The sequence below is a fragment of the Triturus cristatus genome, chromosome 4_1, assembly GCF_964204655.1.
Source record: "Triturus cristatus chromosome 4_1, aTriCri1.1, whole genome shotgun sequence".
Taxonomy (NCBI): domain Eukaryota; kingdom Metazoa; phylum Chordata; class Amphibia; order Caudata; family Salamandridae; genus Triturus; species Triturus cristatus.
Genome location: NC_140585.1, coordinates 1,115,669,629 through 1,115,741,717, shown reverse-complemented (window position 1 = coordinate 1,115,741,717; position 72,089 = coordinate 1,115,669,629).

Here is a 72,089-nt window from a genome sequence, read left to right as displayed (position 1 = left end):
TCCACCAGCCGTGCTAGAAGTCCGGCAGACTCATCAAAAAAGTCTTCTTTCTTTGAGCAATTCCTACGTAACCTCAGGAACTGTCCAAAGGGTAAGTTGTCTCTGAGGTTACGAGGATGGTGGCTCGAGTAACGAAGTAGAGTGTTCCTTTCACTGCTTTTTCTGTAGAGATTCGTGTGGAGTTTGCCCTGCTCAGATATTATAAGGATGTCGAGGAAATTGATCTTTTCTCTACTGTATTCCATGGTGAATTGTATATCGGTCGAACATGTATTAAGCCACTGATGGAATCTTTGAAGGTCCTCCACATCCCCACGCCAAATGATGAGCACGTCATCAATATAACGTCGCCAGAGTTCAATCTTCGCCCTATAAGGGTTGAGATCGCTAAAGACATAAAGTTGTTCATAGTTACTCATATAAACAATGGCCAGATTCGGCGCAAAGCTAGCCCCCATTGCTACGCCCTTTGTTTGATTGAAAAACTGTCCCTGAAAGTTAAAATAATTCCTGGTCATTGCAATTTCAAGGAGTTTGATAATGAATTCTGTGGGGACAGGGTGTGGTGCCGGTCTCGTGTCAAGGGCCTGTTCCATACATATCAATGCCTGGGCTTGGGGGATGTTGGTATATAAGGCAGATATGTCCATGGTCGCAAGTATTTGGGCGTTGGAGTCAAAAGGGTAATCATCCACTAATTGAATGGTCTGCATGGAGTCCCTTAAATAAGTGGCAGTGTTCTCGGCTAGGGGTTTCAAGAAGACATTGATATATTTGCATAGGGGCTCCAGAATAGATCCGCAACCGGAAACTATTGGTCTTCCCGGAGGGTCTTTCATCCGCTTGTGTATTTTGGGGAGAGTGTAGATGGTGGGTAATCTGGGATGTTTATTATTTAGATACTCGTACTCTAGTTTACTCAAAAAAAACCCATCCAGGCCATCTTTTGTGACTTTACTTATCAACTTCCCTATGTCCTGCGTAGGATCTTTTCTAAGTCTAGAGTAGTTGCCTTCCACAGTTAATTGTGACTGGATCTCCTTCTTATAGTCCTCTGTATTCTGCAGGACAATGGCACCCCCCTTATCAGCGGGTTTGATTACAATATTGCCATTTGTCCTCAAGGATTCTAAAGCATTCCGTTCTTCTTTGGTTATGTTATAACTAACATATTGTCGTTTAGAGAGGGCAGTACCCACATCCCTCATCACCACTTGTTCATAAGCCAGTATTTTATGTGGTACAGTGTGTGTTGGGGGATTAAACTTGGATGGAGGTCGGAGGCCACTGCCAGAGAAGACAGGTTTATAAGGAGTTTTGAGGAAAAACTGTTTCAGCCGGATTTTCCTAAAGAATTGATGTAATTCTAGTTTTAAGTTGAAATCATTGGGCATACATGTGGGGACAAATGAGAGACCTTTGGAGAGAATTTCCTGTTCATTAGGAGTGAGCACATGGTCTGATAGATTGACTATGGGGTTGTCTGACTTGTGAATCACCATCTGTAGTGCTGGCGGCGTGTTTGAATTTCCCCGTGTGACTCCTGAAAGTGTATCTGTTTCTTGGACTGGCCTCTCCCTTGATTCCACATCTGTCCTCTGGAACCCCTGGGTCTCCCCCAGGGGCGGCCCCGTCCTCGCTGACCCCACCATGGTTCCTCTGCTAAAAAAGGTTGTTGTTGGTTAGGGTAGTTAGGTCCAGATGTCGAGGGTGCTGCACTCGGGCCCGGACGTTCTAAGTCACTATCTGAACTGCTCCCTAGTGATGAACCCGAGAATGTGGTATACCTTCTGAAGACACTCCTCCCTCTGCTTGCAAAGGTACCCTGTTGTTCCCTTATGTAGTAGCCTTCCTGAAGGTAGGGATAGGTTACTTTTTTATCATAAAATTTGATGTCCTTTGCTACCTTGTCAAGCTTGGTTGCCTGTGTATAGACGTCAAATTCCTGTATGGTCTTTTCTAACCTGTCCAAAGCTTCTTTTGCATTGAGTAGTGATCTGTCCTCGATTATCTCCTTCTTTAAATCAAGAATCTCTTTAGTCAACCGACCCACTTCCTCTACAGCGGTCTCAACCCCTAGGACCATCCAATGTCTAGAACAGTTGTTTGAAACAAAACTGAAATTCTCCTTGAATTTGGGGTTATCAAGGAAGATGGCAGGTTCATTTCGTACTTGTAACCCTACAGGTATTTCATTGGAGTGAAGATACTTAGCTAAGGTGTGTCCGTGTAAGCGTCTTCTGATGAGTTTTTTCTCAAGACGTTCCAACTTTGATATCTTCTCGTTCAAGGTTAGGTCTACACTAGTTGTTGTGTTCCCCAAAAATGTGTTAACTCCTTGCTGTTGTAGGAGTTTATCAATATAATCTTCACTGTAGGACAAGGTCTCAGACATAGTCTAACCTAATCCTCTACAATTATAAACAATTTTTACAAAATAACATAAATTACATATAAACCCTCGCAGGACTTGCCTGCACAAAGGTAGCCATTGCAAAAAATGGGGTTTTCCCAAAAGGCAGGGACCTGGGAATCGAATTAGTACAACAAACAATGGTCCTGACTGAATACTTCACAATTCAGTAATGTGTCATCTCGTTACATTTGGAGCTGAATTTCATTTATCATAGCTCAAGAAACTAAATTTGAAGCGATACAACATCCTCCATTTGATTAAGCGATATTTATTTATTTACAACAATTCGTATAAAAGTTCGGCGCATGGTTGCTCCAGAGGGAACGTGCATAGAGTAAGGGTGCTGAGAAGTGAATGTGTGAAGAGAAAAATTCTCAGACAGCAATAGAAGAATTAAGATAAGTGACAAATTAAACGGTTTACAATTCACCGTACAAGGTGTCCTGGTCACGTATGAATAAATAAAGTCACAATTTTCAGTATAGAATCCAATTCATATTTTGGCACGTTGGGTAAGGGACGTGTACCAGGCTCATTCGTAAGGGGGTGTCGACGTTTCGACCCGTCTTAGGGTACTGCGGTAATTTGATGCCTTGACCATGCGGGTCTTCTTCAGGACAACAAGGAAGGAGGGGCAACCTGACGGAGTCCTCAACTTGACTTGGGGGTCTAAAAAAGGGGGGGGGGGAGGTGTAAGTTAGATGATCAGGATGTTGTATAGCTAATTTGATTAACACCTGCCAGAGCGGGTGTGTGCTTACCTAGCGTGAATCCAGGAAAGGTTCAACCATGAATCAATAGTGGCAATAATTCAAAAAACATGTGTGTGGTCCACAGACACTGGAACTGAAATTAAACAGGTCTCCTAGCGTTCTTACCTGCATCTAATGCAGAGCGTGTTCCCGTGGCGTCTCAACCGGAGGAACCGGGGGCGCATGCGCTCTAATTATATGAAGCGCACCGGGTAACCGTGCACGCCGTGACGGTGCGTCGTTAAGAGAGTCAGAGTAGAAAGACTCACCGGGGCAATACCTCTGTAGTTCCAACGGGGCTTGTGATATCTATGTGTACCGGGGGTTGGACACAATTGGAATAGTGATTTGAAAATAAAAGCAGTACTCCGAGTTCAATAGATTAATCGGCACACAGTCTTACCGAATACTGTCATGTAACAGTGGATCCGATATAATGAATATACAGATCAGTTGCAGGTATTGTGAATTTTAATCAATCTTATGCCCCCACATGCGCAATCTGAGCGAATAGATCGCCGATTTGGCCCTGACACTGTCCAATTCTGTTTAATTTCAGTTCCAGTGTCTGTGGACCACACACATGGTTTTTGAATTATTGCCACTATTGATTCATGGTTGAACCTTTCCTGGATTCACGCTAGGTAAGCACACACCCGCTCTGGCAGGTGTTAATCAAATTAGCTATACAACATCCTGATCATCTAACTTACACCTCCCCCCCCCCCTTTTTTAGACCCCCAAGTCAAGTTGAGGACTCCGTCAGGTTGCCCCTCCTTCCTTGTTGTCCTGAAGAAGACCCGCATGGTCAAGGCATCAAATTACCGCAGTACCCTAAGACGGGTCGAAACGTCGACACCCCCTTACGAATGAGCCTGGTACACGTCCCTTACCCAACGTGCCAAATTATGAATTGGATTCTATACTGAAAATTGTGACTTTATTTATTCATACGTGACCAGGACACCTTGTACGGTGAATTGTAAACCGTTTAATTTGTCACTTATCTTAATTCTTCTATTGCTCTCTGAGAATTTTTCTCTTCACACATTCACTTCTCAGCACCCTTACTCTATGCACGTTCCCTCTGGAGCAACCATGCGCCGAACTTTTATACGAATTGTTGTAAATAAATAAATATCGCTTAATCAAATGGAGGATGTTGTATCGCTTCAAATTTAGTTTCTTGAGCTATGATAAATGAAATTCAGCTCCAAATGTAACGAGATGACACATTACTGAATTGTGAAGTATTGAGTCAGGACCATTGTTTGTTGTACTAATTCGATTCCCAGGTCCCTGCCTTTTGGGAAAACCCCATTTTTTGCAATGGCTACCTTTGTGCAGGCAAGTCCTGCGAGGGTTTATATGTAATTTATGTTGTTTTGTAAAAATTGTTTATAATTGTAGAGGATTAGGTTAGACTATGTCTGAGACCTTGTCCTACAGTGAAGATTATATTGATAAACTCCTACAACAGCAAGGAGTTAACACATTTTTGGGGAACACAACAACTAGTGTAGACCTAACCCTGAACGAGAAGATATCAAAGTTGGAACGTCTTGAGAAAAAACTCATCAGAACACGCTTACACGGACACACCTTAGCTAAGTATCTTCACTCCAATGTAATACCTGTAGGGTTACAAGTACGAAATGAACCTGCCATCTTCCTTGATAACCCCAAATTCAAGGAGAATTTCAGTTTTGTTTCAAACAACTGTTCTAGACATTGGATGGTCCTAGGGGTTGAGACCGCTGTAGAGGAAGTGGGTCGGTTGACTAAAGAGATTCTTGATTTAAAGAAGGAGATAATCGAGGACAGATCACTACTCAATGCAAAAGAAGCTTTGGACAGGTTAGAAAAGACCATACAGGAATTTGACGTCTATACACAGGCAACCAAGCTTGACAAGGTAGCAAAGGACATCAAATTTTATGATAAAAAAGTAACCTTCAGGAAGGCTACTACATAAGGGAACAACAGGGTACCTTTGCAAGCAGAGGGAGGAGTGTCTTCAGAAGGTATACCACATTCTCGGGTTCATCACTAGGGAGCAGTTCAGATAGTGACTTAGAACGTCCGGGCCCGAGTGCAGCACCCTCGACATCTGGACCTAACTACCCTAACCAACAACAACCTTTTTTAGCAGAGGAACCATGGTGGGGTCAGCGAGGACGGGGCCGCCCCTGGGGGAGACCCAGGGGTTCCAGAGGACAGATGTGGAATCAAGGGAGAGGCCAGTCCAAGAAACAGATACACTTTCAGGAGTCACACGGGGAAATTCAAACACGCCGCCAGCACTACAGATGGTGATTCACAAGTCAGACAACCCCATAGTCAATCTATCAGACCATGTGCTCACTCCTAATGAACAGGAAATTCTCTCCAAAGGTCTCTCATTTGTCCCCACATGTATGCCCAATGATTTCAACTTAAAACTAGAATTACATCAATTCTTTAGGAAAATCCGGCTGAAACAGTTTTTCCTCAAAACTCCTTATAAACCTGTCTTCTCTGGCAGTGGCCTCCGACCTCCATCCAAGTTTAATCCCCCAACACACACTGTACCACATAAAATACTGGCTTATGAACAAGTGGTGATGAGGGATGTGGGTACTGCCCTCTCTAAACGACAATATGTTAGTTATAACATAACCAAAGAAGAACGGAATGCTTTAGAATCCTTGAGGACAAATGGCAATATTGTAATCAAACCCGCTGATAAGGGGGGTGCCATTGTCCTGCAGAATACAGAGGACTATAAGCAGGAGATCCAGTCACAATTAACTGTGGAAGGCAACTACTCTAGACTTAGAAAAGATCCTACGCAGGACATAGGGAAGTTGATAAGTAAAGTCACAAAAGATGGCCTGGATGGGTGTTTTTTGAGTAAACTAGAGTACGAGTATCTAAATAATAAACATCCCAGATTACCCACCATCTACACTCTCCCCAAAATACACAAGCGGATGAAAGACCCTCCGGGAAGACCAATAGTTTCCGGTTGCGGATCTATTCTGGAGCCCCTATGCAAATATATCAATGTCTTCTTGAAACCCCTAGCCGAGAACACTGCCACTTATTTAAGGGACTCCATGCAGACCATTCAATTAGTGGATGATTACCCTTTTGACTCCAACGCCCAAATACTTGCGACCATGGACATATCTGCCTTATATACCAACATCCCCCAAGCCCAGGCATTGATATGTATGGAACAGGCCCTTGACACGAGACCGGCACCACACCCTGTCCCCACAGAATTCATTATCAAACTCCTTGAAATTGCAATGACCAGGAATTATTTTAACTTTCAGGGACAGTTTTTCAATCAAACAAAGGGCGTAGCAATGGGGGCTAGCTTTGCGCCGAATCTGGCCATTGTTTATATGAGTAACTATGAACAACTTTATGTCTTTAGCGATCTCAACCCTTATAGGGCGAAGATTGAACTCTGGCGACGTTATATTGATGACGTGCTCATCATTTGGCGTGGGGATGTGGAGGACCTTCAAAGATTCCATCAGTGGCTTAATACATGTTCGACCGATATACAATTCACCATGGAATACAGTAGAGAAAAGATCAATTTCCTCGACATCCTTATAATATCTGAGCAGGGCAAACTCCACACGAATCTCTACAGAAAAAGCAGTGAAAGGAACACTCTACTTCGTTACTCGAGCCACCATCCTCGTAACCTCAGAGACAACTTACCCTTTGGACAGTTCCTGAGGTTACGTAGGAATTGCTCAAAGAAAGAAGACTTTTTTGATGAGTCTGCCGGACTTCTAGCACGGCTGGTGGAACGTGGCTACCCTATCAGGCTCCTTAAAAAAGCCCGAAAAAGGGCATGGCACAACCATAGGGAATTTCTTTTGATCCCTAAGTCTAAGGAGATCCTTAAGGAAGATCGCTTGGTATGTGTCACGACATTTTGTACAAGGAGCAATGAGATCAAAAAGATAGTCAATAAGCATTGGCACCTAGTATCCGACGAATTGGGTAACACACCAATCCCCTTACATGCATTCAAGAAAGGGAAAAACATACGAGATCAATTGGTCAAATCGTTACTACCGATGCCCCCCAATATCGGTCAGACCACTTTATGGGATGTTCCGTCTGCCACGGGACACCATAAATGTGGTTCCTGCAAAGCTTGCCCTTTGACCAAAGAAATGAATGCGTTTACATACCATGAAAAGGTACACACACTTAAGGGTTTCAGTAATTGCAACTCATCGGGGGTCATATACGCAATTGTTTGCCCTTGTGACTTCATGATTGTGGGACAGACGACTCAAAAAGTTAAGTGTCGCATCCTTCAGCACTGCAGCCGTATACGCTGTAAAACAGTGGGAGCACCCTTGGTTGACCATTTTACGAAGTTTGGCCATGAGGCTGACAGTTTAAAATGGTGGGTTCTTGAAAAGATCAAACCTAATCCCAGGGGAGGGGACTTCAGTATCACACTTAATAGAAGGGAATGCAGATGGATAGACTCCTTGGACACTATCCACAGAGGATTGAACGAGTTGGAGGAGATTAATAGACAGATTTCCATTATGAGTACTGGGTAGTATATCTTTGGCATTAATCTCTCACCACTGGTATATTGTTCATGATGACAACGGATGTACATTGTGACATGTGGCCTGTTCTGCTAATCCACTGCTTCCGGTATACTGTGAAATGTGGCCTGTTTTGCTAATCTACTGCCCTTAATTACAATCGGTCAACACTGTACATTTTGGCCCTTACATTGACTGCCTATGTTATGTTTAACTGTACGTATGTTTATATTATATATATGTTGAATTTATTGTTCTATTGTCTGTCAGGTTATATTCATTCATTGTAAGTTTAGAAATGTTGTTACTTCATGATCTGTATATTCATTATATCGGATCCACTGTTACATGACAGTATTCGGTAAGACTGTGTGCCGATTAATCTATTGAACTCGGAGTACTGCTTTTATTTTCAAATCACTATTCCAATTGTGTCCAACCCCCGGTACACATAGACATCACAAGCCCCGTTGGAACTACAGAGGTATTGCCCCGGTGAGTCTTTCTACTCTGACTCTCTTAACGACGCACCGTCACGACGTGCACGGTTACCCGGTGCACTTCATATAATTAGAGCGCATGCGCCCCCGGTTCCTCCGGTTGAGACGCCACGGGAACACGCTCTGCATTAGATGCAGGTAAGAACGCTAGGAGACCTTTTAGTTCTTAACTCACGACGCTGGCCAACTGGTACCCATCTCATTCACCTTGGTTTCCCCTTAGAACGGCTGCCGTAATTGAATTCCGGTTCCCTGGAACAAGCTGCCGAACGGATTGAGTCCGCGTTACAGAACGGCCCTTGTCCGGGATATGTGATGCCTAATTGGTTCCCTGTGTTACACTCCTGAACGGATTGAGTCCGCGTTGCAGGTATTGTGAATTTTAATCAATCTTATGCCCCCACATGCGCAATCTGAGCGAATAGATCGCCGATTTGGCCCTGACACTGTCCAATTCTGTTTAATTTCAGTTCCAGTGTCTGTGGACCACACACATGGTTTTTGAATTATTGCCACTATTGATTCATGGTTGAACCTTTCCTGGATTCACGCTAGGTAAGCACACACCCGCTCTGGCAGGTGTTAATCAAATTAGCTATACAACATCCTGATCATCTAACTTACACCTCCCCCCCCCCCTTTTTTAGACCCCCAAGTCAAGTTGAGGACTCCGTCAGGTTGCCCCTCCTTCCTTGTTGTCCTGAAGAAGACCCGCATGGTCAAGGCATCAAATTACCGCAGTACCCTAAGACGGGTCGAAACGTCGACACCCCCTTACGAATGAGCCTGGTACACGTCCCTTACCCAACGTGCCAAAATATGAATTGGATTCTATACTGAAAATTGTGACTTTATTTATTCATACGTGACCAGGACACCTTGTACGGTGAATTGTAAACCGTTTAATTTGTCACTTATCTTAATTCTTCTATTGCTCTCTGAGAATTTTTCTCTTCACACATTCACTTCTCAGCACCCTTACTCTATGCATGTTCCCTCTGGAGCAACCATGCGCCGAACTTTTATACGAATTGTTGTAAATAAATAAATATCGCTTAATCAAATGGAGGATGTTGTATCGCTTCAAATTTAGTTTCTTGAGCTATGATAAATGAAATTCAGCTCCAAATGTAACGAGATGACACATTACTGAATTGTGAAGTATTGAGTCAGGACCATTGTTTGTTGTACTAATTCGATTCCCAGGTCCCTGCCTTTTGGGAAAACCCCATTTTTTGCAATGGCTACCTTTGTGCAGGCAAGTCCTGCGAGGGTTTGTATGTAATTTATGTTGTTTTGTAAAAATTGTTTATAATTGTAGAAGATTAGGTTAGACTATGTCTGAGACCTTGTCCTACAGTGAAGATTATATTGATAAACTCCTACAACAGCAAGGAGTTAACACATTTTTGGGGAACACAACAACTAGTGTAGACCTAACCCTGAACGAGAAGATATCAAAGTTGGAACGTCTTGAGAAAAAACTCATCAGAACACGCTTACACGGACACACCTTAGCTAAGTATCTTCACTCCAATGTAATACCTGTTGGGTTACAAGTACGAAATGAACCTGCCATCTTCCTTGATAACCCCAAATTCAAGGAGAATTTCAGTTTTGTTTCAAACAACTGTTCTAGACATTGGATGGTCCTAGGGGTTGAGACCACTGTAGAGGAAGTGGGTCGGTTGACTAAAGAGATTCTTGATTTAAAGAAGGAGATAATCGAGGACAGATCACTACTCAATGCAAAAGAAGCTTTGGACAGGTTAGAAAAGACCATACAGGAATTTGACGTCTATACACAGGCAACCAAGCTTGACAAGGTAGCAAAGGACATCAAATTTTATGATAAAAAAGTAACCTATCCCTACCTTCAGGAAGGCTACTACATAAGGGAACAACAGGGTACCTTTGCAAGCAGAGGGAGGAGTGGCTTCAGAAGGTATACCACATTCTCGGGTTCATCACTAGGGAGCAGTTCAGATAGTGACTTAGAACGTCCGGGCCCGAGTGCAGCACCCTCGACATCTGGACCTAACTACCCTAACCAACAACAACCTTTTTTAGCAGAGGAACCATGGTGGGGTCAGCGAGGACGGGGCCGCCCCTGGGGGAGACCCAGGGGTTCCAGAGGACAGATGTGGAATCAAGAGAGAGGCCAGTCCAAGAAACAGATACACTTTCAGGAGTCACACGGGGAAATTCAAACACGCCGCCAGCACTACAGATGGTGATTCACAAGTCAGACAACCCCATAGTCAATCTATCAGACCATGTGCTCACTCCTAATGAACAGGAAATTCTCTCCAAAGGTCTCTCATTTGTCCCCACATGTATGCCCAATGATTTCAACTTAAAACTAGAATTACATCAATTCTTTAGGAAAATCCGGCTGAAACAGTTTTTCCTCAAAACTCCTTATAAACCTGTCTTCTCTGGCAGTGGCCTCCGACCTCCATCCAAGTTTAATCCCCCAACACACACTGTACCACATAAAATACTGGCTTATGAACAAGTGGTGATGAGGGATGTGGGTACTGCCCTCTCTAAACGACAATATGTTAGTTATAACATAACCAAAGAAGAACGGAATGCTTTAGAATCCTTGAGGACAAATGGCAATATTGTAATCAAACCCGCTGATAAGGGGGGTGCCATTGTCCTGCAGAATACAGAGGACTATAAGAAGGAGATCCAGTCACAATTAACTGTGGAAGGCAACTACTCTAGACTTAGAAAAGATCCTACGCAGGACATAGGGAAGTTGATAAGTAAAGTCACAAAAGATGGCCTGGATGGGGGTTTTTTGAGTAAACTAGAGTACGAGTATCTAAATAATAAACATCCCAGATTACCCACCATCTACACTCTCCCCAAAATACACAAGCGGATGAAAGACCCTCCGGGAAGACCAATAGTTTCCGGTTGCGGATCTATTCTGGAGCCCCTATGCAAATATATCAATGTCTTCTTGAAACCCCTAGCCGAGAACACTGCCACTTATTTAAGGGACTCCATGCAGACCATTCAATTAGTGGATGATTACCCTTTTGACTCCAACGCCCAAATACTTGCGACCATGGACATATCTGCCTTATATACCAACATCCCCCAAGCCCAGGCATTGATATGTATGGAACAGGCCCTTGACACGAGACCGGCACCACACCCTGTCCCCACAGAATTCATTATCAAACTCCTTGAAATTGCAATGACCAGGAATTATTTTAACTTTCAGGGACAGTTTTTCAATCAAACAAAGGGCGTAGCAATGGGGGCTAGCTTTGCGCCGAATCTGGCCATTGTTTATATGAGTAACTATGAACAACTTTATGTCTTTAGCGATCTCAACCCTTATAGGGCGAAGATTGAACTCTGGCGACGTTATATTGATGACGTGCTCATCATTTGGCGTGGGGATGTGGAGGACCTTCAAAGATTCCATCAGTGGCTTAATACATGTTCGACCGATATACAATTCACCATGGAATACAGTAGAGAAAAGATCAATTTCCTCGACATCCTTATAATATCTGAGCAGGGCAAACTCCACACGAATCTCTACAGAAAAAGCAGTGAAAGGAACACTCTACTTCGTTACTCGAGCCACCATCCTCGTAACCTCAGAGACAACTTACCCTTTGGACAGTTCCTGAGGTTACGTAGGAATTGCTCAAAGAAAGAAGACTTTTTTGATGAGTCTGCCGGACTTCTAGCACGGCTGGTGGAACGTGGCTACCCTATCAGGCTCCTTAAAAAAGCCCGAAAAAGGGCATGGCACAACCATAGGGAATTTCTTTTGATCCCTAAGTCTAAGGAGATCCTTAAGGAAGATCGCTTGGTATGTGTCACAACATTTTGTACAAGGAGCAATGAGATCAAAAAGATAGTCAATAAGCATTGGCACCTAGTATCCGACGAATTGGGTAACACACCAATCCCCTTACATGCATTCAAGAAAGGGAAAAACATACGAGATCAATTGGTCAAATCGTTACTACCGATGCCCCCCAATATCGGTCAGACCACTTTATGGGATGTTCCGTCTGCCACGGGACACCATAAATGTGGTTCCTGCAAAGCTTGCCCTTTGACCAAAGAAATGAATGCGTTTACATACCATGAAAAGGTACACACACTTAAGGGTTTCAGTAATTGCAACTCATCGGGGGTCATATACGCAATTGTTTGCCCTTGTGACTTCATGTATGTGGGACAGACGACTCAAAAAGTTAAGTGTCGCATCCTTCAGCACTGCAGCCGTATACGCTGTAAAACAGTGGGAGCACCCTTGGTTGACCATTTTACGAAGTTTGGCCATGCAGCTGACAGTTTAAAATGGTGGGTTCTTGAAAAGATCAAACCTAATCCCAGGGGAGGGGACTTCAGTATCACACTTAATAGAAGGGAATGCAGATGGATAGACTCCTTGGACACTATCCACAGAGGATTGAACGAGTTGGAGGAGATTAATAGACAGATTTCCATTATGAGTACTGGGTAGTATATCTTTGGCATTAATCTCTCACCACTGGTATATTGTTCATGATGACAACGGATGTACATTGTGACATGTGGCCTGTTCTGCTAATCCACTGCTTCCGGTATACTGTGAAATGTGGCCTGTTTTGCTAATCTACTGCCCTTAATTACAATCGGTCAACACTGTACATTTTGGCCCTTACATTGACTGCCTATGTTATGTTTAACTGTACGTATGTTTATATTATATATATGTTGAATTTATTGTTCTATTGTCTGTCAGGTTATATTCATTCATTGTAAGTTTAGAAATGTTGTTACTTCATGATCTGTATATTCATTATATCGGATCCACTGTTACATGACAGTATTCGGTAAGACTGTGTGCCGATTAATCTATTGAACTCGGAGTACTGCTTTTATTTTCAAATCACTATTCCAATTGTGTCCAACCCCCGGTACACATAGACATCACAAGCCCCGTTGGAACTACAGAGGTATTGCCCCGGTGAGTCTTTCTACTCTGACTCTCTTAACGACGCACCGTCACGACGTGCACGGTTACCCGGTGCGCTTCATATAATTAGAGCGCATGCGCCCCCGGTTCCTCCGGTTGAGACGCCACGGGAACACGCTCTGCATTAGATGCAGGTAAGAACGCTAGGAGACCTTTTAGTTCTTAACTCACGACGCTGGCCAACTGGTACCCATCTCATTCACCTTGGTTTCCCCTTAGAACGGCTGCCGTAATTGAATTCCGGTTCCCTGGAACAAGCTGCCGAACGGATTGAGTCCGCGTTACAGAACGGCCCTTGTCCGGGATATGTGATGCCTAATTGGTTCCCTGTGTTACACTCCTGAACGGATTGAGTCCGCTTTGCAGGTATTGTGAATTTTAATCAATCTTATGCCCCCACATGCGCAATCTGAGCGAATAGATCGCCGATTTGGCCCTGACACTGTCCAATTCTGTTTAATTTCAGTTCCAGTGTCTGTGGACCACACACATGGTTTTTGAATTATTGCCACTATTGATTCATGGTTGAACCTTTCCTGGATTCACGCTAGGTAAGCACACACCCGCTCTGGCAGGTGTTAATCAAATTAGCTATACAACATCCTGATCATCTAACTTACACCTCCCCCCCCCCCCCTTTTTTAGACCCCCAAGTCAAGTTGAGGACTCCGTCAGGTTGCCCCTCCTTCCTTGTTGTCCTGAAGAAGACCCGCATGGTCAAGGCATCAAATTACCGCAGTACCCTAAGACGGGTCGTAACGTCGACACCCCCTTACGAATGAGCCTGGTACACGTCCCTTACCCAACGTGCCAAAATATGAATTGGATTCTATACTGAAAATTGTGACTTTATTTATTCATACGTGACCAGGACACCTTGTACGGTGAATTGTAAACCGTTTAATTTGTCACTTATCTTAATTCTTCTATTGCTCTCTGAGAATTTTTCTCTTCACACATTCACTTCTCAGCACCCTTACTCTATGCACGTTCCCTCTGGAGCAACCATGCGCCGAACTTTTATACGAATTGTTGTAAATAAATAAATATCGCTTAATCAAATGGAGGATGTTGTATCGCTTCAAATTTACTCCCTTTTGCAGCACTTACAGTGTGTGTTACTGTAAACAATTAACCAGTGCCCCTCTCTGCCCAAAACTAAATGGCACAATCTATCTTCCTCTGTGCAGAGCTCCTGTGCTCATCCTACAGGTGTGGCCTGGGAAATAAGCAACCCCTACTCTGTGGTCGCTCAAAATCGGCTCTGGGTACAACTCCTCTCCCACTGGGCCTGGGGCCTAACTGGCTAGGGGGGGGGGAGGAAGGGGCATGCCCAGGTGTTAGCTACAGCTGCCTGTGAGAGGGAAAGTCCTTTTAAAGTTAATTAAGTTCCTGGGGGGCTCAGCCTAGATGGTCAGCCTGCCACAGAAACAGAACACCTCCCCACACCCAAGGCCTTTATCTCAGTTAAGGGAGCAAGTTCACACCTCCTCAAGAGAGCTATACAGCTCCTGGGGGGCAGTTGGAAGCTCATGTAAATGAGGTCTTGGAGGCTCGAGGCAGGTAACAGGCAACTTTCAAAATATTTATTACAAATCCAACGTGACCAATGAATTGAGTTTGTGATAAGCATTTTAAAAAGTCCAAGAATTAATTCTGGTTTGGAAACGTAATATTGTATCTTAATACTTTCCTATGAAACAGCATTTTCTGGCTTTTCATTGTAAGAACATGTTAACATTAAACTTTTACACGTCCTTCTCTTAAATACCATGCACTCTGCCTTAATGGGCAGTACGGTCTACTTAGGAGTGACCTATTAATATTTAAAAGGAGTGTCTAGGCTTGTCAAAAAGGGTTATTTTAAGAGGTCGCATTTGCAATTTAAACCTGCACAGTGAGACTGCTGGTGGCAGGCCTGCAGTCGTGTTTACAATGACAATATAGTGGATGGCAAATGACTGCTCCTGTCCACTAGTGGTCTTTAACTTCCAGGCCCTGGGTACACTTATGGTACAATATACTAGGGAATTACACTCAGTGGTATGCCAATTTAAATGTATCCCTCAGTGGTATGCCAATTTAATTGTGTTGAATTGGGAAGCACAGACACTTTATCACTGGTTAGCAGGATTAAAGTACTCAGAGTCCTACAGCCAGAAAAAACTGTCTACCCAAACGTCTGTCAGTAGACTATGCAAACGATGGCTGCTTTTGTTCAGTGTAGCCAAGAAGAATGTTTACATTTTTACTGTGAGCTTCAATGAACCGTTCTTGATGGAAAAGGTCATCCATGTTGAAACGGATGGTCTTCTATATCTGAATTAATCATCAATGCTCTTGTCTCGCTGACGTGTAACATCAATTTTGAGATGTTTCCTTTTTATCTATCAATAGTAAAATAAGAGCATGTTGCATAGATACACAATTCCTCCCACGCTGGACCACCCCTTGCTGGGATATTTGGAATAGGGATAGTAGCTGGGCTTTTTGCTAATACCCGAGTGCCCTGCACATGCAAACCGAATGTGCCATCCCCCAGTTGGGTGATTTCCTCTTGAATTCACAGCTGTTGGGGCGCATCATGCATCTGTATCATTAAATATCTTTCCCTAGGATTTTTAAGTCTTGTATCTGCATTGATTTTTTCTATTTATGGTCTGCACCAAACATCTCTTGTTGAAATTGGATGGTATTTACTGATCTCTACATGGTTTGTCACAAGGACCTATTTCTTTGGGTCTCCCTCACTTTCTGATCTGTCATGTCCTTTTATTATCTTAGCTACCTTACTTCCAAGGCTTAATGAATGGCTAAATGATGTTGTAAAAGTGAAACAAGCTCCTACTCTGCCCCAAAAATGCTCTGCTGTAGCCTTGGGTGGGGATTAAGCCTGAGGAATGAAGAAAAGAAGTGGGGTATGGGAGACCCTACCCATGATTAGGGTCCAAGGGCTGCAGTACTGTCCTCACCTCCCCATCTGAAGAGAAGAAAGTAGTTCAACAATGAGTCCAGGACTCACCTCCTCACTGAAACCATGAAATCTATAGTAAATTTCATACAGTTAATGAAACAACATCAGCTGAGCTTTTCTTTTAAGTGTCTGGAGTTTAATTTGCGAACATAAATACCAGTAATGAAAGACTCTCTGGAGTGCATCCAAGACCCAGCTAATTCTTTTGTTGTGGTCTTTATAAGTCGGGTGTCTCTAGGTTTGAGAGGAGATATGGTCTAGTTTTGGCAGAAGACACAGATATATGCTCTGTACATGACTCTCTGTGTTCATGTAAAGACACTGCACTAGGTTCCCTCTGACCTCTTCTGCCGCCCTCAAACCATTACATAGATAACATCACATGATAGCTCATGCTGACCTGCTGGGGAATGTAGCGTTTAGTCCTACAGTTCTCTGCCATACTGCTACACCCTCACGTCTTTACCTCAAAGAGTGTGACTGTACTAGCCCACCTGCCCATCACACTCCCTCTCCCAACATCACCTCAATCCCATAAACCATCAGGTGCTACAATCTAGTTCTAATTGTTCTCTCTACTGAACCTCCACTGGACTGCCTTCCTTCTAGATATAAGCGCAGCCGTCTCGTTAAATCTCTTTAAAAAAAAAGCAGAAGTGGCACCGGCTTCAATTGGAGGTATCATCACAAATAATATTTCCCCTACACCTCCGTGTTGAATGATTGACTATACCCATATTTTTTGTCTGGTGTTAGCCACTACCATTTGATTTTACTGAAATAAGCGATATAACATACTTACTTAAAGGGGTTTTCAGGCAGCCTTCTTCATCCATTGGTCTGTTGTTCACATTTTAATTACAGCCATTACAGCATACCGCATATGCCAGTTGGTCAGCCCACTTCAGCCATTGGTTAAATTCACGGCGATTGACGGTATTCTGCTGTTTCATAAGAAGCACATTCACACATAAAGTAGTTCCCTCATTCCAGAGGTTACTATCGCAATGTGTACTTTTTCAGACTCAAAAAATATTCTTGCTTTTAGGCAATTTTTATTGGTAGGGTCTGGCGGCTCAATCAACAAAAAAATCGATCAAAAGCAATGACGCCACAAAACAAGCATATGCAAAGGCAAAATTTGGGGGGCAAAAGTCAGTCCCATTGGCTTTGCCAATGCTTGTTGTCTCGTGCACCTTCTGTCTTGTATTGTGAAACTTCTAGTATAGTTTCACCATCTCACTTAACTGGTTGATGTTTGCAATAGTTTAGTAAGTTTCTAGGTACTGCGAGTGGAATGGCTTTCATCAGTCACCTCTTTCACCACCTTTAGGAAAATCTAATTGATCAGGAGCTAAATGCGTTGGCAGTACATATCGTATGCCAAAGAACCGACATAAAACCTGCATACAATGACTATATATTTATTTCCTAACTACGAGCTCCTCAAGGTTATTAATTCCACAGCAATGTGCTTTACTACTCATTCACTTACAAACTCACTCAATCTGTTCTATTTTTAGGAAAGGGAAAATGGCAAAGTCCTGCTGCCTGCCTTACGGTGGGCACAGTTTTCCCATGTTCCTTGCCCGATTACTAGCAATACCATGTAACATGAAAACACACAGGCATCGAAAGCCTTTTGACTACTACTTACACTGGAGACAAGCTAAGAGTTGGCTAAGAACCACTCACCGCCCATTTCATTTGATATTTTTACTTTCAGCCATATCTGAGCTATGTAGGCCTGACACCGAATGCCTTCCAATTACCAGATGGTAAGGTGAACAGATGCCTTTATGTCATCAGATAAACCATGGTCAATGTCTAGGCTTGCCATTTTCAAAACATTGTTTTCAGGTATGTAAGTCCAATTAGTTCAGTGAACATGAATCAGGAATACATCTCCCACAATTCAATAGATTGTTAAGGGAAAACTCAGAAATGGAAAAGAGTGCCCATAATGACAATTAAAGGTGCACATTTAGGTGAGATGTTCTCACTTTAAAGGGTTGTGCAAAGTGGGCTGTGTTGTCATATTTCCACTGTCCATCAAAATAACTGTCTACTAACTTGGCAAACATCTTCATGCAAATCTAAACCTGTATTGGAAGGGGTAACACAGCAGTAACAACACTTGGCTATCTACTGTGTATACACAGCAAACAGTAACATTTCCAGTGAAACGTGTACCTGGTGTAGAAACTGTCAGTGAGAGTTGTAGTTCTAGTGAGACTGTACCACGAGCAAGTGATGGTCACTATCTGGGGAAATTTAATTAGCCATTTCCGTGTTTCCTTCATTTGGCAGGTATGATCCCCGCTCTAGTCTCTCCTCACTCTATTGTGTCTCTTCTTACAGCTCACCCTCTTTGTTAGTAACACGAGCTTGTGTATTGAGGTGCAGACACCAGAAAGTGGAGACTGCTGGCAGACTACCAGGCGTTACCATGGCAGCAGACCTCCGAGCTGAAAATGCAGGTTGGGGATTTTACTGCAAGAGGGGGGGAGGGGCGATGAACAGACACAATGACCTGGGAAACGAATACAGCATATGCTGGAGTCTCGTTCCTAAGACAAAGTAAGGCTTCTCCATATTACAAAGCAGAAGTGTAAATTCTGGTTATAAAATATGTTGTGATTGTCAAGCATCACACAAAAAGAAGTAAGCACCCAGGATGAATCTGGGTGAGGCACGACCTGGGGTGATTTAATAGACATTTACATGCGTATTACCTATTTCTGTAAAAGGTGAGTAATGTCTAAAGGGCAATGTTTAAAAAGCCATAAATATTTCCTTCGTATGTGTTATTATTTCCATGCTGCCCCTTAATTAAAACTGCATTATTTCCCCTTTCTGGATGGTCCTGGTTTTTGGTTGGTGTAGGGAAAAGTGCATGGCGATCACCAATTTAGCCTCTGAATTTTTTCATGAATTGGATTGTTTACATACTCCCTTGGACAAACATACATCAAATGTTCTGTTCTATTCTTTTATTTGGTTCCAGAGCAGCTAACACCTGAGAACTTCCTGGCGCTCTAGAACAAACAATATTGGCAAATGACCAGTAGTTATCTGCATATAGGCAGGCTGTAAGAATTTCCTAAATTTCATATGATCTGAAAGCATCTGCATAGAAGCTGGCAGAGTATTCCATGGTAGAACAACCTGGAAGGAAGCAACTCCACCTCCTTCACTTACCTTCTGGATGAGGGGAACAACAAGATCCAAGGATAAAACTAGTGCCCATAAAGGATGACTGGCAGGAATCAATTAGCTCTCAGCAAAAAACATGGATGAGCCTGATACAAAGACTTGTGAACCAAGTACATGTGTAACATCGTTTCTTAACAGGACAGTGTAGTCCAGCTGGTATGGATAAGTCAAGGTCTGCAGTATTCTAGTAATCGAATTGCGAGCATAAAAAGCCATTCATAATACTCACCTAATTGGTAAAGGAAAAGGAATCTCCAAAAAGCACCATGACAGAATAAAAATGATTTGGAAAAAGTCTTCACCCGAGATACCATAGGTAGTTATCTGGCGCACTTTCTTGTACCTCGATACTGTAGTATAGTCATGTAGCAGATTACACCACTGGTCATATGGACACTTGTCAACTGAAAATTTATGAAAGGAGCTAACATCAGCACAATATTCCCATTGCAGCTAAAATCTATTTGGCTCCGCAATAACTACAGAGAGGATGGTGTCCGAACCATGAAGGTTTATTAGCAGATTTAGTCAAAGTTACAAGTTAATCAATCAGTAAATCAATGTAACACACACACATATATATATATATATATATATATATATTACGAGTGTTCCTCCGCTGCTTCTTCCCAGACGGCTCTCCCGAAGGATGGACACAGACCCGATTTTTGTGCAAAGTTTCCTTTATTCCATATATATATATATATCACAGCAACTCGCGATATTCACCCGCTTGCGCGCGGAAATCACCAGCGTAGACCAACTTTTTGCAGCTTTATTTTTATTTTGTTTCCTCTTGTGTCAGGACGCGTTTCGGCCGTCCAAGCGGCCTTGATCACCTGATCATACGTCACAGAATGGCCCATTTTAAAGTGCAAGTGCAACGTCATCATTTATAAACATAGAAGACATACTGTGATAAGTACATGATATAACATACTTAAAAACATTATTATTTTAAAAAAAACCTTTGTGTTTCTCTCATATTAAATTCCCCAAATATTAAGGAAATTTAAAGCATAGAATGAAGGCATAAATGCCATGTATACCTCATATATGTATATATATCTTGGTATTATGCAATTTAATAATAATTTCAACAGTACGTCTGAATTTCCCATAGATTAATTTGTTGCATAATGTACTAATAATATTCAGTGCTCACCAGATAAAGTGCTATAGTGTTATCTTTTCAAATTATACATAATACTAAGAAACTTAATAGACTAAAATACATGTAAAACTATTACATACATGCTGTTACATAGATACCAGGGACATAAGTTTGAAGAGGACAATAGATTAGAAGATAAGAGGTAAGGAATGTAGTTCATCATTGTAGAGGTAAAGTTTGTATAATCCTAAAACAATACAAATATTAATTTAAAGACAGTAGCTCAGTGACATGTTTAAAACAATCAATAAAAAAACACATAGATAAAACCTACCCATGAGAATCTTAAAACTAATTGTAAAAAAGCAATGCCCCCAGGACCACAGCTCCCGTGATGGACTATTCTCACTTTATTTTATAGTACCATGAACTTCCTGATAGTTTTTATAGAAGGGTGTGTAAATCTTCTGTTGTATTCAAGCCACCCGACCACTTGCAGTTAAACTCTAGTATATAGTTAGTCTCAAGCCTGCGTAGGGTGGCTTCCCTGTCCCCTCCTCTCTTTGTAATAGGGATGGACTCAATGGCGAAGTAGTGGAGAAATCGAGGATCGCTGTTATGTGTAGTTTCAAAATGCCTAGCGACAGGATAGTTCTGGTCTTTGTTAGTTATTGCCCTCAAGTGTTATAGAATTCGCTTGTGGACTGCCAACTTGGTGCTGCCAACATATTTGAGATGGCAGTCGCACTCAAGGACATACACACAGTATTCAGTTTTGCATGTTAAATGTTGTTTGATTTCTCTGTCAATATCAGAGAAAAATGTCCTATAAGTTTTAGTGTTGGTACCAAATTGGCACGCCCTACAGCTTAAGCATTTATAAAATCCTTTCCTAGCCAATAGCCAGCTCTCCCTTTTGCAGAGCTCCTGGCTATTTTTAGCCAAGGCATTGCCCATACTTGTGGACTTACGGGAAGTTATGGCTGGATTGCAGGGCATTAGTCCTCCTATCATATATATATATATATATATATATATATATATATATATATATATATATATATATATATATATATATATATATATATATATATATATATATATATATATATATATATATATATATATATATATATTGAAGCCACAGGTTGCCCACCGGATTGGGGAGCACTCCAGGACAAACGATACCATGTAGACCCAGTAGTACACGTAGTGCGACCTGACGCGTTTCGCTTCTTGCTTTCTCGAAGGTCGATCACTCCTTTCACCCAGCAAATTGCGCAATCACTTAAGAATGATATGCTGCCTCCTGATAGGCTCTTTTTAAATATGCCGCCTCCTGATAGGCTCTTTATTTTCTCACAGCATTGTGGTATTTGCAGTGTCTATATTGCGCTAATTAAACCTTGAATAGGTGCCAGACATCAGAAGATCTCTCATGCATGCCCGCAGATGGGCCTCGTGGACCTGTGAGTCTTAATTTCGGTATAAGTCCTCCCGCAGTAAGCCAGGTATATTCCCAGCTCAACGGTCCGCTTTTGATTCTTGCGGCGGTGCTACCCCCGCGACCGGGCCGGCCGCAAATAGATTGAAGCCACAGGTTGCCCACCGGATTGGGGAGCACTCCAGGACAAACGATACCATGTAGACCCAGTAGTACACGTAGTGCGACCTGACGCGTTTCGCTTCTTGCTTTCTCGAAGGTCGATCACTCCTTTCACCCAGCAAATTGCGCAATCACTTAAGAATGATATGCTGCCTCCTGATAGGCTCTTTTTAAATATGCCGCCTCCTGATAGGCTCTTTATTTTCTCACAGCATTGTGGTATTTGCAGTGTCTATATTGCGCTAATTAAACCTTGAATAGGTGCCAGACATCAGAAGATCTCTCATGCATGCCCGCATATGGGCCTCGTGGACCTGTGAGTCTTAATTTCGGTATAAGTCCTCCCGCAGTAAGCCAGGTATATTCCCAGCTCAACGGTCCGCTTTTGATTCTTGCGGCGGTGCTACCCCCGCGACCGGGCCGGCCGCGAATAGATTGAAGCCACAGGTTGCCCACCGGATTGGGGAGCACTCCAGGACAAACGATACCATGTAGACCCAGTAGTACACGTAGTGCGACCTGACGCGTTTCGCTTCTTGCTTTCTCGAAGGTCGATCACTCCTTTCACCCAGCAAATTGCGCAATCACTTAAGAATGATATGCTGCCTCCTGATAGGCTCTTTTTAAATATGCCGCCTCCTGATAGGCTCTTTATTTTCTCACAGCATTGTGGTATTTGCAGTGTCTATATTGCGCTAATTAAACCTTGAATAGGTGCCAGACATCAGAAGATCTCTCATGCATGCCCGCAGATGGGCCTCGTGGACCTGTGAGTCTTAATTTCGGTATAAGTCCTCCCGCAGTAAGCCAGGTATATTCCCAGCTCAACGGTCCGCTTTTGATTCTTGCGGCGGTGCTACCCCCGCGACCGGGCCGGCCGCGAATAGATTGAAGCCACAGGTTGCCCACCGGATTGGGGAGCACTCCAGGACAAACGATACCATGTAGACCCAGTAGTACACGTAGTGCGACCTGACGCGTTTCGCTTCTTGCTTTCTCGAAGGTCGATCACTCCTTTCACCCAGCAAATTGCGCAATCACTTAAGAATGATATGCTGCCTCCTGATAGGCTCTTTTTAAATATGCCGCCTCCTGATAGGCTCTTTATTTTCTCACAGCATTGTGGTATTTGCAGTGTCTATATTGCGCTAATTAAACCTTGAATAGGTGCCAGACATCAGAAGATCTCTCATGCATGCCCGCAGATGGGCCTCGTGGACCTGTGAGTCTTAATTTCGGTATAAGTCCTCCCGCAGTAAGCCAGGTATATTCCCAGCTCAACGGTCCGCTTTTGATTCTTGCGGCGGTGCTACCCCCGCGACCGGGCCGGCCGCGAATAGATTGAAGCCACAGGTTGCCCACCGGATTGGGGAGCACTCCAGGACAAACGATACCATGTAGACCCAGTAGTACACGTAGTGCGACCTGACGCGTTTCGCTTCTTGCTTTCTCGAAGGTCGATCACTCCTTTCACCCAGCAAATTGCGCAATCACTTAAGAATGATATGCTGCCTCCTGATAGGCTCTTTTTAAATATGCCGCCTCCTGATAGGCTCTTTATTTTCTCACAGCATTGTGGTATTTGCAGTGTCTATATTGCGCTAATTAAACCTTGAATAGGTGCCAGACATCAGAAGATCTCTCATGCATGCCCGCAGATGGGCCTCGTGGACCTGTGAGTCTTAATTTCGGTATAAGTCCTCCCGCAGTAAGCCAGGTATATTCCCAGCTCAACGGTCCGCTTTTGATTCTTGCGGCGGTGCTACCCCCGCGACCGGGCCGGCCGCGAATAGATTGAAGCCACAGGTTGCCCACCGGATTGGGGAGCACTCCAGGACAAACGATACCATGTAGACCCAGTAGTACACGTAGTGCGACCTGACGCGTTTCGCTTCTTGCTTTCTCGAAGGTCGATCACTCCTTTCACCCAGCAAATTGCGCAATCACTTAAGAATGATATGCTGCCTCCTGATAGGCTCTTTTTAAATATGCCGCCTCCTGATAGGCTCTTTATTTTCTCACAGCATTGTGGTATTTGCAGTGTCTATATTGCGCTAATTAAACCTTGAATAGGTGCCAGACATCAGAAGATCTCTCATGCATGCCCGCAGATGGGCCTCGTGGACCTGTGAGTCTTAATTTCGGTATAAGTCCTCCCGCAGTAAGCCAGGTATATTCCCAGCTCAACGGTCCGCTTTTGATTCTTGCGGCGGTGCTACCCCCGCGACCGGGCCGGCCGCGAATAGATTGAAGCCACAGGTTGCCCACCGGATTGGGGAGCACTCCAGGACAAACGATACCATGTAGACCCAGTAGTACACGTAGTGCGACCTGACGCGTTTCGCTTCTTGCTTTCTCGAAGGTCGATCACTCCTTTCACCCAGCAAATTGCGCAATCACTTAAGAATGATATGCTGCCTCCTGATAGGCTCTTTTTAAATATGCCGCCTCCTGATAGGCTCTTTATTTTCTCACAGCATTGTGGTATTTGCAGTGTCTATATTGCGCTAATTAAACCTTGAATAGGTGCCAGACATCAGAAGATCTCTCATGCATGCCCGCAGATGGGCCTCGTGGACCTGTGAGTCTTAATTTCGGTATAAGTCCTCCCGCAGACACTGCAAATACCACAATGCTGTGAGAAAATAAAGAGCCTATCAGGAGGCGCAATTTGCTGGGTGAAAGGAGTGATCGACCTTCGAGAAAGCAAGAAGCGAAACGCGTCAGGTCGCACTACGTGTACTACTGGGTCTACATGGTATCGTTTGTCCTGGAGTGCTCCCCAATCCGGTGGGCAACCTGTGGCTTCAATCTATTCGCGGCCGGCCCGGTCGCGGGGGTAGCACCGCCGCAAGAATCAAAAGCGGACCGTTGAGCTGGGAATATGCCTGGCTTACTGCGGGAGGACTTATACCGAAATTAAGACTCACAGGTCCACGAGGCCCATCTGCGGGCATGCATGAGAGATCTTCTGATGTCTGGCACCTATTCAAGGTTTAATTAGCGCAATATAGACACTGCAAATACCACAATGCTGTGAGAAAATAAAGAGCCTATCAGGAGGCGGCATATTTAAAAAGAGCCTATCAGGAGGCAGCATATCATTCTTAAGTGATTGCGCAATTTGCTGGGTGAAAGGAGTGATCGACCTTCGAGAAAGCAAGAAGCGAAACGCGTCAGGTCGCACTACGTGTACTACTGGGTCTACATGGTATCGTTTGTCCTGGAGTGCTCCCCAATCCGGTGGGCAACCTGTGGCTTCAATCTATTCGCGGCCGGCCCGGTCGCGGGGGTAGCACCGCCGCAAGAATCAAAAGCGGACCGTTGAGCTGGGAATATGCCTGGCTTACTGCGGGAGGACTTATACCGAAATTAAGACTCACAGGTCCACGAGGCCCATCTGCGGGCATGCATGAGAGATCTTCTGATGTCTGGCACCTATTCAAGGTTTAATTAGCGCAATATAGACACTGCAAATACCACAATGCTGTGAGAAAATAAAGAGCCTATCAGGAGGCGGCATATTTAAAAAGAGCCTATCAGGAGGCAGCATATCATTCTTAAGTGATTGCGCAATTTGCTGGGTGAAAGGAGTGATCGACCTTCGAGAAAGCAAGAAGCGAAACGCGTCAGGTCGCACTACGTGTACTACTGGGTCTACATGGTATCGTTTGTCCTGGAGTGCTCCCCAATCCGGTGGGCAACCTGTGGCTTCAATCTATTCGCGGCCGGCCCGGTCGCGGGGGTAGCACCGCCGCAAGAATCAAAAGCGGACCGTTGAGCTGGGAATATGCCTGGCTTACTGCGGGAGGACTTATACCGAAATTAAGACTCACAGGTCCACGAGGCCCATCTGCGGGCATGCATGAGAGATCTTCTGATGTCTGGCACCTATTCAAGGTTTAATTAGCGCAATATAGACACTGCAAATACCACAATGCTGTGAGAAAATAAAGAGCCTATCAGGAGGCGGCATATTTAAAAAGAGCCTATCAGGAGGCAGCATATCATTCTTAAGTGATTGCGCAATTTGCTGGGTGAAAGGAGTGATCGACCTTCGAGAAAGCAAGAAGCGAAACGCGTCAGGTCGCACTACGTGTACTACTGGGTCTACATGGTATCGTTTGTCCTGGAGTGCTCCCCAATCCGGTGGGCAACCTGTGGCTTCAATCTATTCGCGGCCGGCCCGGTCGCGGGGGTAGCACCGCCGCAAGAATCAAAAGCGGACCGTTGAGCTGGGAATATGCCTGGCTTACTGCGGGAGGACTTATACCGAAATTAAGACTCACAGGTCCACGAGGCCCATCTGCGGGCATGCATGAGAGATCTTCTGATGTCTGGCACCTATTCAAGGTTTAATTAGCGCAATATAGACACTGCAAATACCACAATGCTGTGAGAAAATAAAGAGCCTATCAGGAGGCGGCATATTTAAAAAGAGCCTATCAGGAGGCAGCATATCATTCTTAAGTGATTGCGCAATTTGCTGGGTGAAAGGAGTGATCGACCTTCGAGAAAGCAAGAAGCGAAACGCGTCAGGTCGCACTACGTGTACTACTGGGTCTACATGGTATCGTTTGTCCTGGAGTGCTCCCCAATCCGGTGGGCAACCTGTGGCTTCAATCTATTCGCGGCCGGCCCGGTCGCGGGGGTAGCACCGCCGCAAGAATCAAAAGCGGACCGTTGAGCTGGGAATATGCCTGGCTTACTGCGGGAGGACTTATACCGAAATTAAGACTCACAGGTCCACGAGGCCCATCTGCGGGCATGCATGAGAGATCTTCTGATGTCTGGCACCTATTCAAGGTTTAATTAGCGCAATATAGACACTGCAAATACCACAATGCTGTGAGAAAATAAAGAGCCTATCAGGAGGCGGCATATTTAAAAAGAGCCTATCAGGAGGCAGCATATCATTCTTAAGTGATTGCGCAATTTGCTGGGTGAAAGGAGTGATCGACCTTCGAGAAAGCAAGAAGCGAAACGCGTCAGGTCGCACTACGTGTACTACTGGGTCTACATGGTATCGTTTGTCCTGGAGTGCTCCCCAATCCGGTGGGCAACCTGTGGCTTCAATATATATATATATATATATATATATATATATATATATATATATATATATATATATATATATATATACACACAACTGAGGAATTATATACATGGCTACCACATTTTCTAGATGAGTTTGTAAAAGATACATGAGAAACTCCATATCTGTTTTTCATTTAACATTGATTTTATGAAAATAGAGAGAAAAATGGTTTTAATACAAAAGTTCCCTAACAGTAACATCAGGTGCCCCACAAAATCGAGGCATCAACATAAGTTACTCTCGCAAAGTCCTCCTTTCTCTCACATTTGTTTTCCTGTTTTGTGGTACCCAGGGCGTTCCTATTTAGGCCGTCCTTGGTATACTAAGTATTTCAATTGCACATTAGCACTTTTTAGGTAAGGTCTCGTTGTAGACACAGCACTACACATATGGCACTTTTGCACAATTTTCACATTTATTTTAACGATATGTTACAGCATATCTTATTTCCATGTAGATATTGGGTGAAGTACTTGAGTGAAGTATAGTAAACAACTATATTGAATGGCTAGGAATGCTTTTTAGGTCTCGCCTGAGCCAGCGCTTTAGCGCTACTCTGGCGAGAGCTTTAGTAAACGGGGGATTTGGAAGTGCAAACTAGTGCTTTTCAGGCCTCCAAATACAGTGCATGTGCGCCGGGCGCGCGCACCATTTGTCAGCCTGCCTGATCATTTTCGCGGCCGCTTTCATGTTCTGAGTGAGCCGCGCGGCCACTGAGAACATCAAAGCAGCCGCGAAAGTGATCACCATTTGCCACCCCCTACCTCGGCAGCTCGGATTTGTAGCTCAGCACGCTTGTAATAAAGCGGTGGGGTTTTTCGGCTCTTCATGGCCAAGCGTCAGGGGTGGCTTGTTTAGGACTGGTGCCCTGGTTGGCCCCATGACCCCCATTACACTTCACGTTTTGTGCGTGCCAAAGGCAGAGTTGGCTAAGAATCCACACTTAGCTACAACTTCAGCATGTGCCACCGACAGAGTTCTGCCCCGTGAGTGATGTCACTGAGCGCTGGCTTCTAAGGCTGCCGTGAATAATTGGTTCGGTATTCTGGAGAGTAGTTTTGTTTTGAAGGTTCGGATGTTTTCATCTAACTTCTATCTACATCACTTAGTCAGTCAGAGTGAGTAATGATTATTAGCCTATTGACATTTCTCTGGGAGGTATTACATATCCACGGAGTGTGGTTAGAATTGAGTGCATGGATATGCGCGTGCGCGAGCATGTGTGATCTCGACGGCCTACACCGATTCATACTTTGTACGTGCAAAGCGCCTGTCGCGTCAGTGACCAGCTCTTCATGAAAAACAGCGTTGACATGATTGCTTGGGCAACCATTGTGTTCCATTTGTTCTGTGAGTCTCCGGGTGACGTAGCAGGCAGGCTTTTGGAAATTAAGCTTTTCAAATAGAGCTGTATTATTCTCCCATCCAGCAGATTTCCTGCGGCAGAACATTGACAGGTGGCAACCGGAACTTGATGAAACATTCAGAGGATGGGAAAGAGGGCTCTTGCCAACGTGGCTTCCTGCCACCAGATCCATGTGGCAAGCCTTGTGGGGAGGCTGCACATCACCATTGGGAACCACTGAGAATGCGTTAACCGAAGTATTGGAACAGACATGATGCTGTCGATCAGGATTCAGATGTCTAAACCCCACAGACCATCTTTCCTCAGTTTTGGTCTATAAAGTTGCGGAATCCTCTGCAGCCTAATTCTGTCATGATTAGGGTTACCACATGGCCGTTTATTACCGACATGACTGGTATTTTAATGTCCCTGCCGGTGCAAAAATAAGAACAAGCATTGGCATAGCCAAAAGGTCTCGCCTTTGGTTCCTTATAAGTGTTTAGCCATGCAGTTGATGTTGTTGCACCAAGGATATTGTGCTGGATAACTAAACACTTATAAGGTCCCAAAAGCGAGACCTATTGGCTATGCCAATGCTTGTTGTAAATTAAGTTGTTACTAAGAATCTGTTCCGCACATGTATTTTACGTGTCAGTGTTACAGGTTTCACACAAGCATATCCCAATGTATTCGGTTGGAGTCACTAGAAAATCAGTATTTACTGTCATAATATCTATCCAACTCACATTGCGTATTTTGCACTTTCAATTGCGTATTTTGCACGTTCAGTTGCGTATTTTGCACATTGAAATGCTTAGATCTTACTTGAACGTCATAGTTTTGCACATTGAATGATATTCTTTTACATCCAAAGTGTATTTATACGCTCACTAAAATGACGCATTTTTGCACATTTAATGAATTTCTTTTAACATCCAAATTGTATTTATACAGTTAGTAGTGTATCTGCAGCTACTCAACGATGGTTTTATGTGCGACATTTCTGCGCATTGCTCACATGGAAAGTAAAGGTTAAATAGTTAATGAAAATATTTCAACACTGCTGTAAAGAAAACAGACGATTAGTCAGTTTTCTGTTACGTTTGCACTTGTCACTTTAAATTTCTGGGAAAACATCAGTACGTCGTGTGATCAAAGACTCTAGGGGCTGAAATGCGTCATGGCGGAATAGCACGTTTGCTTTAATAGAGAAAAAATTACCAGCAAGAAGAAAATTGGTGTCCGTTCCCTTTCTGATTCCGGGGGCAGGGAATCGCGGAGAAACCGTGTTGTGGATATATATATCCCTCACTCGCTGCTTTTGGCCCGGCTGTCTGACATTTGGGTGACAGGTTCCTCGCTGAGTTGGGTTGGCTAATTTTTGGACCAACGCTCTCAGCAAGTTTGGATGCCCCCGTACGCCTCTACACCACAAGCTCTGTCCACTGGAGTCCCTCAGGGCTCAACTCTGAGCCCTCTCCTTTTTAATATATATATGACTCCTCAGATTTATCTGGCAGAGGAGCTGGGGGCCAAGATCATTGCCTATGCTGATGATACCCAACTCCTCTTCACTTGGAATAAAGATGACTCTTCTCCGGTCCAGGCCAGAGCTTGTTTGTCGGCTGTTTTCAAATGGCTTCATGCTGCGGAGCCTAAGTGCAAAGAGGATAAGTCTGAAATCCTCTTGAACGGTACCTTTCCCTCTCAGTTCAAAGAATCCCTCTGGCCGGTCGAATATCCTTTACCCGACTCAGAGGGCCAACCTGTAAATAAATCTGGGTATTTGGTTTAATGAGGATATCAGGTTCACCACTCAGATTAAAAAATTAGCAGGACAATGTTTTGGTGCCCTAAGATCACTTAGGAAGTTTCTGCCACTCCTACCACAGCCTGCCAAAGAGATAGTTACCCGCGCCCCAATACCGTCGCGCATTGATTACGTGAACGCACTTTATGTTGGCGTTCCTGGGTACCAGTTGAAAAAACGTCAGTCTATCCAGAATGCCACAGCCAGGGTTTTACTGAATATCATCAAAACAACGAAAGAGTGTGTCTGGAATTTATTGAAAGAGCACAACTGTAGAACCCAACTAGGTTTCTTAATAAAGCCCTCACTCACCAACCTGGTTGGTGACATGCTTCATCATTGGGCCCCACCGGGAGAGGCCGAGTGCCACCCCGGTGTGCTTCGACGCCAGAATAACTGCGGAGCTGGTAGTGTGTGTGGTGGGTAGTGGAAGTGATTGTTAAAAATGTCTTGTTTGTGTCAAAAAATAATAAACTTTATTAAAAGCCAAACAGACATGTATAAAAACAAAGTGTGGGACGTAAAAGCTGAATAGATTGTTCAGCCAGGTCCCTTATGATATGGTCAACATGTTTCTGCCTATATGTTATGTTTAAACCGGCATTCGTCAGGACCAAAGGAGGCGTGAGAACCTCGGCGGTATGGGCGCGCTAAGGCCCACCCTAACCTTAGGTTATAAGTGTGAAAAATATATAGAAATGATGGTGACTCCCACATTGGAGAGGAACCGAGTTTATTCTGGGTAAGAAGAAAAAAACATACACGGACAAACAAGGAAAGAGACAATGATTAGACATAGCCATATGGGTTTGTCATCGTCGGACATAAAGATATTTGTGCTCTGCGTGGTGCACTTATTTGGTAACGCTGGCCATCTGTGCTGCTGTGAGGACAGAAAAGTGCATACAACACGACAAATGCGATCTCTAGACGCAAAGATAATTAAAAGATATGGAGATCCCAGGACGGTCATTAGCATTAACCAAGAACTTAGGTGGTAGAACACTATGTGCGGTAGACAGACACAGTGTTGGTTGGGCACTGAATACACGAAAGAAAATAGAGTCTCACATGGGGTGTAGTCAGAATCTACACCATGGGTCTCGGGAGGGGGGTGGAAGCTACAATGGCACACCCTAGGGATAGAAGATAAAGAAGGTAGGGGAAAGAAAAGGGGGGGGGATTAAAAGGAGCAGAGAAATTCTCCAGAACGTATCTGAATTGCCTGGTCGTAGGACTCACGCCCGCTCAGCTAGGCACCCGCTTGTCATCTATGTGATCCCTCGGTAACCGGACCCCGATGGTGAGTGGAAAGGGGAAGCCAGCATGTTTATAAGGAAATGAAAGGAAACTCGCGCTTGAGAGGCGAGGCAGAGGGGGGCGTGTCATCACGTGGTACGCGATGGCGTGTCAGTTTTACTGAATATCCCTCGAAGATCAAGCATATGACAACATCTGCGTGATCTCCACTGGCTGCTGGTTGCGGAAAGAGTGAGATTTAAAGCCCTTACCATGGTTCACGCAGCCCTGTATCAGTCCGGCCCTGGCTATCTCAGGAAGCGTTTTAAATTCTATGCGCCCTAAAGAAACATGCGTTCTATGGCACAGTTACTCACAGTGATTCCACGTTTCCGCCGGGTGAGAATAGGCAGCAGCTCTTTGGCCTATAGGCTGACGTGGCTTATAACGCACTCCCTATTGAACTGCGCTGTATTCAAGATGCTAAGCTGTTCAGTAAATGGCTGAAAACGCTGCTCTTTGTATAAACTCTTCTGTCTGACTCCCACTCTCTCGCATGGTACTTCGCCAGGACACGCGATATAAATGCATATAACATAACATATACATATATATTTATGTGATCATGCAATCTAAATTTGTAAATTATGAAGAAGATGCAAAATATAACAAGATACAAAGCACAAAACAGAAAATAAATTGGTTTCATAAAGGAACTTCTCTAATCTAAATAAAGCATCAAAAATGGCAAAGGGGAAATTAGGAGAAAGGTGTCAGCATCTTTTGACTCAAGTTAAGGTTCAAGGGAAATAGGCACATTATTTCGAGCATGAAGCTCAATTCCACAAGTATGGGAAATCAGCAGTTTGGGAAAGACCTTCTCTTAGTGAAGTCAGGTCAGGATCTGCTAAACTATACTAAGAGACATACAATTAAATACAGTAGAAAGTTCTGGAAGCTTTGTCCCACCAACTACCTCTGGTTGGACCAATCGGGATACTGTGTTTCCTGGGAGCAGGTAAACTCCTCACCTTCCCATCACTGAACAAAGAAGCACAAAGCTGCATGGCCTTGGAAATAGCAATGGTTCAATTTGCCTGGTACAGAAGGCCCTCTCACATCCCCATGCATTACATGTCCACGTTCACATTCCAATTACTATACTATAATCTATCTATTCTCATTGTAAACAAAAGCCTATTCTAGCTAACAAACGTAGAAAGGATACCTGAAATAGAAAGAAAACATGGGAACAACTCAAGAAGAAAATGTTATTCTGAAAATGAAAAAGCCCTTTGAGAAACTCTGATCAGGCTTAAGGCCTAGCCACAGTCAGGCTAATGTTAAGAGAGACAAAGGCAGTCAATGAATACAGTTAGCATAAGCAATACCTCAATTATAAGGATATTGCAAGTCACTGAGGAGTTCTATAACCATATAGAAGAACGAGGCCGAAAGCCACGGTCGAATGCCGAGTTCCTTTATAAGGCTATGGAACTATGAGGTGACTTGCAATATCCTTATCATGCACGCCAGGGGTACTTTATTCCACATAATACATGGTCACGCCATCAACTTGCCCACAAACCACTCAAAACCTTGGTGTGTAGCTCTTTCATATGAAAAAGAAAGCAGGTTTGCAAACATTAACAATAAAAATAAAACTTCTAGGGAAAAATTAAACACATCAAATACATATTAGATATTTCTGGCAGATACTAAAAGCAGTAGATACTAGAAGCTGCCAGACCTAACACTCACCTGCTGAGCCACGCCATTGCCGACACGCCATTGCCGCCACCGCCAAGAGTCCAGGGGCCATCACAGCAAACCCCATCTTCCGCGTCGCCGCCCCGGGACTGCAACTCCCGGCAGCCTCAGCGGCGGCGCGACGAGCTGACGCGGCGCAAGTGCCAGGAGGCGCAATAAATTGCAGAGAGACCGGCGGAGCGGGGGGAAGCTGCCAGACCTAACACTCACCTGCTGAGCCACGCCATTGCCGACACGCCATTGCCGCCACCGCCAAGAGTCCAGGGGCCATCACAGCAAACCCCATCTTCCGCGTCGCCGCCCCGGGACTGCAACTCCCGGCAGCCTCAGCGGCTGCGCGACGAGCTGACGCGGCGCAAGCGCCAGGAGGCGCAATAAATTGCAGAGAGACCGGCGGAGCGGGGGGAAGCTGCCAGACCTAACACTCACCTGCTGAGCCACGCCATTGCCGACACGCCATTGCCGCCACCGCCAAGAGTCCAGGGGCCATCACAGCAAACCCCATCTTCCGCGTCGCCGCCCCGGGACTGCAACTCCCGGCAGCCTCAGCGGCGGCGCGATGAGCTGACGCGGCGCAAGCGCCAGGAGGCGCAATAAATTGCAGAGAGACCGGCGGAGCGGGGGGAGGCTGCCAGACCTAACACTCACCTGCTGAGCCACGCCATTGCCGACACGCCATTGCCGCCACCGCCAAGAGTCCAGGGGCCATCACAGCAAACCCCATCTTCCGCGTCGCCGCCCCGGGACTGCAACTCCCGGCAGCCTCAGCGGCGGCGCGACGAGCTGACGCGGCGCAAGCGCCAGGAGGCGCAATAAATTGCAGAGAGACCGGCGGAGCGGGGGGAAGCTGCCAGACCTAACACTCACCTGCTGAGCCACGCCATTGCCGACACGCCATTGCCGCCACCGCCAAGAGTCCAGGGGCCATCACAGCAAACCCCATCTTCCGCGTCGCCGCCCCGGGACTGCAACTCCCGGCAGCCTCAGCGGCGGCGCGACGAGCTGACGCGGCGCAAGCGCCAGGAGGCGCAATAAATTGCAGAGAGACCCGCTTCGCGGGACGCGTGCGGGACGCGCCGGGCTAAGCCCGGGCAAAGGGCGGGCCGTCTGTGGCCGTCAGGGGCAGAAGGAGGCAGGGCGGGGCCATCCCCCTGACATCGGACTCCAGGACATCTGCCCCACCGCAGGTACTGCTGCCGTTTGTTACATTTACTTTCTTGTCCCATGAGCGTTGCTGTGGAGGTGTTCAGCTTTAGTGTACTATGGCTGTAATCTGGGTCTAGTCGTAGGGGACAGTCAATTTCGGCCATATTCTATGATGTCTGGCCCTAAGAAAAATAAGGTGGTCACGGGGGCTGGCTCCATGAATAATTTTCTAGTGAAGAGGGTGACCAAAATCAACGAGGATAGAAGAGCTTCCTTGGGCAAAGTAGACGCTCCGGATTATGCCCCCTCCCCAGCTACAGCTGCGACACTGGAGGATTTCCTAGATGGCGATAGAATCTTGGACTGTACGCCAGAAGACCATAACGCTACTGAACCAACTTGTAATACAGTAGTTCCTATTCACCAGGAGCATGATCATGCATTAATGGTCTCTACAATGAATGATACGTTATGCCCTGACTCTGAGGAAGAGACAGAAATATTGGAAGAAACTAGGGGAAAGAGACCTTTTAGATCATGCAGAAGGCAACAAAGCAAGAGGGGGGTAAGACCATCCACAGAAGAAGAGTGGAAAATCTCCGGCCGGATAGTTACATTTCCCCCAAATCCAAACCAAACGCAGAGATCACGAAGGAACCCAATATTACACTGAGCCCAGAGCAGTTTGATTTGCTAATTGAACGTATCGAGGCAGCGGTAGACCTAAAACTTAAGGCTTCCATTGACTGTCTTACAGTCAAATTGGACATCGCAAATGCGGAGATTAAAAGACTTGGAGGTCTACTGGATCAACAGCTGGTTAAATTCTCTCAGGCGAATCCCTTACCCCCTCAAAATAGTTTAGCTATCCCTAAAGTGACGGGAGGTAGTGCTACAAAAGCCCCCAACTCTCTATCCCTGATCCCTCCTGTTATTAGCCCGGTCCGCAATCCTACTGTTCCCCTAGCAATCCATCCTCCACCAGCAGATTTGGATGCTGATCAGGCGAGGGGATTGCAGAGACCTGGCCCCTTACATAACAATAACGTTGTTCAAAGTAGATGCGCCAATACAATTAATCTGCCCCCGGAATGCGCTCCTTATGTCATCGTACTTGCAAATGTTCCGCTGTTTTGCTCAGGCAATACTGAGCTGCAAGTGGAAGCGCATGATTCTCTTAAAAACAAAGTGGTGGCCTGGTTAGGCGCTAAATGCGGTTTCCCTTCCAAACACGCTGGAGATATTATTACGACGAGGAGAGTGAATTGGATTGGCCCATCTAGGAAATCTTGTAGAGGGGATTGCGTGGTAGTGAATTTTAAATACCCACAACATGTGGCCACTGTCCTCCTGCGGGCAGCATCCCTGTTGGAGGACAGCAATAGTATCCGTGTTCGTCCACTGGGGTATTTTTACAACAAGGCCAATTTTCCCTCCTTGTCCAGACCAAGACCTTATCCATTTACTCCGGTAGGGCCCAGTCGGGCTCAGCAATGTTCTTTGCAGGGCCATGATAATTCTAGTTTATTGGGTCCCCCAATTACAACGTATAACAGGTTTAATGTGCTCTCAGGCCTCGACCTCTGTGATTGACGGGGAGAGGGAGAGGGTACAGAGGACGCCGCTGCAGCGGCCTCAACATCAATGGTCCACGTACCTTCTTCTGAGGCGGTCAAGAACAACTCACCAGAGAGTATTACTAGTGTCAATGGGGACACGGTTAGGCTGTTATCTTGGAACATTGCTGGGTTGCGGGCTAAGAAGGGAGACCCCAATTGGGAAAACTTTGTAAAGAGTTATGACGTTATTGCCTTGCAAGAGACCTGGGATTTGGAGTGTGACTACTGGATAGATGGCTTTACATCCTTCTTTGTCCCTGCCTTGCGTTCCCCTGCTGAACGGAACAAAGGCGGTCTCATGATGTTGGTTTCGGTGAATTTAAAAGGCAAATTGATTATGTTAGACTGCGCTTCCAAAAATTTTATCATTCTGGAGTTAACCTTAGAGGATGGTGGTAAATTATTGTTGGTTAACTGTTACAATGCTCCCAATAGTAATCCAGAATCCTCGCATTTTAATTGGTTATCAGATTTTTTAATTCTCTACGGAGACAAGCAAACCACTTTGTTTCGATTTATTTTAATGGGTGATTTTAATGTTCATTTATGTTTAAAATGTGTTATGGTGGAATCGGAGGGGCCAGGCAGTGTGTCACCCCCTCATCTAGAACACACACAGAAGGGTCGAGCACTTGAACATGTACTGCAGGAAAATGAGTTATTTGAACCTGAATTTTATGACAATACTACACGGGTTGCCACCTACACGGGAAGGGCTAGCGATTCGATAATTGACTTTATTTTTATCTCGAGATATTTTCTTAATTATGTGATTACATATAATGCAATTGCTATGCCCATGAGTGATCATAATCCGGTAGGTTTGGTGCTAACAAATAGTGCCTTCTTGTCAAAATCTGTTGTTCTCCAGCGGACTATATTGCCTGTAAAAGAAAAGGATCAGGGGAGAAGACTTAAATGGGAGTCGGTTGTACCGGAATTTTTTTTTATAACTTTATCCAATTCAGTCGCGGAAGAGTTAATGGTGTGTGCCACCCCATCAGCTGGGCACAATGATATTATATCTTCCTTTGAAGATATTTGCCGGTTTGTGTCTAGCAGTCTTTTAGCCAAAGGGCAGGGGGCTAAACAATACCCGGCGAAAGGCTGGTTTGATAAAAATTGCAGTAAAGCTCATAACCGCCTTAAAAAAGCCCTCAACATTCGCCCAAGGGATAAGGAGCTTGTGGCACGATTGAGAAAGGATTATAACACGGCCATCACTCTGCGTAAAAATGAATTAAAAAGTAAAGCTTGGGAGAATTTAAGGGATAAAGCTACTCTAAAAAATAGTGCTGAGTTTTGGACAATAATAAATTCTCCATTTCTTACAGGCGCTCAAAACTCAGCACAGGAATTAAACATCTCAGAGGTCGATTGGCTATCCCATTTTGAAAAAATTTATGATAGTCACAGGGAGCCGGACCCTTTTTTAACCCCCGTAAATGGTAGCCCCATGGAGTCTGTGAGTTTCGAAACCTGTGAGGTACTTAGAGCCATAGAGGAGACAGCAGGGCGCAAGGCCCCTGGCCCCGACGGAGTGCCAGCGGACATGTACAGGGCAAATCCACTGTTTTGGGCAAACATTTTAACTAGAGTTTTTAACGCTGCCGCAATAGTGGGTTTCCCTGAGTCCTGGTCTCTAGCTACAATCGTCCCAATATTTAAAAAAGGGCAGAGAGGAGATCCAAAATGCTATCGACCTATATCGCTTCTGGACTCCTCGGTAAAAATTTTAGGCAAGGTTGTCCTGGCGAGGATCTCCGCGTGGGCCAAGGGAAATAACATCCTATCCGAGGCACAATTCGGCTTTAGGTCAGGGAGGAGTACTGAGGACCAATGCCTCAACCTCCACCTTATACTGTCCAAATACACCAAAGCAAAAGGGGGCAGCTTATTCCTTGGTTTCATGGACCTGTCCACAGCTTTTGATCTTGTTAATAGATCTAAGCTGTGGGCAATGTTGCTGGAGATGGGCCTCGACAGTTCCTTGGTACACTTTCTGGCGGAGCTCCACAAAGATCTGAGGGCCCGAATTAGAATGACCACCGACGGAAAGTGTACCGAGAGCTTTAGATCCACTAGAGGGGTTCGCCAGGGATGTATCCTGGCGCCAATGTTGTTCACGCTCTACGTGAACTCTTTGGAGGGTTACCTAACGTCTGCTACAAAAGATTTCCCGAGCATGGGGGGTGCACCAATTTCGGTGCTCCTCTATGCCGATGACGCGGTACTCATAGCTAGGACCCCAGTTGCCCTACAAAAGTTACTTGATGCCTTTTGTAATTTTATGACTAGTCTCGACCTGGTGATCAACAAAAGTAAATCACATACCATGTCTGTAGGATGTGGTATGCGTAAAGAAAAATCCTTTTTCTGTGACGGAGAGGTGATTACTAGTGTCGAGGTCTTTACCTACTTGGGTGTGATTTTTGATCAGAGGGGAACCTGGACACCGCAGGTAACATCTAAAATGAATGCGGTAAGAAGCTCATATGCTGCAATTCTGGGTTTTGCTAAGAGATTGGGGGGGAAACCTATGGAGGCTATTATGGCCATCTATAAAGCCAAGACAATTGCAATTGCTAGATATGGTGCAGCAGTCTGGGGTTACGTTAATTCTAAAGATATCCAGACTGAGGAAAATAAATTTTTTCGCTCACTGCTGGGTTTACCCCAGTCAACTGCCACCTTCTCAGTACACCTAGAGCTGGGAATGGGTTACATCCTAGACATAATAAATCTAGCCCCACTATTGATGTGGATAAAGCTTTGGCTTAACCCAAACCTTAGCCTTAATCATCGGATCATCAAAGATTGTCTCCAACTTGATCACAGAAGGGACATCCAGTGGCTGACTTACATTGAAACTATGACAGCACTTTTGGGACGCCCTGAAATCTTTAGTAGACCTGAAGCCTTGTGTAGAGCTGACCTGTCGTGGGTGAAAATAAATTTTCTGAGAATTCGCATGGCCGAGCGCGAAGCCCACGATTTATGTAAACCCTCTGTGAGGGCTCATGTTCTGATATCTCCATCCTGTGTGCTGGCCCCTTATTTAATAACGGTAACCAACCCTTTTCATAGATGGCTTTTATCCAAATTTCGGTTTAACCAAATTTATACGGTGCTGTGGGATGTGAAAGACTGGTGCAAGCTGGAGGAATCGGCCCCATGCAAATGTGATGGTTTCTCTATTCAGGATAATGCCCATTTTTTGTTCTTTTGTTCCTTCTATCATGAACCGCGCACAAGATACTTAAAATCTATTTTGAAGGACCTGGGCTTTATACAGTATAAGCCTGCACTGTTTTATTTACAGATGTTGCTCTCTCCTCTAATTATGTACTGCACTGCTAGCTTTCTAGCCGCATCTGTGAGATGCAAGAGAATAAGGCTAAGATTGGAAGAACAATAGAAATTTGGATCCATCTATATTGCTCATTTGAGTGCTTTTTTTTTTTTAATGTATTTTATGCAATTATCGCCCTTTTAACCTGCTTTTTTAAATTTATCAACTGTTTAATACTGTATTAAATTTATCAACTGTTTTATAGATGAACTTTTGATATTTGCTGTAGAATGCTTTTATGATTTTAATTAATCGAATAAAGTGGAATTTGACTTGACTTGACTTGACTAAAAGCAGTTCAATACAAGTCAATTAAAAAGAAGGTTTCAATAGCTCGGAATGTGTAGAAACAATCAGAAAGATTCTAGTTTTCTCTATCTAATGAGGGCAAAAAAATAAACATATTCTCTGTGCTTGTCATGACAAGCGATTAAAATACAGCAGAAGAAAGAAAAGCAATGTTCCGTTTTCGTTGTATTAGCAGCTGCTTCAATTATGCTCCGTGGCCTGTCCTGCCTTTCACCTCGGTTTTTAGCTCTGGCAGCAGGTATCGTGACATCAGAATTCGACTGTAATAACTTATAATAGTGGAATTCTAACATCTTTTCTTTATAATCTAAGAATTGGCCCACCACAAGTCACCGTTTATAAGGAAATCAGAGTCTGCTGTTTATACAGGGATTACAGAACACAATGTATTACAACTTGATTATATAAAAGTGGCCTCACTATGAGTAAACATAGAAGTTTGCTAACATTATGTCTAATACATTTACACACTGATTAATATTTTAGAAAACAGATTAATATTTTGTTGCATAAAAGTATGATGCACCAAATTATGCTTCTCTAGTAGGTTAAAGTTCCCTTTGAACCCCAATGTCTTAACTATATTTACCAAAGCTGCAGGGAGCCAACTAGCAGTTTGTAACAGAAAGAAATACCTCATTGTACGGAGGCAAGATTTTGTACTACATTTCATTCTGTTTAAGTCTGTGGTAACATTTCCATCGTGGGAAGGCAGGCTTAGAAGTTGTGTTCACTGCAGAATAATCTGTCCTGTGCCCCTCCCTCTGATGATTATCTTTACAAATGGTAAAAAATAGAAAATGTCCTAGCTTTCGTAACGGAAAGTTTCAATTCAGTTTGAGATTGATTTGAATGTCCAGATTTAGAAAGTGGTACTAAGACCTGAGAAGACTTTGGGAAGCATCTCCAGCACCCCCCAAAAAAAGTGTTGCTCTCTACTGAAGAAGGACAATTATCCTGAAACACATGTCTAGAGATACACAGCACTGGTTGCACCAACAATGGTGAAAAACTAAAGCCCGACACCGAACAAAGTGTTATCATGCACTGCATTTATTATGATGCATCGGGGCAAACTGAGTGCTGGAGTGTGAGGCAGTGCGCCCACCCCCCCTCCTGTTTGAAAAGGCTCCCTTGAGCTAACGAGCTGACGAGCTCTGGTTGATGCACCTGCGCCCAGTGAGTGGTACTGACACCTGGGAAGACTTTTGGCAGCATCTTCAGCACCCCCGAAAAAAAGTGTTGCTCTATACTGAAGAAGGACAATTATCCTGAAACACATGTCTAGAGATACACAGCACTGGCTGCACCAACAAGGGTGAAAAACTAAAACCTGACACCGAACAAAGTGTTATCGTGCACTGCATTTATTATGATGCATCCGGTCAAACTGAGCGCTGGAGTGTGAGGCAGTATGCAGCCACCCCCCTCCTGTTTGAAAAGGCTCCCTTGAGCTAACGAGCTGACGAGCTCTGGTTGATGCAACGTGCGCGCAGTTAGTGGTACTGAGACCTGAGAAGACTTTGGGCAGCATCTCCAGCACCCTCAAAAAAAGTGTTGCTCTCTTCTGAAGAAGGACAATTAGCCTGAAACACATGTCTAGAGATACACAGCACTGGCTGCACCAACAAGGGTGAAAAACTAAAACCTGACACCGAACAAAGTGTTATCGTGCACTGCATTTATTATGATGCATCCGGTCAAACTGAGCGCTGGAGTGTGAGGCAGTATGCAGCCACCCCCCTCCTGTTTGAAAAGGCTCCCTTGAGCTAACGAGCTGACGAGCTCTGGTTGATGCAACGTGCGCGCAGTTGGTGGTACTGAGACCTGAGAAGACTTTGGGCAGCATCTCCAGCACCCCCAAAAAAAGTGTTGCTCTCTTCTGAAGAAGGACAATTATCCTGAAACACATGTCTAGAGATACACAGCACTGGCTGCACCAACAAGGGTGAAAAATTAAAGCCTGACACCGAACAAAGTGTTATCATGCACTGCATTTATTATGATGCATCGGGGCAAACTGAGTGCTGGAGTGTGAGGCAGTGTGCGCCCACCCCCCTCCTATTTGAGAATGCTCTCTTGAGCTAACGAGATGACGAGTTCTGGTTCATGCACCTGCGCCCAGGGAGTGGTACTGAGACCTGAGAAGACTTTGGGCAGCATCTCCAGCACCCCCAAAAAAAGTGTTGCTCTCTACCAAAGAAGGACAATTATCCTGAAACACATGTCTAGAGATACACAGCACTGGCTGCACCAACAAGGGTGAAAAATTAAAGCCTGACACCGAACAAAGTGTTATCATGCACTGCATTTATTATGATGCATCGGGGCAAACTGAGTGCTGGAGTGTGAGGCAGTGTGCGCCCACCCCCCTCCTGTTTGAAAAGGCTCCCTTGAGCTAACGAGATGACGTGCTCTGGTTGATGCACCTGCGCCCAGTGAGTGGTACTGAGACCTGGGAAGACTTTGGGCAGCATCTCCAGCACCCCCAAAAAAAGTGTTGCTCTCTACCAAAGAAGGACAATTATCCTGAAACACATGTCTAGAGATACACAGCACTGGCTGCACCAACAAGGGTGAAAAACTAAAGCGTGACAGCGAACAAAGTCTTAACATGCACTGCATTTATTATGATGCATCGGGGCAAACTGAGTGCTGGAGTGTGAGGCAGTGTGCGCCCACCCCCCTCCAAATTCAAGACACTACCGATTTCACTCTCCTCAACATCCTGGTGGTTCACCAAGGTGCTCTGGCCGACCATAGAGAGCCTTTAGACCTGAGGGGTAGGTCTTATTGCGTACCTTGACAGTATCATTTTGCTGGACCAATGCCAGAAGAAACTAACAAAACTATCAGAGCTGATCCAAGCTTTTTGCATCTGTAGAGACAAATTGGGATGGCCAGGGTCCCTATGCCTCATCTGTTTGTTATGCTTCTCTCTTTCCTAGACAAAAGGAAATGTGAAGGTGGTATACCCTGCACATATATGCAAAGGATACAAATTTAAATAATTGACATTTTCACAGAGGCTGTTAGGTTTCCAATGGAGACTATACTTTAAGTAAACAACCACAGTATCATAAAGCAAAGTTGTGTATGGATCATGTGCTATATACCCTTTGTACCTTAAATCTGATAAAGAACAAATCTGATAAAAAACAAGGAATATATCAAGAACCAGTTTAGTGTGCTGTGACGTGTTGAACAAATTAAAAATAATATAACTTCAATTATACTGTGAATCATTCATTTATAAAAATCTGTATTTAAGAATTACAAACAATTTCTCAATAAGTTAAAACCATCTTCTCACAGAGAAGTCACAAAACATGTACATATTAAAAATTAATTACACAACGAACATAAAAGAAACTTTTACGAAGAACTGTAGGCGCAGCGTTTCGGTGAACTATTACTATATCTTCACCTTCTTCAGGACAAAGTTTTCAAATTTATGTACATAACAATTCCCTGATATCAGGTTTCAGTAAGAATAGCTGGATGGTAGGTCATATATTTAGAAGTCTCTCTCTCTTCTATATAGGAAAGTGCCAACTTCCAATCGGCTTTTAAATTGGATTTCCGGCTACTCTATCAGAAGTAGCTGGACTGCTCACCTTGTAACATAGGTATGTTGCGACCCCAATCCTGCATGAAAAATAGGGTCTGGCCATAGACACAGTATAATAATAATTTTAATAATTGTAAATAATTCCTTTTAGATAGATGTCCACTATTCTTACATCGTCACCTGAAAATATTTCTATCCTATTGGGGGGTATGAAGCCATTGAAAGCTTGAGACGACTTGATTTGGGTCTCGCCATTATTATTTGAGGTGGGTTGTTAAACCTTTTATGTTTAACTGTTTTTATGGATCATGTGCTACTCTGTACTACAACTCTGCATTAATAGGCGGTTTATATAAAATGTGTGCTTAAATATATGAATTGTTCATTTCAAAAGTTTCTTATCAAAATAGAATTAGGATCATGGCTGGACTGCTGTGCTCTAATGATTATGGTTTTAATAATAAATGTTTTTTGTTATTTGGATAAATTTGAAAACTTTGTCCTGAAGAAGGTGAAGAAATAGTAATAGTTCACCGAAACGCCGCATCGACAGTTCGTCGTAAAAGTTTCTTTTATATTCATTGTGTAATTGATTTTTAGTATGTACATGTTTTGGGACTTCTCTGTGAGAAGATGGTTTTAACTTATTGAGAAATTGTTTGCATTTCTCAAATACATATTTTTATAAATAAATGATTCACAGTATAATTGAAGTTGTTATTAATTATTAATTTTAATTTGTTCAACACGTCACAGCAGACTAAACTGATTATTGATATATTCCTTGTTTTTTATCAGATTTGTTCTTTATCATTTACGGTACAAAGGGTATATAGCACATGATCCATACACAACTTTGCTCTATGATACTGGGGTTGTTTACTTAAAGTATAGTCTCGTGAAAAGGGACATTTTGTGGTTCTTTTATATTGCTACCCGACCCTTTTCTTAGAATCAGGGTATCTCCCTCCCATTTTGGTCAGGTTTCCAATGGAGCACATTATATGTGGTTAGCGCACTGGGAGCTCAGGCGACATCTGCAACTGCGTGGGGAGACAGACAATTGATAATAAAAATTATATTGACCATTTGTTACACCTGTTCTAGTTTTAACTAAGGAGACGTCTATCTGCATAGTGAGAGTTGAGTATTAAGAGAAACCTTACCTCAGTGACCATCAAAGTTTTTAGTCTGAGCCCCCTTGAGTAAAAGTAATTTTAGCTGCATCACCAAGAGACATGAACTGCTAAAATGCTTCACAATCAACAATGAATATCGGGAACATAACAAGCAAGTTATAAATTTAACATTTGCGCTCTCAAATATTTTTCAATGGAAAACTCAGATTGAGCTCCCATTTTCGCATAAGCAAATCCTCATTTAAACTGTGCCTGGGAGTGAGCAATGGGGCAGATGCTGTCTTTGGGATGTAAACTGAATTGTTTCTGTGTAGTGGGTAGTAGTTGTAAGTAGAATAAAGCAAGACCTATTTTGAGGGTCAAACCCTTGATTGATTGGTAAAAATTAACATCTTCCAGCTGTGTCCTTCCATTATATTTTGGCAGCCATGCTTACCTATGAAAAGCTTCAGTTGAACCAGGATTTCCAAGTAAGATGATCAACCAATATTTCCAGCGGCGTGTTGAGACCTTCGTGGTAGAGGTCAGTTTGGGGCCCGCCTGCTCTGCCTTTTCAGGGTAAGAGGTTGGGGACAGTGGACAGCAACACTCATTTAAAGAATCCAGCCATCAAATCCTCACTATTCAAAGAATTAGCAGTGTCCAACTTGTAAATATTATTAATATTGATGTGATGATATGCAAAGCTCAAGTTGGACAAGCAAGCCAAAATATTCACCTTACAACTAAGAGCAGATCAGTCAAATAAAGTTAAAAAAAAATTTGCTACCCTAAACGTTACTAAAGAAGAAAGGAAGGCAGGGAGGGAGTTCAGTGCTGCACCACCTGAAGTAGTCACTTCAATAGTCAGAACTCGTTGCCCGCCTCAATGACCAGCTGCACATTGACCAGATTTTGTCACCAAGGATAGAGAGGCAATGGAAACAATTATTTATGGCCACATTCAACATTAAACAAATGTGCATGGGTCTTGGTTATTGGTGTAGTATTTTTCTTTATTGCGTATTTCCAAGAAAGCGCAGCCAACACGTTTCACCTTACAAAGGCTTCATCAGGGCAAGAGATCTGAACCACTGGGGATAACATGGATCTTCTTGATTTAACTTAAGAAGTATCAGAAAATAGAAACACATGAGATTGATTGTTAAGTCATGATGATAAATGTGATCATTCAAGGGCCAATGTGTAAGACTTCTAATTAGAGCATTTATGGCGTGAGTTCAGGTAGGTATATCATACCAAAATCCCGTGGTAAAGTTTGTCACCTTACAAAGGCTTCATCAGGGCTGCAAACACGAAAAACATGTATATGCCACAAACATATATGATCTATTGGCAAGAAACAAACAATCATAAAAAAAGACTCATACATTTTGACAGACTCATTAAATGACAGCACAGTATCATGGTACACATACATAGGAGAAATATTTTTAAAAAATAGCATCTACTCAGTCAGTAGCTTTGGAAGTGCTACAAAGCAGTCATTTATAAATCACTTTCATAATACTGTAATATCTCATGAAATGAACAGCTAAAATAAACATACATAAGCAGGTATCAAAGAAACACCAGAAGACATATTGGAGTGAGCATAGATAGGCGGAGAAAGCATGCGTAGTAGCTAAAATTTATAAAAGTTGTGCGCACCCAGTTCCTTCTTAGTGATTGGTGTATATTATTACCACATAGATCATGAAAAAAGGGAATTAGCAGTGTGCAACGAACCAAAATAAGTCCCGAACCTTAGTCCATACAGTCAGGAGTAATGAAGACAACACAGGTTTTCAAAATTGTCTTACCAAGAGATCTGAACAACTGAGAAACACATGGATCTTCTTGACTTAAGTTAAGAAGCATCGGAAAATAGAAACACCTAAAAGGAATGTAAAATGATATTTCAAATGTTGTTTCGAATATTAAGTTCAGCAGTTTACCAGAATCCAAAATAGACTGCCAAAGTGCTCCAACTTAAATGAGATTGAATGTTAAGTCCTGATGATAAATGTGATCATTCAGGGGCCACAGTGTAAGTATTCTAATTAGAGCATTAACGACGTGAGTTCAGGTATTCCAGCACATTAAGGAACTGGTTGTGTATAATAACTATGAACAACCACTCTTACCTGGCGCAATGTACTTTTTGAAAAGTGTTTTGAAGACCAATTATTCCGGCGTGGCTTTTTGTGCAGTTGCATCTATATTAATGGATGGAGTAAAGGGCCTCTCTCTTGACAACCAACTATGAATTAATTGGCTAATTAATTGTCTTCTTCTTTTACTTAGAAGTGATTTTTTTGTGTGGACCATGGAATCATGGTCTGATATAGCTACCTGAACTCATGTTGTAAATGCTCTAATTGGAAGACTTACACAATCCAATCTAACCCACTCCAATCTACACCTCTCCCCCACTCCATTCTACCCCACTGCAATCTGCCCCCTCTACTCTACTACAATCTACCCCACTCCACTCTACCTCAATCTACCCCTCTCCACTATACCTCAATCTATTCCTCTCCACTCTACTCCACTCCACCACATGCCACTAAATTTTAGCCATGATGAACAGCAGCAACTCTGGTGTACCACATGGGTAAAACACATTGCCAAAAAAGCTCTTGCATGAGCGAGACCAATTGGCTTTTCCAATGCTTGTTAAAAATTATTTTTCCTAAATATTTACTATGAATCCAACTTCACCAGTAAACTGCATGTTTAATACATATATAAAATAGTGAACCAAGCAAGTGAGCTGCTCTGGAAGAGCACCCTTGTTTCTTCCATCTAAGCATTTATGCATTCTTCCTTTTGCCCTTCCATCCACCCGCAGATATCCAACATTTCACCTTTACATTCTGGCATCCATTCATTCAGTATTTCACCATTCCATCCGTCCACTGGCTATTACATCCATTCATCTACCTATCCATTCACACATCCATTTATTTTTGCATGCATCCTTCTATACATACATCCTCCCATTCATCCATAATTTGACTTACCCATTCATCAGTAAAGCCTTTCATCCACCAATTAATTTTTTTTCCAACCATCCATCTATTCATCCATCCATTCATCATCTCAAACTTCCATTTACTCAGTCATCCATCCTCTCATATTTGCATTTACTTTGCCCTCTTTTCTCCCACCATCCACCCATCCCACCTCTTAGATTTCCATTTTCTCTTCCATGATTCACCATCCCATCCACCCATTCTATCATATTTCCATTTACTCTGCCATCCTTTGCGCCGCCCATTCTCACACCCACTCATCCACCCATCCTTTAACACACTCTTCCATCCATCATTTCATCTATCTCTCCGTTCACCCCATTCATCCTTTCAACCACTCATCTATTCATCCTTACTCACCAATCTTTTACACATTTATCCATCCTTCCTTTCACTCACTAATCCATTCAATATATTTATTGAATTGGCAATATTTATGTTTGTTTGTTTTAGGACCGTACATGGTCTATTCCTACACAGGATAGGAAAACTACATGATTAAACTCTCTGGATGCTTAACTAAAAGGACAACATTGTACCTCAATGTAAGCATGTAAGGTATCAAGATCAGGTATATATGCACTCTTTCAGTATCCCTATTAGAAAGTCCTTATAAAAAGTTGGATCTCTCCTGGTATTTTTTTCCTAGGGGAAGAGAGGTGTGTATTTTACTTTACATTTGTATTAATTTCTGCAATTGAATCATGTATGGGATTGGTAACGGTTGTGTAAATAGGAACTGACACACGTCTTTGAGTTAAAAAAATACTTTGGAATGCGTTCCACACAATGCCGAATGAAGTATGTATAAAGTGAATACGCTTGTTTCTTGCAGTGTTCTAGTGTATGTACTTTTGTAATTTTTGTATTTTCTGTTTGTATACATGATGGCTTTAAAATGTGTATAGTTTGTATGTGTTTTGTAGCCCTGAAGAAGTTCCCTGAGGGAGGTAACGCATTGCTATGGCTACATTCACAGGACGAGTTATGGCATTGTTCTAAAAACTTTTGTGATACTTTCAGTGTAGAGTTGCTTGTGTTGCAAACATTATTGTGGACTTTGTCCTAAGCTGGTGTTTGTGGTGTCTTATCTCCCAGATGCATGCACCTATTTAATTTTCTATTTAGCTGTATATTTACTAGTGTGATAAGTGAAATAATTGTTGTCCCGGCCATCTCTATGTAAATTAGCAGTTCTAAATGTAATATGCACATAATGCTTCCAATGCTTCATATAAAACCATTGCTTTTAGCTAAATGGTTCTACCTGTCCACATACAGGTTTATTTGTACAACTTTGCTTAACCCTAAAGCGCCACCATTCCCACTGAAAACACAATCATGACGTCCTGCGTCGTTATTACAAGTAGATGTTTTTAGAGTTGTTTTCCTACACATGCATCACTTAAGTATTTGCAGAATTCTTGTTGCAAGCCCTGACGAAACACCCAGCTACCCCACAACCAGACAATTTCTGATTGATAGCAGGTCACCTGTTATTAGCTAAATGATCAGTGATATGGCATCTATGACATCACATATAATCACAATTATTTTTTACATTTTGTTTTTTTCTTAGAATTAGAATGTTGCACTCTACTACTGCTCTTATGTGTACTTGATTTTGAGTAAGTTACCTGGCAAACTAATTTGTAATTTTTAGCATTTTCAATGGCAGCCTTTGCACATCTTCCACTCAATTCAGATTTACGTACAATAGATGTAACATCTGCCAATGGAGTCACTCTGAGACAATAATAAGTGCTCTTGCAGTGCACTGCTGTAAGTATGTATGATTATTTGGACTCTAATAAACTTATTGTGTAGGTTTCCGAATCTACCGTTTACTGAGTGTTTCTTAAGGGCTGAAACACAAACATGCAGTTTCTCTCCCTTTGCTTCCTTTGACAAAACAAGAATCTTTCTACTGCTATTTAAACAGTGGGAGCAAGATAAGTATCAAGATAATCAAGAGCAATTTTAAATATAGCTGTCTCCTCAAAAGGTCTATTATTATTCCATATGGTTGTCCTGTCTTTGCCCTTCAGTGCTCAAATAATGTAATAAAATGCCTTTTTCTCTTTCCAGAGTGACATTTCATGTTTAATTGTGGACATATAATACAAGAAATCCTCTTTCCATTCCTACTATTGTGTGAACTAAGTCTTAAAGTTTAGTTGTACAAGGTCTGACTTTCCCGCCTAAGGATGCCTGAACTTAGTTCAGTACAACAACTCTTGAACGTGAAAGTCCAGGTTGGTGAAGCCCCACACAATTCTACTCACCTCTCGGGTTGCTGTGGTGTCAGTGTTTTCTAGGTTACTAACAGTCCAGTAGACATTTCAGGGACACAGTGGTAATTCAAACCCAATTTCCATATTTTGAATATCACACACAAGCACTGTACTATAAAAGACACTATGGTTAAAAGTGTTTATTTCTCCATTCTCATTGTTTTGCCTAGCATATGAAAAGTAACCAGACAAAATATGTTTAATACAGTACTGAGGTACGTGAACAACAATGAGAATGATATGAACATTTCTAACATAGTAAGAAATTAATTAATCAAACTAACACCCGAACATCTAGTTCTATGCACTACACTATGAGAGCTTGGAGTAGATTAACTTGCATCTAGAGTTTCTTAGAAGACAACGTATTGCATACCTGTTCACAGTAAAGTGCCATGACTATCAGGAAGGATGGGAATGAGTGTTTGCTTGAAAGAAAACACACAACGGTTGTACACAGCTCTTTTCCTCTTGGTGGGTTATCAGCATTCAGTATGGCACGGGAGGCTGCTGCAGCACATCTATCTAGCAGGTTATGTCAGGAGAATCTCCGGCAGCATCTAGTGCGATGGAATGTAGAATCTGGAATATGAAATGCAGTTTATGAGCCAGTGGTCAGTTGCTGCTGGTGCTTGGTGGATGAGGTTCTTATAATAGACTCTACTCTGTACCTGAATCCTGTTACAGCGTGTATATCCTTCTTATACTGATGATGAGTATGGGACTGTTTCATAGAGTGAGCACCTCAACATCAGAGAGGTACACTGTTGTTCTAAATGGTTCTACCTGTCCACATACAGGTTTATTTGTACAACTTTGCTTAACCCTAAAGCGCCACCATTCCCACTGAAAACACAATCATGACGTCCTGCGTCGTTATTACAAGTAGATGTTTTTAGAGTTGTTTTCCTACACACACATCACTTAAGTATTTGCAGAATTCTTGTTGCAAGCCCTGACGAAACACCCAGCTACGCCACAACCAGACAATTTCTGATTGATAGCAGGTCACCTGTTATTAGCTATATGGTCAGTGATATGGCATCTATGACATCACATATAATCACAATAATTTTTTACATTTTGTTTTTTTCTTAGAATTAGAATGTTGCACTCTACTTCTGCTCTTATGTGTACTTGATTTTGAATAAGTTACCTGGCAAACTAATTTGTAATTTTTAGCATTTTCAATGGCAGCCTTTGCACATCTTCCACTCAATTCAGATTTACGTACAATAGATGTAACTTCTGCCAATGGAGTCACTCTGAGACAATAATAATTGCTCTTGCAGTGCACTGCTGTAAGTATGTATGATTATTTGGACTCTAATAAACTTATTGTGTAGGTTTCCGAATCTACCGTTTACTGATTGTTTCTTAAGGGCTGAAACACAAACATGCAGTTTCTCTCCCTTTGCTTCCTTTGACAAAACAAGAATCTTTCTACTGCTTTTTAAACAGTGGGAGCAAGATAAGTATCAAGATAATCAAGAGCAATTTTAAATATAGCTGTCTCCTCAAAAGGTCTATTATTATTCCATATGGTTGTCCTGTCTTTGCCCTTCAGTGCTCAAATAATGTAATAAAATGCCTTTTTCTCTTTCCAGAGTGACATTTCATGTTTAATTGTGGACATATAATACAAGAAATCCTCTTTCCATTCCTACTATTGTGTGAACTAAGTCTTAAAGTTTAGTTGTACAAGGTCTGACTTTCCCGCCTAAGGATGCCTGAACTTAGTTCAGTACAACAACTCTTGAACGTGAAAGTCCAGGTTGGTGAAGCCCCACACAATTCTACTCAACTCTCTGGTTGCTGTGGTGTCAGTGTTTTCTCGATTACTAACAGTCCAGTAGACATCTCAGGGACACAGTGGTAATTCAAACCCAATTTCCATATTTTGAATATCACACACAAGCACTGTACTATAAAAGACACTATGGTTAAAAGTGTTTATTTCTTCATTCTCATTCTTTTGCCTAGCATATGAAAAGTAACCAGACAAAATATGTTTAATACAACACTGAGGTACATGAACAACAATGAGAATGATATGAACATTTCTAACATAGTAAGAAATTAATTAATCAAACTAACACCCGAACATCTAGTTCTATGCACTACACTATGAGAGCTTGGAGTAGATTAACTTGCATCTAGAGTTTCTTAGAAGACAACGTATTGCATACCTGTTCACAGTAAAGTGCCATGACTATCAGGAAGGATGGGAATGAGTGTTTGCTTGAAAGAAAACGCACAACGGTTGTACACAGCTCTTTTCCTCTTGGTGGGTTATCAGCATTCAGTATGGCACGGGAGGCTGCTGCAGCACATCTATCTAGCAGGTTATGTCAGGAAAATCTCCGGCAGCATCTAGTGCGATGGAATGTAGAATCTGGAATATGAAATGCAGTTTATGAGCCAGTGGTCAGTTGCTGCTGGTGCTTGATGGATGAGGTTCTTATAATAGACTCTACTCTGTACCTGAATCCTGTTACAGCGTGTATATCCTTGTTATACTGATGATGAGTATGGGACTGTTTCATAGAGTGAGCACCTCAACATCAGAGAGGTACACTGTTGTCAGCTGGTTGTCATAAGCTCGAGGGATTGATAGTTGGCGGTTGGTCCCTGGGACTGAGGCAACATAAAGCCCTGGAGTGTTGGCTGTTGGGTCAGGAGCAGCAGAAACCGGCATAGTGATGATGTGTTTTTTTCTAGAACGAAGTGCGACGTGAGCTGTTGAGGGAACAGCTCTGAGTTATCCAGCTCTGAGTCAATCAGCACCCTTTGGGCAATCGCCTGCAGAGAACGCACGCAAGATAGAATACGAGCAGACATTTTGAACAGTTGAGCACTGGGCAATTGGTGGATAAACAGATACGATGAAACACGGACGAAAGACACAGGCAAATTCTACAAAAATATGTACACAAGCCAGCACGCGAGTGGCCAATTTGTTCAGTAGGTCACTGTGCAATTATTAAGAGATAGGTTGATACATGGTAGATAAGCACATATTGTAACATGTGGGTGGCCATTTCAGGAAATTGTGCCCATCTCAAGTATTTACTAGAAAAGTATCAGAGTGTCATGTGCACTCATACTCACACCGGATTTGCGGAAGAAGTGTCGGTGCAGGAAATATCACAAAGCCTATCGCGGTGACAGGTACACCTTCATGTTGATTTTAGAAGGTGTGCAAGTGCAGAAAATAAAAGGGAGGCTGTTGCGGTGACAGGCAGGCCTTCACATTGTAGTGTCATCACAGCTTATTGCCCTCATGTTGGATGATTCGAGCAGTGACAGACACACCTCCTTCATTCTGTGTGGTTGAATAGATGGTGTCTTTACAAGGTAGGAACAGACACACCTGTGGAGTTTGTTTGACATTGTGCTAGGTTTAGTTTCCTTGTTTGGTGAGGTAAACCTGGTAAAACCAAAGCGTGGTTGGTGTTGTAACTGTGGAAACATAGTGAGGAGAAGACATTTTATCTGGAGCAAACAAGACATTGCAGTAGCCAGTATATGTAAAACAAAATAGTACACAGTGTAATTGGTATGCACAAGCCTAAGCATTTCAGGGGTTTTTGAATGTTTGTTAATGATTCTTCTTTAATCCGCAGAGAGTATATTGTATAATAGAGTTTTAGGACACAGGAGTAACAAGTTGTATGAATATGCAGAACGTAACACCACCACCATTTTTCTTAAATAGCCCAGGGGAACCAATGCTTAAATACAGCAAATGGAAGATGTTTTGGCACTATGCGAGGGTATGTGGAACAAATCTGAGTGCAGAACATAAATATTCATTATTAATCCACTGTCTTGGTGGGAAAGGTAATAAAATCTTGGAAGATTTACCAGATTTAAGTGATGAAGATCAAAGCGATTTAAATTAATATGTGTTTTAAAACTTGGCTGTAATTACATATCACGAGTCAGCACCATCATGGAACGTTATCATTTCGGTCTTCGTCAAGAAGGCAAGGAATAGTTGGATGAGGAATATATTACAGGCCTCATAAAATTAGCACCATATGTAAATGTGAGGTAGCTGCAGAAGAAAGGATTGTTTTGAAGTACAGAAGTCATATAATAGGAGAGTAACTATGGCTAAAGGATAAACCACCTTTAGAGAAGGTGATTCTGGTAGCCATGAGGGAAGAACATATGATAAAATGTGAGTCTAAATTGAAGGCTGCAAAAGAGAAAGTTGAAGAAGCGGTGTGTGTAGTAAAAAATAAAGACGTAGCAAAGGATGATCATATAAAATTCATGGGTAAATGTTTTCGCTGTGGGAGGATTTGACATTGAGCCAATGCAAAGAAATGTCCAGCCTTGATTGTGATCCATCATAGTTGTGGGGTAACAGGACACTTCAGAAAATGCCACAGGAATAAGTTTTTATTTTAAATGAATAAAGAGGCTAAATAAGTCATGAATTAAATTATATTCCAAACTGAGGAGTCAGGTGCGGAATTGTGAAAATAGGTGAGGCAGGACTAAAAACCAAGTTTGATTTATGGTCTAACCTAACCATAGTTTCAAATAAGACTTATAGACAGTGGTTTAAAAAAGATGTGCGTGCCATGGATGTACAACCTGGTGGTTATGGTGGGCAATTCATAAGCATGGCAGGATACTTTAATGCATACATTGAGTTAGGCAAAAAGTACTAAGGGGCTAATTACGATGTAAGGCTGACTTGAATCCGCCCAAAACTGTCTCAGTCCTGGGACTGACCGACCTCTGGTTGGCGGTCCCAACCACCTAATTAGGATGCGACTGAACACTGTTTGGTCACATTCCTACATTTCCCTTTGGGAGCATGCATTACAGCCATAAACCAGCTGTAATACATGCTGCCATAGGTAAATGGGAGGTGCTGTTCATCCCTGCAACCCATGGTAGGCACTCAAGGTGCCTGCCACAGGATACAGGGATCAACAGGGGGGCACTGGCCCCAACTGGAGGACGTGCACCCAAACACGCTTTCCAAGATGTTTTCCAGTCCTCTGGGATTACGAGCCGGTTCCGACTGGCCGACGAGGTCCTTGAGCCCGTCGGAAGCCAGACGGAATGACCGGCCAGTTTAGTTTCTGACCACCAGCATTGTAATGCAGTTGTCGGGAAGTAAACCGATGGGCAGAGTCGAAGCCTTTACGGGCAGCATCGTAATCAGCCCCTTAGTTGGGAAAATCTATTTTTCAAAGAAAGGGCATGATTTGTTTGGAAGGCCACATCAGTGGTTGTTGGGATTCACCCTCACCCCAAATGTGGAGCCTCAGGTACAGATACAAGAGGTGAAGTCAAAATAGGCTGATTCTGCGACTGAGTTCCCATCACTTTTTAAAGAGAGGTTGGGGTGTTTGAAAGGTAACAAACACTGCATAAGACTAAAAAAAAGTAACTAAAGTAAGGGGCATCCAGGTGTCTGTTCAAGACAAGGTTGATTAGGAGTTACAGAGGCTAATTGATCAGGAGATTGTAACTCCAGTTGAGGCAACAGAGTGGTTCACTCCAATAGTAGTGGCCAGAAAAGCTAGCGGGACATCAGGCTTTGTGTGGACCTAAGAGCACTTAATAGAGTAGTAATTAAAAAGTAATTGTTAACAAGTTTCTACTTCCCAATATTGACAACATAGTCTCTACTTTGGCTGGCGCAAGATACTTTAGCACACTGGATCTTATAGCCATGTACCATCAGGCCAAGCTTGTTGGGAGTTCCAAAGAACTCACAGCTTTCATAACTCTAATGGGCGCATTTAAGTTCAAAAGGATGCCATTTGGACTTGTACTAGCTGCCTCTGTGTTTCAGAAAGTAATGGCTTCAGTGTGGAAGGGTGTAAAAGGTGTACAATGTTATCAGTATGCTTGTTGATTCACGGAGGTAGTCTGTGTGAACACAATTCTAGAGTGAGGATAGTAGTGAAAAGACTGTTGGAGTCCAGTCTCACTCTGAAAAACTAAAAATAAAAATTTGCGGTACTAGAAGTCAATTATTAAGGGCACTTGCAGGTACATGCATCAACCATTTTTGCGAGCGCAAACAGTGCGATTCGCAAAAATCATCTGTTTGCCCCGCCAAAAGGGCTTCTGCGATGCATCAACCTGTCAGCCTCTCGCAATTTAAAGAAATCACAAATCATTGAGATTTGTTAAATTGCAATTGCATTTAAGGAATCGCAAATTGCGATACCTTAAATACAATGCATGATGGAATTGCAAATTGCGATTTTGCTAATTGGGGTGCAAATTACCATCAATTTGTACTTGATAGGAGTTTGCAAAAACTTTGAAAAATGCACTAAAGTGCATTTTCCAAAGTTGTAGGTTACACACACACATGCCCTTGGGGCATGTGTGTGCAACATGTGTGCACAGATCAATTTCAGGGGTGCAACAGGGTGTCCTTGACACCCTTGCACCCTTGAAATTGCATTCGCAAATTACGAGTACCTGTTGGTACTCGCAAATTGCACATGCAATCTCCCATTCAGGAATGAATGGGAAGGCATCTCTTAATTGCGACCCGCAATTTGCGAGTCGCAATTAAGGAATGTTTGGGAATCGCTAATTTTATAGCAATTCCTACAAGAATAGGCTTTTGCCTATCCTTAATTGCGATTCCATATTAATCGCAATTAAGGAATCGCAAAAGCCTACATTGATGCATGTACCTGTTGATCTCTGGAAGAGAGGTAGCACCTAAAAAGGAGTTGGCGGACACCATTGTGAAACTAAGAGAACCATCTTTGAAAGAAGAAGTGGTTTCATTTCTTGGCATGGTAGACTACTACTGCAAGTTTATAGAAAATGCTGCTGAGAAAACCACAAAATTGTGATCTTTAGTTGGTAAAAATAAGGAATTCAGGTGGATCTCAGTGTGTCAGCAGGAGTTTGTAGGTTTAAAAAATAAATTGAAAAATGCAGCCAATCTACACAGATTTATTCCAGGAGAAGAAACTATCATTGTCAAGGATGCTAGCCCCAAAGATCCGCTGTGCACGTTGATCCAAGGGCACATGTTTACTGCAAATCCGTATGTGCAAATATTTGCAATTTGTTTACTATAAATGCCAATAAAAAGAATTTTCAAAAAAAAGGATGCTAGCCCCAAAGGTCTATGGGCAATTTTGAAACAGAGAAGCAATGGCAAAGAATGTTTGATTGTTTTTGCTTCAAGGTGTTTATGTGGAGCTGAAATGAACTATTCCATGGTAGAAAGAGAGGCTCTAGCAATTTTCTGGGCACTGAATACAATTTAGAATTTCATCTGAGGTACGAAGTTCAACAAAATTTAGGGATCAGAAAGGTCAAGATTTTTTTCTTTTAGAATGAGACCATGGGTTGTTGCGTTACAGGATTTCGATTTTTAAGTCGAACATGTTAAAATAATGAACACTGGATTGGTTTGAAAAGGTTTATTGGCATACAACAGCACCACCAACAGACACTGCCAGATCGTCGGTCCACCAGTCTCCAACTGTCTCAGCAGAGACATTACCATGGAGACGTAGAACACACAGCACAGACTGGAATGCTAAGCATAACAAAACAAGCTATCACAACACATCCCCCTTATTAATAATACAAAATAGTATAGGAAGAGTTAAAGAAGAAAAACAGAAAAGATAAGCAGTTGAAGCTATAAGGGGGAAACAAAGAAATAAGAAACAAAGAACAAAAGAATCCACAGGAGAGGCAAGAAGAAGAGCTATTCCCACATAACATCAGTACATTTCATAGTCCTTGAACCGTATTGGAGGTCGGTGAAATCTAGAAGAAAAACTCCTTGTATGAGCAGCAAAAGAAGAATTAGCTTTTGACAAATTGGATCCTGGAAAACTTGCACCAGAAAAAGAAGGGTAGAGCGACTTGTCACCCTTGAACTTCACGAGACGTGACATACTCCATTTACTACTATTGTGCAATGTGCGGAAATTCCTCTGGATAGAAGTTATGACAGAGGGCCCCATGAAGTCAGTAACACCCTTCTTTTGCCACCTAGGTTTCTTGACCATCACCCATTCACCCACACTCCATGATCTTTCTCTCACTGATTTCTTGAAATCATATCTTTCCTTATATCTCCTTTGATAAGATTTAACCCTATCATCTACCACCTCCTTATCTAACGAAATTCCTTCCTTCAAGGGCAACCACCCAGGATTCAACTTGGAGTTGGCCAACCTACCCCACAACAGCTGAAATGGAGAACACTGCATAACTCAATTAAGAGTGGTACGATGTGCCCACCAGGTGTCTCTCAAAATATCCTTAAGTGGGACCCTTGATTCCAAAGCTCTCTGGACACAAGCTTTAACCACCCTATTCATACGCTCTGCAAGGCCTTTGGCCTGCAGTGCATAAAGAGCTGTTCTCTGATGGGTTATACCAAGTTCTTTCAAGAAATCTTGCATTTCTTGGGAAGTGAATTGCACTCTGTTGTCAGTGATCAGGAACACAGGAATACCTTCACTAGCAAACTCATCTTTGAGGAAATCCAGAATCATCCTAGTGCTGGCAGTGCTCACACATCTAGTGAAAACCCACTTTGAAGAGTAATCCACCAGAAGAATAACAAATCTCTCGGGGGGTCCCATAACTCAAACGGACCCATAAGGTCTAAACCCAACTTAGTCCAAGGCTCCTGTGGAATCTCCACAGGGGATAGGGGAGCAGAACTGGTGACACAAGACTTATAATTCGTGGCACAATGGTAACACTCCTTTACCCCCACTTCTACTTTGCGGTCCATCCCAGTCCACCAATACCTCTCACGTAGTCGAGCCTTAGTAAAACTTCTTCCCAGGTGCCCCTCATGGGCAAGATTCACCAGCTTGGGTCTCAAATTACAGGGCGGTACCACCCTCTCACCATGCATCAATTCATTCTGAAGTAATGTAAGTTAATCTCTAATAGACCAGAAAGGCAATGAATCAGAAACAACATTTTTGTGCACCAACCAGCCCTTAACAACACAGTCAGCAACAACTGGAAATAGCACATCTTAAGGTTTAGCTTCTACCCATTCACTTTCTGTGATGGCATGTTCTCTGACCCAACAAATCCCACTGGTCCAGCATCATCAACCTCACCACAGACTTCAATTGGTAACAGTCCGTAGCCTTATTCGCAGAGACAGGAAGGTATTATATTTGAAAATTAAACTCTTCTAGGCCTTCACTTCACCGCTTCAACCTAGGCGTCAACCTCTCACTTTCCATGCAAGAGAACACTTGCACCAAGGGACGGTGGTCAGACCTTACCACAAAAGATATTCCCTACAGATAAAACTCGAAATGCCTAATTCCCCAGGTAATGGCAGGTGCCTCCCTCGCAATACAGGAATATTGTTGTTCAGCTTTCTTCAACACTCTAGATGCAAATGCGACAGCTTTCTCCTCACCACCATCTAACTGTGTAAGAACAGCTCCAAGTACACAAAGACAGGCATCAGTGGTGAGGATAGTTTTTTTCTGTGCATCAAAATGACCAAGGGTAGGCATCTCACCAATAGCGCGTTTAACGGAAGTGAAAGCCGCATTGCAATCACCGGTCCAAGCAATGGAGTCCCTTTCTTGAGCAGAACCTTAATGGGTAAAACAATAGTCGCAAAGCCCTTGATAAACTTTGAGTAAAACTCAGCAAGCCCAAGAAAGGACATCACTTGCTCCTTGTCAGTGGGAGCAGGAGCGTTAAAAATGCTCCTGGCCAACTCCAGTTTGGGTTGAATACCCTCCCCAGAGATGACATGACCTAGATAAGTGGCAGAAGATACACCAATCCTAAATTTCAATTTGTTGACAGTGAGCCCTTTGTCGGACAATCTCTTGAGAACATTTCTCAGCACGGTATCATGTTCCATGTCGTCCTTACCATAAATTAAGATGTCATCTTGAAAAAATAATATGTTAGACATAACACCAAGAACCATCTTCATGGCGCACTGGAAACAGGCAGCTGCTGAGGCTAGCCCAAACGGCATCCTGACAAAATAAAAAGCTCCCAGCGGCGTCACAAAAGACGTGAGATGTTTGGAATCCTGATGGAGAGGTACTTGGTGATATGCTGACGACAGATCTAACACACTAAAGACTTTTGCATTATTTAGCATGGTGATGGACACAGCAATGTTAGGGAGGGGCTGACGATCCACCCATATCCACTTATTTAGACTTCTTAAGTCAACACACATCCTGATGTTCCTCCCACACCATCCTTAGGGGCCAAAAACACTGGTGCCAATCATTCCAAGGATTCAATCTCTTCAATGACACTCAGAGCTACAAGCCTGTCAAGCTCAACCTTGAGGGGGTCCCAACATCATATTGAGAACCCTTCTGACTTTATGCACACATGGTACAGCATTCTTTTTGAGAATAATGCGGTGCTCAAAGTTTTTCAACAAACCAAGTCTGTCACTAAATACTTGTGGAAATTAATCAAAGAAGATATTAGAGCACGCACCATCATTTACTACCATGACCTGAGGCATTATGTGCATTTGGATTGAGAATTATTCCCAAGTCCTTCTGGTGCCTCCAACCCAAGAGGTTGTCACCTCATTTGGCTACATAGATTTTGCCAATAGTTTCCTTACCCTTGAAATGTATGCTCATAACAGTATAACCAGAAACATCAATACGAGTACCACCGTAGCTTACTGGGTTAATATCAGGAGGAAGAAGTTGGATGTCAGGAAACAATTTGTCCCACAACTCATTGCCTACCATCGTGAAGGGAGAACCTGAATCCGCTAAAACCAAGAACAAGTTACCGCCAATATCAACCTCACACTCAGGCATGCTTATAGTCGGCATCCACCACACCATCACTTCTTACATTCCACACTACCATTTTTGGGTTGTCTTTTATAGTTTCCACATTTTCTACAGTGCGCACCTTCCCACCAGATCTACAAACTCTGGTGTAGTGACCCTTAATTCCACACCTGTGACAGGAGGAATTTCTCACATAACACTTAGGGTTATTGGATGTATGGTTGAGACTCCCAAAATGATAGCATTTGATTTTTGATGATTCATTAGGAACTTAAACCCTTGGTGTCTGAATCACCTTACAGACATTCTCAAAGAGATCTTGTGAAACATCTTTATGCAATACTTCATGAATGTTACTGGGAGTGAGAACATTCTCAGTCACAGGTTTTTGCACCTTTATTTCCTTAACCCAACCAGAAGTGTTCTCTTCTCCCTCCACAATAGCAATAGCTTCCTGAATCAAGGGATTCCTTCAAAGAAGTTTCTATTGCACTTGGGAACTGTTGGTGCATCTGACCAACTGGTCACGGATTAAAGAGTCTGTTAAGTCAACAAATTTGCAAGTGCGGGCCAGTGTTTTCAAAAAAGCGATGTCATTTCCAACCTTCTCATTGGGTTCTTGGACTCTCATAAAGAATTTATGTCGTTCAAGCACAACATTAATCCGAGGACCAAAATAAGCTTCAAGCATTTTTATAGACGTCTCAAAAACATCTCCACGCTCACCATCCCCTTCACCAATAAGCAGTTCATCAATGCTCTTGTAAATATTGTGACCTTGTTCTGCTTGGGTTTTTGGATCAGATAGAACCCGCTCATCAGAGCCTCTCTAACCCAGCCAGAACGTTACCCTCTCCCTAGGGCCTATTCACTAATTTCCTGTAACCACCGATATATATACCACCTAAGGACAGGGAATTCCTACTATATATATATATATATATATATAGACCTCTTATAATACAAGTGGCGGCCTCGCGATCCCAGACGGACCCAGGACTTCCTACCCAGACGGCAGCCTCAGCCTCGCGGTCCCAGACGGACCCAGGACTTCCTACCCAGACGGCAGTCTCAGCCTCGCGGTCCCAGACGGACCCAGGACTTCCTACCCAGACGGCAGCCTCAGCCTCGCGGTCCCAGACGGACCCAAGACTTCCTACCCAGACGGCAGCCTTAGCCTCGCGGTCCCAGACGGACCCAGGACTTCCTACCCAGACGGCAGCCTCAGCCTCGCGGTCCCAGACGGACCCAGGACTTCCTACCCAGACGGCAGCCTCAGCCTCGCGGTCCCAGACGGACCCAGGACTTCCTACCCAGACGGCAGCCTTAGCCTCGCCGTCCCAGACGGACCCAGGACTTCCTACCCAGACGGCAGCCTTAGCCTCGCGGTCCCAGACGGACCCAGGACTTCCTACCCAGACGGCAGCCTTAGCCTCGCGGTCCCAGACGGACCCAGGACTTCCTACCCAGACGGCAGCCTTAGCCTCGCGGTCCCAGACGGACCCAGGACTTCCTACCCAGACGGCAGCCTCAGTACAAGTTCATCCTATGATTACCATAACATACAACAAGGGAATCAGTTTTACTATTTATCAGATCACACAAGAACTGCCAGTTTGAGCACAACCTGTTCTCTGGTTCGAGGGGCTTCTCTCTCCCTTATTCAGTTACCACTTACCTGATCAGGGTTAACATCTGTTCATGTCAAGTCACAGCTGACTAGAAGAATAGGCTACCCTCTTATACAAGAACACGCAGCACATGTTGATTCACTACAAACTGGATACTTTATTATTCATTATATACGCAATCACATAACATTACTGTGTAACACATAACCTGCAAAGAAAAGTGAAAGATTAGGTTGTACACTCTAATAAGAAAGGGGTCGACATCACCTTAGTCGTGTGTAGCCTGCACTCAATGGTCATCTAGGTTCCCTTCTCGTCTGTGCCTTGGCTCGCCTGGAAGTCACACCTCCGCAGTCACGGATCTGTTCCCTTCTCCCTTCTCCGAGCCACTGGGACCTCTTCCTCATCGGCTACTCTCTCCTCTCTGGCAATTCTGCTAGAAGAGTATCTGTCTCTCGGTTTTTCTCCGCCTTCAAGTTTGTCATCTGTCTTCCCTGGAATAAGTAGTAGCTTTACTGCTAACGGCTAGATGCCGCCTACGGACTGAAGTAAGTGCCTCGTAACTGCCTCAGACTTTCACTAATATAGAGGTGCATTTCCTCATGGAAAATTCCGGCCCGTAACCTGCCGCCCACCAAATTCTTGTACCTCCCCGTACCAAGGACACTTTCCCAGCCGGCCGGCCTGATGTAGTGTCTTCGGCATGAAGAAAAATACAATCCTTCGATAAGGGCCGGTCTGAACCGGTTCTCTCCAAGCGAATAACACCTCATAACTAAAACATCCCCCTTAACCTAGAAGCATCTCAAGCTGCCGGAGCAGAAAGAAAGATGGAGTCTCTCCCGTTTGAGGCCTACCAGGCCTGAATTCAGCACGGCTCCATGAAATACCCTCACTACAGGGCAGGTTATCCCTAATACTAACAAATCTATCCCCTAGGATATGTGTGCAAGCCCTAATCTATGGGGAAGAACACAGGATCATGTCGAAGTGCCTAGTAAATAGGCTTCATTCACTACTCTGACCCTTAGGCTTGAATGGTAAGAGACTGAAGTCACCCTAATCACCCGTCAACACAATAGGGCCGGGAAAATCGAGCAGTACATTTCACCCTTGACTTCAGTCTATTATACATTCATTAAACAGAACTAACATCTGTGGAAGAATAATATGAAACAAAGCTAACTGATCTATGTCTAGTACCAAATGTGCAGAATTGAAGTAGTGAAGGAATACACTGAATAAAGCAACAGATAGAAATCAAAACAGCGATGGTAATCAGAATACCTCCTAATATTTGACGTAACAGATACAAATCAGGTAACCAATTAAAGAGCCAGTCAAACCAGCCCTGGTCAATGTGTTTTCTAACTTCCTCCGTCAAGTCATGTAGCTTGTCAATGTGAGCGCGAATGGATTGTGTATGATCAGACAAGTTAAAACAACAAAGACCCTCAAAATCAGAACAATCGTGTCCATGTTTAAGCAAAAGATAATCAATGGCCGCTCGATTTTGCAAGATGGCCCTGCGTTCACCCTGGGCGTCTAACAGCATGTCAGACAGGACTGTAGAAGTATGATTAATGGATTTTACCATCCAGCAGGCCATTTTCTCAATAGATTTAGCATTATAAACCGCCAAAGCAGGAACACCAATAATTGAAATAGCCAGGCTAAGGTATTCGGACTTGGAATATAAGTGCAAAGACGAGTCACAATCCTCCTGTAACATCACTGTATCTCGAATCACACGAGAATTGGCATTCGGATGTGACGAGAACATCAGTAAACTGAGTCTCGTAATGGCACAAGGGCCTCCAGAAATATTTGCGGGGACATATGGCCAGGAAGTATTACCACATGAGAAAAGCCATCCGGCAGGTAGTAACATTGTGCGATAATGACTAGGGGTAACTACCAAACTCTTGCAAGTCATATTGTTCTGGACCGAAGCACATGTTTTCGGTGTCCTTTGAAAGCACAAAGTTCGCTCATGAAGGGTAAAGGAAGTAGCACCTTTCAATTTTAGACGCAGACATTCAGAAATTGCACTAGGATTACACGTAAGGAAAAAACACATATCTCCTTGTGTGATATTATAGGTAACTATTTGGGACTGGACGGGGGGTATCTGGTCTGGTAGTTCAGTACATAAGGGGCAATACGCATGGGTGGCAAAATCGCCCAGAAGAACATTGGGGCGAGCCTTCGAAATGTTAAAAATATGAGTCAAAGTTTCCAGCGAAGCAGGGACAGCAACCAGGCAGGTCGCCAAGATGTCGTGTACAGATCTCATCGGCGTCAGACAAAAGTGAGGGGCAGCAGTCACCCTTTTCGCTAGTAAGGTCCAAAAGTTCGATGACGAATCCCACGCAGCGAGGGAACGCGACACTCGGGTGCGTAGCTCATCCCGGGTTGACGGGATCCCTCCTCTCTCGTCGAACCAACCCGAAAATAGTCCGACGACGACACATCCTGCAGCAACAGTCCAAAGAATGATCTGAAAGAGAATCAAATACAGGCATTATTCATTCTCGTAAGTAACATTTGTCAGCCGGGACCGCTTCCCAGCTATCTTTCCCTGGTCTCATAACTAAAATGGTGTTGTCATGACCGGTGGCGATGACCTCTGCTTGTTCAGGGGGATTCTTAGGCGACTGCACCCAAACCCTGGCCCCAGGGTTATCTGTGGAGCCAAAACCTTTCTGGCCTCGTACAGTTAGCAAAGTTGGGGCAGTGCCTTTTACCATCCCACCACTGAAGACAGGCATTATGAGTAATTGAGCCACTCGGTCAGTTCGATGGATCAGCAAGTCAGCCTCACTGCTATTCAGCAGGAGCACCTTAATCTCTCCCTGATAATCACTGTCAATGACCCCTCCAAGCACCTGAATGCCTTTTACAGCCAGCCCCGATCTAGGGGCGATTAATCCAAAATTCCCGGGTGGTATATGAACACCAACACCGGTCGCGATGATGACCCGATCTTTACCTTTTATAACGGTGTCATCCATGGCATGCAAGTCTAAACCTGCCGACCCTGGGGTCGCTCTACATGGAGCCAAAGCTCCGGGAGTAATTTCCCAGTACATCACAGTCTCTCTGATTTCATTTGGCTGAGCATTAACATTCGGAGGAAACAAACGCATAAGTGGAGATTCAGCATTTAGAAAAGGACGATTATTCAAAATTAATAGCGCTTGGGGCAAAAAGTCTCGCCAATTCTTATATTTGTCATCTGTCAATTTACGCAGCTGCTCCTTCAGCAGACCATTCAATCTCTCCACAAGACCCGAGGCCTGCGGATAGTATGGGATATGAAATACCCAGTCAATATTGTTTTCCACACAGAATTCCTGTACCAATCTTCCACGAAAATGGGATGCATTATCAGATTGAATTTGGAATGGCACACCATAATACATCATAATCAATTCCAATGTTTTAATGGTATTCAATTGGGTAGCTTGCTTACAGGGAAGGGCTACCAACAGGCCACTGTATGTATCAACAATAGTGCAAACATATTGACAATTCCTACTCATGGGAAGTGGACCGATGTAATCAATCTGCTAAATTTGAGCGGGCAGTTTCCCGCGATGTAAATGACCTTTAACAATTTGGGGCACTTTGCGCTGTCTGATATGCTGACAAATGGGACAATGTAAAATAACATTCTTGATCAAATCTAGGGGAATATAAATTCCTCGATCAGCAGCCCACCTGCTAGTGGCTTTCTCTCCAAAATGTCCTGCCTTCTGGTGGGCCCATTTCGCCAATCCCGCAATATCAGAATCTTGCCTGTCCACCACTGCCTCAGCAATTTTAGATTTCTCATCTGCAATGTTATGAAAAAATTTGTCAAGAGAATCTATCGGGGTGTGAGCATCCACATGGAAGATTGTAACAGTACTCTGTGGGAGCATCTCCCAAATCTCCTGCCATAATTCTTTTCCCCACAATTGTTTTGAATGCAATTCCCAATTATGGGAATGCCAAGTCGGTAACCAAACTGCCAGTCCATTGGCAGTAGACCAAGAATCGGTGAAAATATGACATGTGCCAGGTAACTCTTGTTTCAGAACTTGATAAACAGCATAAAGTTCAGCAAATTGACTGCTCTTACCTTCACCAGTTGTGCTCAGCAGTTTTTGTGTGATCGGATTATAGGACACCGCTTTCCAGTGCCGTTTCGTCCCTATGAACCTTGCTGAACCATCCGTAAACCAGACATGGTTTCTGTCCTCTGCGGACAAATCATCAAAAGGTCTACCCCACTTGACAGGAGACTCCTGTACTAAAGGTACGGAACATTCACTCTCAGTCTCAGTCGATGGCGCTCGCGCCACCTGCTCATGTAAAGATGCAACTCCTTTCTGTCCCACACGTGCCCTGTCTTGTATATACCATTTCCATTTAATCACACTCGCCTCTTGAGCATGTCCAATTCGGTGAGTTTTCGGCGAACTCATAACCCACTGCATGATAGGAATTTCAGGTCGCACAACTATATCATGTCCCAAAGTCAGTTGCTCGGTATCCACCAGAGCCCAATAACATGCAAGTAACTGTTTCTCAAAAGGTGTATAACGCTCACCAGCATCAGGTAACTTTTTGGTCCAGAAACCCAACGGCACTCTACTCCTGCCTTGCTTCTGCCACAAACTCCAATTCGCATAAAGGCCCTGTACAGACACATTCAAATCCACCTCACCATCACGTACGGGCCATAAATCCAAAGCATGTTGAATTGCCTCTTTTGCTAGGTTGAACGCATCTTACTGTGGTTTATCCCATTCAAATGCATTCTTTTTACGAGTGACACGGTACAAGGGGGCCAATATTTGACTCAAATGAGGAATATGCTGACACCAAAAACCAAATATACCAATGAAGCTTTGGGCTTCTTTCCTATTCCTTGGAACTGCAAAATCAAGAATTTTCTGTTTAACCTGAGGGATCACTTCACGGTGCCCTTCATGCCAATTGATACCCAAAACTTTTACAGCCTGGGACGGGCCTTGTAATTTATCCGGATTGATTTCCCAACCTTTCTCACGCAGGCACTCAATGACTCTGTCCAATTGGGTCTGAACTTCCTCTTGTGTTTCGCCTTGGATCAAAACATCATCAATATAATGACACATCTGAATTTGTGGATGAACCGGTACCTCAGCCAAATGCTCTGCCACCAGCCGGTGACATATCGTAGGACTATGCACATAGCCCTGAGGAAGACTTCTAAACGTCATCTGACGCCCATTCCACGTAAAACTGAACTGTTCCTGACATTCAGGGGCAATCGGAATCGAAAAGAAAGCATTAGCAATATCAATGGACGCATACCATGTACCTGGATGTTTTTGGATTCTTTCAATTAGAGTAATGACATCGGTACTGCAACGGTCAAAGAGGGTGTGTGTTTGTTCAATTCTCGATAATCAACAGTCATACGCCAAGAATTATCACTCTTACGTACAGGCCAAACAGGATTATTCCAAGCAGAAGTAACTGGGGCTATAACACCTGCATCCACCAACTCCTGAATAGTGGTACTAATCTCCTCATGACCACCTGGAATACGATACTGCTTCTGACAAACCACTTTTGTCGCCTGAGGAACTTTTATGGGGGGCATTCGTAAACGACCAACCCGTATAGGCCTGGACGATATATAATGCGTAGTTCCAAATTGGTAACATCCATCATCTAAATGCAAAGTCATTCCTTTCAAAATATCAATTCCAATTATGAATTCCAAGAGTGGCACCACTAGTACAGAGTATTCTTTTCTAGGGATTCTACCTATTCTCATTTCAAGTAAAGTTTGAACGGCAGGAGTTTCCTTTCCACCTAATCCGGTAATTGTAAAAGGCTGACCTGTAAACTTCTTTGATTTTCCATGAATAAGAGTGGCCTCCGCTCCTGTATCTACCAATGCTCGGGCCCTTTGGATATTACGATGTCTCCAATAAATTTCAATATCTACATAGGGTCTATTATCTCTGTGAGCCCATCTGTGTACTGGAGCTTGACCTATTTCCTAGTCATGCTTACTGCATTCTGTGTACCAGGATAAATCAGGATAAAGACTCTCACGTTTCTTAGGTATCGGTACCTCCTGTTCATATCCATTCCCAGTACGAAATGGATTCGTGTCTTCTGCATTACACTGCTGGTTTCGATCGGCCAAACTATGACGATCCTCTCTCCTCCTCAACTCAGGGGATTGATCCCTATCATCTCTACGTCTGCTGTAAACATAATAATTTTTTCCCCTCTCTCTTTCCTCTTCTCTTTCTCTGTCTCCCTCTCGACGGGGGGACATATCACGTACATAACGTCGATCATCACGATGAACAGAGCGCCCACGGCGGTCGTCATCACCGCTACCGTCAGAACCACCACGATCACACTCAGTCATCCGAACACGCCGGGCACCCTCCTTCCGATCCAAGCCACGTTTGCGAAACAACTCCCACAAACGAGCAGTAGTCTCACCGTCAATGTCCTCCCTCCGCACACCATCGGCCAGAAGACCAGAAAAGATATCACGTCTAGTAAGTTTATTGTCACCAGGAGTACGAGTGTCAGGCCGGGACTGACGTTCAGGTTTAAACCACTCACCCAACTCACCGAGTTGGCGTACCGATTCCAGTACCGTAGATAACACGTTACCAGTCTGATTAATCAATAAAGTCATCATGACCTGCTTATAAGCAACAGGGGAAGAACGAATAATACGATTCCGCACAGAAGATGTCAACGAACCATCAAGCAACCTGTCAGCAGTACCCAGAAAAATTGCCGTTTTCATCACCTCCTCTTTGAGACGTTGTGCAGCGTCGCGCAAAGTATACCACGGTTTGTCATTCACAGGCCAATCAGACTCAGTAGGATACTTTATATTACAACCCTCAGTCGCCAATTGAAGTAAAGAAATTTGACCACCACCATTATAGTTACGAAAATGATCCTGTACAGTAGAATCCGAACTCAAGGAACAAAACTTCAAACAATCGCCATTATCTAACATAATGCCAGCAGCGCCCAGTTCATAAAGGCGCACCATCCATGTGAGTAAGGTCTCACCAGCTCGCTGCCGAAATCGCTGCAAAATATCACTAATTTCCTGTTGAGTAAAGTCCTCTAAAGAGTCTAAAGAAACACCCTGCGGAGCAGCGGGAGACTGCTGCAACTTCCGACGAAAAACTGGATGCGCCGAGACCGCGGGATGAGCATCACAAGGAGCTCGACCAGTACACGTAGAGGAACAATCAGTGGAAGAAGCATCAACCCCGCTCGAAGGACGAGCGCAATCACGGGGTGCACCATCAGAGGTGCGAGAAGCAGGCTTACAATCATGGCAGGAGCGAGAGGACTCGCGCTTGACAGATTCCTCACCCGAGGAACAAGAATCACTCGAATTCCAGATATTACCATCCCATTCATCAGGATTCCAATCCAGTCCGGCTTTTGCCACGACCAGACGCACCTTTCGCGTCGAAACCCAACCGCGCCGATTCTTGTATTTATAACGAGCAATTCGCACAGCCGCCCTCTCGGCAATAGTCTGGTAAGTCTCAAGTTTGTCAGCAAGCAACTTATTTTGACACCGCAACAAAGTATGAGAATACTGAATCTCAACAAAGTGCGCTTCCACATCCTTAAGAGATATCTGTAGCTTCAACAACCTCTCATGCAGAATCCTGTACGCAGACAGAACAATCCAACCTCTGCGCCCCAAAATGGGAATCTCCTCACCCTTCGAGATGGGTGCCTTCTGTAAACAAGTAATCACATTAGCCGGCTCCGCCAGCTCCAAAGAAGAATTCCAATTCTCACTCAAACCAGTAGAATCAGCCCACTCACGGGCTAAGGCTTCATAAGGCGTTGAATCCCATCCGGGAATATCAACGGGCAACTTAAAAGTAGATTTTGACTTTCTAGAAAACATCGTGAAAAAGAAAGAAGAAAAGAAAGAAAAAGAAAAGAAAGAAGAAGAAAAACTATACACACAAGTATACCACAAATAATATACAGACAAAACCACGCACACGCCGAAAGCAAACACGAGACAACACGACGCACACAGGTTTCGAAAACGGTTCGTGACGCCAAATGTTCTGCTTGGGTTTTCGGATCAGATAGAACCCGCTCATCAGAGCCTCTCTAACCCAGCCAGAACGTTACCCTCTCCCTAGGGCCTATTCACTAATTTCCTGTAACCACCGATATATATACCACCTAAGGACAGGGAATTCCTACTATATATATATATATATATATCTAGACCTCTTATAATACAAGTGGCGGCCTCGCAATCCCAGATGGACCCAGGACTTCCTACCCAGACGGCAGCCTCAGCCTCGCGGTCCCAGACGGACCCAGGACTTCCTACCCAGACGGCAGTCTCAGCCTCGCGGTCCCAGACGGACCCAGGACTTCCTACCCAGACGGCAGCCTCAGCCTCACGGTCCCAGACGGACCCAGGACTTCCTACCCAGACGGCAGCCTTAGCCTCGCGGTCCCAGACGGACCCAGGACTTCCTACCCAGACGGCAGCCTCAGCCTCGCGGTCCCAGACGGACCCAGGACTTCCTACCCAGACGGCAGCCTCAGCCTCGCGGTCCCAGACGGACCCAGGACTTCCTACCCAGACGGCAGCCTTAGCCTCGCGGTCCCAGACGGACCCAGGACTTCCTACCCAGACGGCAGCCTTAGCCTCGCGGTCCCAGACGGACCCAGGACTTCCTACCCAGACGGCAGCCTTAGCCTCGCGGTCCCAGACGGACCCAGGACTTCCTACCCAGACAGCAGCCTTAGCCTCGCGGTCCCAGACGGACCCAGGACTTCCTACCCAGACGGCAGCCTTAGCCTCGCGGTCCCAGACGGACCCAGGACTTCCTACCCAGACGGCAGCCTCAGTACAAGTTCATCCTATGATTACCATAACATACAACAAGGGAAGCAGTTTTACTATTTATCAGATCACACAAGAACTGCCAGTTTGAGCACAACCTGTTCTCTGGTTCGAGGGGCTTCTCTCTCCCTTATTCAGTTACCACTTACCTGATCAGGGTTAACATCTGTTCATGTCAAGTCACAGCTGACTAGAAGAATAGGCTACCCTCTTATACAAGAACACGCAGCACATGTTGATTCACTACAAACTGGATACTTTATTATTCATTATATACGCAATCACATAACATTACTGTGTAACACATAACCTGCAAAGAAAAGTGAAAGATTAGGTTGTACACTCTAATAAGAAAGGGGTCGACATCACCTTAGTCGTGTGTAGCCTGCACTCAATGGTCATCTAGGTTCCCTTCTCGTCTGTGCCTTGGCTCGCCTGGAAGTCACACCTCCGCAGTCACGGATCTGTTCCCTTCTCCCTTCTCCGAGCCACTGGGACCTCTTCCTCATCGGCTACTCTCTCCTCTCTGGCAATTCTGCTAGAAGAGTATCTGTCTCTCGGTTTTTCTCCGCCTTCAAGTTTGTCATCTGTCTTCCCTGGAATAAGTAGTAGCTTTACTGCTAACGGCTAGATGCCGCCTACGGACTGAAGTAAGTGCCTCGTAACTGCCTCAGACTTTCACTAATATAGAGGTGCATTTCCTCATGGAAAATTCCGGCCCGTAACCTGCCGCCCACCAAATTCTTGTACCTCCCCGTACCAAGGACACTTTCCCAGCCGGCCGGCCTGATGTAGTGTCTTCGGCATGAAGAAAAATACAATCCTTCGATAAGGGCCGGTCTGAACCGGTTCTCTCCAAGCGAATAACACCTCATA